The sequence below is a fragment of the Myotis daubentonii genome, chromosome 7 (assembly GCF_963259705.1).
Source record: "Myotis daubentonii chromosome 7, mMyoDau2.1, whole genome shotgun sequence".
Classification (NCBI taxonomy): Eukaryota; Metazoa; Chordata; class Mammalia; order Chiroptera; family Vespertilionidae; genus Myotis; species Myotis daubentonii.
This window is the reverse complement of record NC_081846.1, coordinates 25,442,570-25,514,658: the sequence shown is the minus strand read 5'-3', so window position 1 is coordinate 25,514,658 and position 72,089 is coordinate 25,442,570. Positions and strand designations below refer to the sequence as shown.

At 41.9% G+C, this 72,089-nt stretch overlaps 1 protein-coding gene across 1 annotated transcript; it reads right to left on the bottom strand.

Moving 5' to 3' along the window:
- Positions 1-44,114: 44,114 nt before the first annotated feature.
- On the bottom strand, positions 44,115-71,148 carry MOGAT1 (monoacylglycerol O-acyltransferase 1). The gene is made up of 6 exons (XM_059703314.1): positions 70,901-71,148; positions 59,556-59,734; positions 58,308-58,512; positions 54,730-54,904; positions 54,045-54,244; positions 44,115-44,434 (listed from the first exon to the last, which is right to left on the bottom strand). Exons 1-6 carry the CDS (start codon positions 70,992-70,994, stop codon positions 44,280-44,282), a joined length of 1,008 nt encoding a protein of 335 aa, XP_059559297.1. The 5' UTR covers positions 70,995-71,148; the 3' UTR covers positions 44,115-44,279.
- Between the last annotated feature and the right edge of the window lie 941 nt (positions 71,149-72,089).

Sequence of the window (72,089 nt, the reverse complement as noted above, 5' to 3'; positions counted from 1 at the left end):
ATTTCAGCACATTTTCCAGTAAGTTTTTTTTCTTTATTTATTTTTTTATTGCTTAAAGTATTACAAAGGGTATTACATATGTGTCCACTTCACCCCCCCCGCCCTAGACAGTCTCCTAGCCTCCCCTATCCCCCAGTGTCCTGTGTCCATTGGTTATGCTTATATGCATGCATACAAGTCCTTTGGTTGATCTCTTACCCCCTACCTCCTGCCCCCCAACCCTCCCCGGCCTTCCCGCTGCAGTTTGACAATCTGTTTGAGGCAGCTCTGCCTCTGTATCTATTATTGTTCAAAAGTTTATAATGGTCTCTATTATCCATGAATGAGTGAGATCATGTGGTATTTTTCCTTCATTGACTGGCTTATTTCACTTAGCATAATGCTCTCCAGTTCCATCCATGCCATTGCAAATGGTAAGAGTTCCTTCCTTTTTAGAGCAGCATAGTATTCCATCATGTAGATGTACCACAGTTTTCTAATCCATTCGTCTACTGATGGGCACTTAGGCTGTTTCCAGATCTTAGCTATGGTGAATTGTGCTGCTATGAACATAGGGGTGCATATATCCTTTCTGATTGGTGTTTCTGGTTTCCTGGGATATATTCCTAGAAGTGGGATCACAGGGTCAAATGGGAGTTCCATTTTCAGTTTTTTGAGGAAACTCCATACTGTCTTCCATAGTGGCTGCACCAGTCTGCATTCCCACCAGCAGTGCACAAGTGTTCCTTTTTCTCCACATCCTCTCCAGCACTTGTCGTTTGTTGATTTGTTGATGATAGCCAGTCTGACAGGTGTGAGATGGTACCTCATTGTTGTTTTGATTTGCATCTCTTGGATGATTAGTGACTTTGAGCATGTTTTCATATGTCTCTTGGCTTTCTGAATGTCCTCTTTTGAAAGGTGTCTATTTAGGTCCTTTGCCCATTTTTTTTTTCTTTTTTTTTTTTTTACTTTTTTTTTTTTTTTTATTGCTTAAAGTATTACAAAGGGTATTACATATGTATCCATTTTATCCCCCCGCCCTAGACAGTCCCCTAGCCTCCCCTATCACCCAGTGTCTTATGTCCATTGGTTATGCTTATATGCATGCATACAAGTCCTTTAGTTGATCTCTTACCCCCCTACCTCCTGCCCCCCAACCCTCCCCGGCCTTCCCGCTGCAGTTTGACAATCTGTTTGAGGCAGCTCTGCCTCTGTATCTATTATTGTTCAAAAGTTTAGAATGGTCTCTATTGTCCATGAATGAGTGAGATCATGTGGTATTTTTCCTTTATTGACTGGCTTATTTCACTTAGCATAATGCTCTCCAGTTCCATCCATGACGTTGCAAATGGTAAGAGTTCCTTCCTTTTTACAGCAGCATAGTATTCCATCATGTAGATGTACCACAGTTTTCTAATCCATTCATCTACTGATGGGCACTTAGGCTGTTTCCAGATCTTAGCTATGGTGAATTGTGCTGCTATGAACATAGGGGTGCATATATCCTTTCTGATTGGTGTTTCTGGTTTCTTGGGATATATTCCTAGAAGTGGGATCACAGGGTCAAATGGGAGTTCCATTTTCAGTTTTTTAAGGAAACTCCATACTGTCTTCCATAGTGGCTGCACCAGTCTGCATTCCCACCAGCAGTGCACAAGTGTTCCTTTTTCTCCACATCCTCTCCAGCACTTGTCGTTTGTTGATTTGTTGATGATAGCCAGTCTGACAGGTGTGAGATGGTACCTCATTGCTGTTTTGATTTGCATCTCTCGGATGATTAGTGACTTTGAGCATGTTTTCATATGTCTCTTGGCTTTCTGAATGTCCTCTTTTGAAAGGTGTCTATTTAGGTCCTTTGCCCATTTTTTGATTGGATTGTTTATCTTCCTTTTGTTAAGTTGTATGAGTTCCCTATAAATTTTGGAGATTAGGCCCTTATCAGATATGACATTGGCAAATACGTTTTCCCACACAGTGGGTTTTCTCGTTGTTTTGTTGATGGTTTCTTTTGCTGTGCAGAAGCTTTTTATTTTGAGGTAGTCCCATTTGTTCATTTTCTCTTTAGTTTCAAGTGCCCTAGGAGCTGTATCAGTGAAGAAATTGCTTCGGCATATGTCTGAAATTTTGTTGCCTTTGGATTCTTCTAGAATTTTTATGGTTTCCTGTCGTACATTTAAGTCCTTTATCCATTTTGAGTTTATTTTTGTGTATGGTGTAAGTTGGTGGTCTAGTTTCATTTTCTTGCATATATCCGTCCAATTTTCCCAACACCATTTATTGAAGAGACTATCTTGGCTCCATTGTATGTTCTTGCCTCCTTTGTCAAATATTAATTGAGCATATTGGTTCGGGCCGATTTCTGGGCTCTCTATTCTATTCCATTGATCTATATGCCTATTCTTGTGCCAGTACCAGGCAGTTTTGAGAACAGTGGCTTTGTAATACAACTTGATATCTGGTATTGAAATCCCACCTACTTTGTTCTTTTTCAGGATTGCTGCAGCTATTCGGGGTCTTTTTTTATTCCAGATGAATTTTTGGAGAGTTCGTTCTAGATCTCTGAAGTATGCCGTTGGTATTTTAATGGGAAGTGCGCTGAATTTATAGATTGCTTTGGGTAGTATGGACATTTTAATGATGTTGATTCTGCCAATCCATGAACACGGTATGTTCTTCCATCTGTTTATGTCTTCCTCTATATCTTTTTTCAACGTCCTGTAGTTTTCTGAGTAGAGGTCTTTCACCTCTTTAGTTAAGTTTATTCCTAGGTAGCTTAATTTTTTTGGTGCAATGGTAAACGGGGTTGTTTTTATAATCTCTCTTTCTGAAAGTTCACTATTGGTGTATAGAAATGCCTCAGATTTCTTGGGGTTAATTTTGTATCCTGCTACATTGCCAAATTCATGTATTAAGTCTAGTAGCTTTTTGATGGAGTCTCTAGGGTTTTGTATGTATAATATCATGTCGTCTGCAAATAAGGACAGTTTTACTTCCTCTTTTCCAATTTGGATGCCTTTTATTTCTTCTTCTTGCCTAATTGCAATGGCTAACACTTCTAGTACTATGTTGAACAGGAGTGGTGAGAGGGGGCATCCCTGTCTTGTTCCTGTTCTTAGGGGAAATGGCGTTAGTTTTTGTCCATTGAGTATGATGCTGGCTGTGGGCCTGTCATATATGGCTTTTATTATGTTGAGGTATGATCCTTCTACTCCCACCTTACTGAGAGTTTTTATCAAAAATGGGTGTTGAATTTTGTCAAATGCTTTTTCTGCATCAATTGATATGACCATGTGGTTTTTTTCTTTCAATTTGTTTATGTGATGTATCACGTTTATTGATTTGCGGATATTGTACCATCCTTGCATCCCTGGGATAAATCCAACTTGGTCATGGTGTTTGATCTTTCTGATGTACTGCTGGATCCGATTTGCTAAGATTTTGTTGAGGATTTTGGCATCTATGTTCATGAGGGATATTGGCCTGTAATTCTCTTTCATTGTGTTGTCTTTACCTGGTTTTGGTATTAGGGTGATGCTGGCTTCATAGAATGAGCTTGGAAGTGTTCCTTCCTCTTGAATTTTTTGTAGTAGTCTGAGGAGGATAGGTTTTAGTTCTTCCTTGAATGTTTGGTAAAACTCCCCTGTGAAGCCGTCTGGTCCTGGGCTTTTGTTTGATGGAAGCTTTTTGATGACTGCTTCAATTTCTTCCATAGTTATTGGCCTGTTGAGGTTTTTAGATTCTTCCTGGTTGAGTTTTGGAATGTTGTATTTTTCTAGGAATTTGTCCATTTCCTCCAGGTTGTCTAGTTTGTTGGAGTAGAGCTGTCCATAGTATTTTTTAACAATCATTTGTATTTCTGTGGGGTCTGTTGTTATTTCGCCTCTATCGTTTCTGATTTTGTTTATTTGGGTCCTCTCTCTTTGCTTCTTGGTGAGTCTGGCTAGAGGTTTGTCAATCTTGTTTATCCTTTCAAAGAACCAGCTCTTGGTTTCATTGATTTTCTGTATTGTTTTTTTGGTCTCTATGTCATTTATTTCTGCTCTAATCTTTATTATCTCCTTCCTTCTGCTCACTTTGGGGTTTTCTTGTTGCTGTCTTTCTAATTCTTTGAGTTGTAGAGTTAGATGATTTATTACCATTTTTTCTTGTTTTTTGAGATAGGCCTGTAGAGCTATAAACTTCCCTCTCAGGACTGCTTTCATTGTGTCCCATAGGTTTTGGATTGTTGTGTTTTCGTTGTCATTAGTTTCCAGGATGTTTTTAATTTCTTCTTTGGTCTCATTGGTAACCCAATCAATATTTAATAGCATGCTATTCAGCTTCCAGGTGTTTGAGTATTTTGGGTTGTTTTTATTGTAGTTTATTTCTAATATTATGCCATCATGGTCTGCGAAGATGCTTTTTATGATTTCAATCTTCTTGAATTTGGGGATACTTTGCTTGTGTCCCAATATATGGTCTATTTTTGAATATGTCTTATGAGCATTTGAGTAGAATGTATATTCCCTGGCTTTGGGGTGAAGTGTTCTGAAGATGTCTATTAAGTCCATCTGATCTAGTGAGTCATTTAGGATTGCTGTATCTTTGCTGATTGTTTGTCTAGCAGACTTATCCAGTGATGTCAGTGGTGTAGTTTTTTTTTTTATTAAGGTGTAATTGGCATACAACATTATATTAGTTCCAGGTATTTAACACAATGATTTAATATTTCTATATATTGCAAAATGATCACCACAATAAGTCTAGTTAATATCCTATTAACACACTAATTTATAGTATTTGTTTTTATAACTCTTGAATATTGACCATGTCCAGAAATAACATTTTATTGAAGAAAATAAAAGGAGAAGCAGAAGAAGAAGGAAAAGAGGGAGGGGGAGGAGGAAAAAGAGAGAAGGAGGGCGCTTTATTTTGGAAATAAAGAGAAAAGAGGGGGCTTCCAAAAAGTGACCCAGCAATGTTTGCTATGGGTTCACGTTTTTCACATTGTGGAATTCTTACCCACCGCTAGGAAATCTCTTCTTGGAAGAGCAGATTTTTCAAGAAGAGAAACACTGCCTGTCTGTTCCCTGGGTGACCTGCCTTCCTGCCCCTGCTAATCCTTCAAACACCCTCAGGCCTTCCTTATTCACTTGACAGGTTCCATCCAAATCGTCACTCCTTTTTTGCATGTGCACATATCCAGGGAGCCTTGTGCTGCATTCACACACGTTCTCTGATCTAAGACAGACAAACTCTATACTCAGGAAAGGAGGAGGGACTGTGACGAACCAGGAAAATCCTCAGGTCAAAGCCAAAGTCCTGCTCTCTGGCTATTGGATCTGCTGTGAGAGGTGGGCACCGTGGTCCTGGGGGGAAGGAAGGAGGCAAGAGCTTAGAAACCTCTTTTCAGACGTGAAGACAGTGTTTGGCTTTGATTCTCATCCTTGTCAGAAAGGGCTTATGATAAAATAAATTACTGCAAACAGAAGTTGTGAACATTAGGGAATTGTGTTTCATCGGCTGCAACTGTTAAGACTTGGCAGACATTTCTATGGGCAACAGATGAAAATGTGCACAGTTGGGAGCACACAGTGTGCAGGCACCATGTTCCCAGCCACAGCGCGTGGCTTTGTTCTGTACAGTTCAGCTTGAATGAGGCGACGGGCTAAGGCACCGAGTGTCCTACTTACAACGAGGAGGGGAAAGGTCTGAGTGTGAGCAGAGAGAAAGGTGGTCCTTACTGAGGCCTGGCCACTTTCATCCCATTTCTGTTCAAGTAATGTCCCTGTTTAGAAATATTCATGAGGAAATTTCTTGTCTCTATTTTAAAATTTGACATACAAAACAGAGCTGTGGGTTACAGAGAACAAAAAACACAATATACACTTAAATATCAATTGCAGGGAAGTATTTCTATAGCTAATAACAGGTGCCATTTTTAGTGGGAAAATAGGAGCTTTCATCTTTACTGAATGGAAGATAGGAGGAAACCAGAATTCTATAAGAGTGACTTTAAAATTAAAATATGGTATACTTCATTAATTTGGAATAAATTGTGCTAATTTAATTTTTAAAACCCAATTGGAAATGTTAAAGGAATATTTTGGGGCATGGGGTTTGTTTTTGAATATATCCAGGTTTAGTAAGGAAAGGTTTTTCTTTCCTTTTCTTTGATGACTAGATAAATTTGTCTATAATTTTATCTTAGAGATAAAAGAGAGATTATTTGTAGAGAAAGTGGTTTTTATTCTAAAAATTAGCTTTATAAAAAATTTAAACAAGTTCAAGAAAATATAGCTTCTTTATTTTCCTGTTGAGTGGTTTGATTTTCTGTTTTAAGACCTCTATCTACTGGGTTGACGGGAGGTGGGAGGGAGGTTTGTTAGAGCTGTCACAACAAAATACGACAAACTAGATGGCTTATACAACAGAAATTTATTTTCTCACAGTTTTTGTTGCTGTTAATCCTCACCTGAGGATAGTTTTCCTTTGGTTTATAGGAGAGTGGAAGGGAGGAGGAGAGAGAGACAGAGAGAAACAACAATGTGAGAGACACATCGATTGGTTGCCTCCTGAATGGGCTGGGGATTGAGCCTGCAACTGAGTTATGTGCCCTTGACCAAATCGAATCCAGGACCCTATAGTCTGCGGGTTGACCCTCTATCCACTGAGAAAAACCGGCTAGGGCTATTTTCTCACAGTTTTAGAGGCTGGAAACCAAGATCAAGGTGTTCACATTTTGGAATTCTTACCCATTAATAGGAAATTTTTTTTTTTTTTGGAAGAACAGATTTTCAAAGAAGAGAAACAGCTGCCTATCTGTTCCTGAGGCCTCTTTCATTGCCTTATAGGTGATCACCTTCTCCCTGTGTCCTCACCTGGTCTTTCCCCTGTGCACACACCCCTTCCTGGTGTCTCTTTGTGTGTCCAAATATCCTCTTCCTATGAGGACACCAGCCAGATTGGATTAGGGCACATCCTAAAAGCCTCCTTTTAACTTAATCACCTTTTAAAGGCTGTATCTCCAGGTACAGTTATATTCTGAGGTACCAGGGGTCAGAGCTTCAACATATAAATTTTGAGAGGACACAATTCAGCCCACCATAGGAGGAAATACCTACACTTTTGCCCAATTTATTCCAATTCAATAATGTAAACAGTTCCTTTAAACAAATGCTGAATACCTTACCAGGGTTCCTCAAACTACAGCCCGCAGGCCACATGCAAATACAAATATTGTATTTGTTCCAGTTTTGTTTTTTTACTTCAAAATAAGATATGTGCAGTGTGCATAGGAATTTGTTCATAGTTTTTTTTTTTTTTTAACTATAGTCCGGCCCTCCAACGGTCTGAGGGACAGTGAACTGGTCCCCTGTTTAAAAAGTTTGAGGACCACAGCCTTAGGCCTTTCTCACCTCTCTCTGCTTTTCTCTACAATGGCCTTGGAGGTCACTGGGAGCTTGTGTTTATTGAGAATGAATGTACATGCATTTTAGTGGAGTTTAAGGAATGGAAATACCTCAGTAACAACCACCACAAGTTTCAGAACCTCCCCGATCAACCCCAAAAGTCTTGCCTCCTGTTTAAGGAACCATCTCTCTGCCTGTGCTTTATTAAAAACAACAACAAAACAGCTTTATTGAGATATATATTCACATTCCATACAATCTACCCATTTAAAATGGATAATTCAATGGTTTTTAGTATATTCACCATTTAGAGTTATGCAACCATTATATCACAATCTATTTTAGAATGTCTTAGTTATCCCCAAAAAGAACCCATTAGCAGTCACTTCCCATCACATGGGCAAGTGAGTTGTCTGGGGTCCCTTTTATAAGGGCACTAATCATATTCATGAGGGCTCCACCCTCATGACCTACCCACCTCCTTTCTAATACCATAACATTTCAGGGTTAGGATTTCAACATATAGATTTGGGGGGGGGGGGGGGGAGGACACAGCATTGAGTACACAGCAAGGACCAAAGCAGCAGATGAAAGTCTTACTGAGCTTGAAAATAAGACATCATATGAAGGTTGGAGACCAGTGAGTCTTGTGGCCCCCCAAAAGCCTGCAGTCTACTGGTGATTTTTTGGTATCAGAAATAACTTTAGTTCTTCTTATCAGTCCCACCCATGAAATTGCACTAAGTTTTAAAAGACATGGGACTATGTTGGCATTGGTGGCATCACCCAACCAAGAATTCCCAGTGCTTCTTCCTGACCAAAACTGGATCAGCTAGGAGGATCCTTGAGATCTCTTCATTCTGTAACATGACTCTAATTATTTGTAAGACTACTCTAATGATTTCAATGTGTGTGATAATTCCCTAGAAACAATATGCATTCAATCAGAACACCGCATTCCCCTCTTTCTCAGAACCCTCCCCTCTAGAACCAGCATCTGGCAGCTGTGTTCTTGTTTGATATCTTCACAAGCATTTAGTAAAATCAAAGAAAACAGAGCAAGGTCCTTGCCTTGCCCAGCTAAGAAAGTGAAGACTGATAAACACTACCATGACTCTTAAATGTTTCCAGAAAAGAAATGGTCTACTTTTTAAAACAAACAAACAAACAAACAAAAAAACCAGAGAATTTTTATCAGATAAAAAGAAAGAATATTGGAATTTGGAGATCAAAATTAGGGAAATGGAGGTAGATAATGTCCCAGGGAATAAATCTCTATTAATGAGAAAGAAGGAAATAGAGCAGCCAAAGAACAAACAACCCTCCTCTCATGGAATGAAGTATAAACATTTGTAGGAGCCAAAAGGCCAATAGGAAAGCAGAACATGTCATTCCAAAATCAGGTGACATTTGTGTAATTAATATTGGTCATATGCCCCATATCACTTTACTTCCTGTTTATTTAATCATGGAAATGAAAGAGGGCACAAAATTTTCTGTAGATTACATGATTCAAATGAAGTATTTACTTAGGCAATGAGCCTCTTAATCAGTGGCTTTCAAACATTTTGACCTTGGACCAAAGTAAGAATTATATTTGACGTCAAAATCTGGTGTGTACACACACACACACACACACACACACACACACACACACACTCACTCCAATACAGGTTTCATATTACCTTTATGACAGACGATGCACACTATTTTCTACATAGTCTATTTTATTCTATTTCTCATTTTTTAAATGCTGTTAGAGACCCGCTAAGTCTATTTCATGATTCACTAATGCACTGCAGTTCACAGCTTGAAAAATATTTATTAAACGGCCTGATATCTGACATGCAATGTCTTAATTTCTGAGGCCACACCTGCTACTGCTGCCGCTGAGTCATTACAGACCTGGACTACAGTGGAAGCTTTCTTCAGCTCAAGCCCACAGCCTAGGTTCCTGGAATGTGAACTAGACTTCCCAGCTATGTTTCCAGTGATTTTCTCCCACTCCCTAGGTGGATGTGGTTTCTGATCCTCTTCCAAATTACCTGGGAAACCAGTGTTTTGGCAAAGCAGGACAGCATCTCCAGAATAACTGTGCCCTCTACTTACCGTCCTTTGGTGGTATTGCCCTTGGACACTACCAAATCACCAGTTTGGTACTGGCCTCCACTTGTGCTCAAAATTGGCCTCTGATTTCACTCAACCAGTCTCTCTCCCTTCTGGTTCCACTGCTGGCCCTGGCACCCTTGCTCGAGTACCTCTACCTCTACCATATTTCAGAGGCAGAAGTAGAGGTATAAACCTGGGCTCTGGGCCACTGTCCATTGTGCCTCTGAGTTTATGCTGGTGTGTAGGAGATCCCTCACTTTGAAGGCTGGTTCTTTATCTTCAGCTTGGACTGTGCTGGTCTAACTGCACAGAAATGGATATGCCATCTTCAGAAGAAGCTATTCAGGGTGTGTGTGTGTGTGTGTGTGTGTGTGTGTGTGTGTGTGTTCAACAAAAGTTCTGGGGTCTTGTGACTCATCCCTGAGAAGCTTCCTTCCTTATGCTTGAAAGCAGGGCAATGACCACAGACTTCCTCCTGACTTAGGGACCCTCTGTTTCTTCAGGACACCTTCCCCAGTATCTTCCATGTGGCATTCTCTTTCCCTCCTGGTGGGCGACGATGTTGACCCAATGTATGGGATCTACTCGAAATTCCCCAAACCCTCCAGGAAATCTGACTGCTGTGGTTTAGGCAAATGAGAACATATTTTTCTCACACAGCCAGGTACCTGGAAGTCAGCAGTTGCTGGCTTTGGTTTAGCAGTTCGGTGATGTTGGAACTGAGAGTCAAGCTCTCCCTGACTGTTTTGGCCTTTTCCTCATGGTTTCAAAGTGAATTTTGCAGCATTTATCATCATATCTTTACTCAAGACAGAATTAAGTGGGGAGACTGCCAGAAGCTACCCACATGCACTGTCTTATCAGGAAATCAAAAGCTCACCCACATGTCCCAGCAGGGAATTTCTCCAAGGTCTAGGTTACTCTAAGATTAGAACTGGGTTGTCTGTTCACCTTGGAGTAACACTGAAGTGTGACTATAAAGGAAGAAAGTAGAGGATGGATATTAAGAAGGAAATTGTGAGTGATGGCCAGATTTCTTCAACAGGCAGCCATTCATCTTTGCTTGAACACCTTCAGGGCAAGGGAACAGCCTATTTCATTTGAAGCAACTTGAGAAAGTTTTTATTTTAAACCAGAATCCACGTCCCTGTGACTTGTCCCTGCAGCCTTTGGTTCTCTCCTGTGGGGCTATGTAGATGAATTTGAACACTCCTTCTTGGTGACAACCATACAAATATTTGAAGACAGCTGTCACACCTTCTCTAATTCTCCTCTTATCCATATGGAGCATCTCAAGCTGGGTCCTCGTGTGACATGACTTCAAGGGTTCTTACCTTTTTGTTTGCTCTCCTCTGGGTCTATTTCATTTAATGCAATTTCTATTTCTTTTTTTTAAATCCTCACCCCAGGATATTTTCCCATTGAATTTTAGAGAGAGTGGAAGGGAGGGGGAAAGACACAGAGAAACACATCAATTGATTGCCCCACACAAGAACCCTGACTAGGGCCAGAAATCGAGCCTGCAACCAAGTTATCTGCCCTTGACCAGGAATCAAACCCAGGACCCTTCAGTCCACGAGCCAATGCTCTATCCACTAAATTAAACTGGCTAGGGCTTGTTTATTGCAATTTCTATTAGACTTTGTTTCCTCAAATGATACCATTGGTAAAGGAGTGGCCTGAGCAAAGCTAGAGAAGTTGACAATTCTCTCTGTTGTTCTGGATTATTACTAAGGCAGATCAAGTTTGAATTATCTTCCAGGCACTTCCTGATTCAGCCAAAAAAGACCATAAATGTTTCCATCCCTTCATGTTTCCTTACATATTTGGCCTAGGGATCCTAAAGCAGAATTGATATTTATTAGTAGTATGTTTTATGGTGTTTGATTTGACTTGTATTTCTAATTTATTGAGTTCTTTTCAGATTTTAATTTTATTATCCAGGGCAGAGATTATTCCTTCCATAACCACATCATTTCCAAATGAGATAAATTGATGCTGTTCTTACCTCCATATAAATGCTCCATAAGTATTTTCCAGAAAAAAAAAGAAGTCAGGATAAACTCTTTCAATCTGCAACCAGTGACTTCTTTCTAAACTGAAGCTGATCACCATTCAGACAGGGTCCTTCAACATGGTAGGAATTCACCTCATGATCATTCAGCGCACATTTCATTTACCTTTGTCCTAAGGACACCATGAGATCCTATCTCAACTACTTTGCAAACATTCTGACCTGCATATCAGTCTCCTAGTCAAATAACTTAGAATCCTGGTGAAGTTTATGTGAGAGGACTTTTCCCAACTGAGTACACATCAGTTGAATCCATACTAGAAAGTACTAATTCCCCTTCTGAGGTCTTCAAATTAGCTGTACATACTGCAAGTCTAAAACTTTTTATAACCATGTTGTCCTTCTTACATTGGACATTGGAAAATCAGTGCAATATTTAGAGCTGAATTACAACAATTGCTATCAAATTGCACATTAAACTGGGGATTAGCACAAAGGTGAAAATTATGTGTAATTAAAGTTGTCTTTGAAAATCACTTGACAAAACAACAATGAGGTACCATCTCACACCTGTCAGACTGGCTATCATCAACAAATCAACAAACGACAAGTGCTGGAGAGGATGTGGGGAAAAAGGAACACTTGTGCACTGCTGGTGGGAATGCAGACTGGTGCAGCCACTATGGAAGACAGTATGGAGTTTCCTTAAAAAACTGAAAATGGAACTCCCATTTGACCCTGTGATCCCACTTCTAGGAATATATCCCAAGAAACCAGAAACACCAATCAGAAAGGATATATGCACCCCTATGTTCATAGCAGCACAATTCACCATAGCTAAGATCTGGAAACAGCCTAAGTGCCCATCAGTAGATGAATGGATTAGAAAACTGTGGTACATCTACATGATGGAATACTATGCTGCTCTAAAAAGGAAGGAACTCTTACCATTTGCAATGGCATGGATGGAACTGGAGAGCATTATGCTAAGTGAAATAAGCCAGTCAATGAAGGAAAAATACCACATGATCTCACTCATTCATGGATAATAGAGACCATTATAAACTTTTGAACAATAATAGATACAGAGGCAGAGCTGCCTCAAACAGATTGTCAAACTGCAGTGGGAAGGCCGGGGAGGGTTGGGGGGCAGGAGGTAGGGGGGTAAGAGATCAACCAAAGGACTTGTATGCATGCATATAAGCATAACCAATGGACATAAGACACTGGGTGATAGGGGAGGCTAGGGGACTGTCTAGGGTGGGGGGGGGGAATGGACACATATGTAATACCCTTTGTAATACTTTAAGCAATAAAAAAGAAAAAAAAAGAAAATCACTTGAAAGACTCATGAGGACTAGTATTCATGGTGTGCCATACAGTCTTGTATTGTAATCCTTTTCCTTGTCAAAGCTTAATAACCACTGAGTTAGACTAAAGAAAGCTACAGAAGGAGGCCTATCACGGAACATTTAAAACATTTTATCTAATCCAGCTCTAGCAGTAAAGAAGCCTTCACTGCTTTTCATTATTAATCTCAGAATAAATAACCAGATATAAGACTTTACTCTCTCTGAGCCCAAGTCACAGCATAACTTGGCACTGACTTATATGTGTTCTATACAAATTAGCAAAGGAAGTGGGAAATAACACAACAGTTTGACACGTAATGAACATCTGTACCAATACTCAATAAAGATTATTTTTCTCCCTTTTGGTGACTGTCGACTGTTCAAAAGCTAATTTTACTAGACTTACTATGACAAAGAAGACAGAATACCCATAGTGTCTCAAAGGGCTTCAGGAAGGCTATCTATAGGATTTGGGGTGGGAGCTCGCGTGACATAGGGCTGATTTTTCAATACAGGGGAACCAGTTGACATTGGGCAGACTTTATGGCATAGTGGTTTAGCACTGGTGGGCACAGTGAGGTCAGGGTTTTAATGAGTAAGCTATTGTCTGATAGGCAAGCTTTTTTCACAGTGAGAAATCCATTTCCTAATAGTTTTCCCAGATAAGCAAACTATTTTTGTGGATAAATTAGTTTACAGGAACCTTCTGAAGCAAATAGCTAAACTATTTATTGGTTTACACTTACCTTCCTAGGCAATAATTTCCAGAATATATTAACACAAGTGTCATCAGTTCTCACCTTTTTCATATTCTTGGACACAACCCAAAGTTATTTTATTTGTGGAATCTAAATTCAGACATCTTTATGGAATAACAATTAATTTTCCTTACAGAACTATTTTCAGAAGATGAAAGGATATGTCTCCTTTTGGATAGAAAAATCAGGGACAGCCCAGCTGGTGTGGCTCAGTGGTTGTCTTCCTATGAACCGGGAGGGAGGTGGAGGTTCGATTCCTGTTAGGGCACATGCCCGGATTGTGGGCTCGATTCCCAGTAGGGGGCGTGCAAGAGGCAGCAGATCAATGACTCTCTCATCATTGATATCTCTCTTTCTCTGAAATCAATAATATATATATATATATATATATATATATATATATATATATATATAATTTTTTTAAAGAAAGACCACAGACATGCCTACAGGCCTTTTGTAAGAGGTATCTGATAACCTGTGGCCAATCCATGGAGCTTAAGCTGTGACATCATGGTCACAGCTGGGCAGGCCAGCAAACCTTTTGTTGTTTTATGACCCTCATTATACCCATAACCTCAATTTCCCATTATGGATGCCATTAATCAGGAGAGACTAAATGTGAGAAACATCGGATGAATTAATAGTTGAATGAAGAAATTCATCTCCATAACTATAAAGAGAGTTCAAAGCACATAACCTTCAAAGAGCATGTCTTACATAGCTCAGCATATTAGCCAAAAAACCCCAATATATTTCTCATCTCCTGTCAAGGTTTACTGTAGACCAGGGAAGTTAACTGAGTTAGGAAATATTAACACGATAGCACTTGAAAGAAATCTCCATAATCAGTACCGGACATCAAAATCACAGCATGTGGGAAGCAGGGCTGATAGACAGGTGTGAGGCTGACAACTTAGGGAATATTTCTCTAGACAAATGGGCTTTGCTGAAATAGCAACTTTCCTGCTGATAGCAGATCAGCATTTCTTCTAATCAGACTCATCTTTTCTGCAACAGAATCACTGGTTCAATGACATAAGCATCATTTCTGGGTGTCCTTTTGAGACAAGTTATATCCCACCAGAAAAATTTTAGCCTGGGGGTGTATTTTGGTAGAATATTTTGTTGCTGCTGATACCAAGACTAAAGACCAGAGAAAACCAGAGTCTCTCTTAAGAGAACCTTAACAATGTTGCTCACAGCTTTAAGAAAATCTCCTAAAAAGTAGCCCAAGAAGCTTCATTTTAACAAAAATCACCTCTTTAAAGATTTAATCTCCAAGTATGGTTGCTTTCTGAGATCCTGGGGATTGGGATTTCAACATATAGATTTTGGGGGTCACAACTCAGCGTATAACAGAGGTAATGAGGGGAGGACAGTTCCCACATTAAACACACCAGGAGAGGCGAAGGCCAGGGGATACCGAGTAGACAGGTATGTGTCTTGGAGAATCCTGGGAGACCTGGCAAGTTCTCCAACAAGAAGAGGTTAAAGAATTCTGGGCTCTGAGTCCTATGGGGAGCTAGTGCCAGGATCTCACTTAAATTTCAGGCATGGATGTGTGCAGAAGGAAGGCTCAGCTGCCTGAGTAACTGTGCCTGTTACGATGGTTTGCATGTCTATCTTTCTAGATTCAGGCTCTCAGGGCCATGGAGTATAATTCATCCATCTTAGCATCCCCAGTGTCTAGGGCCGGAAGGAACACAGCAAAGCTTGTTAATGAATTAATGAGCCTCTTACAGGGGCAAGGAATGAATTAATACCTTCTTTTCAAACCATCTGTGAAGTAGGACACTTTGCAGGTTGTTGGTCCTATTATTTCTATGTTTATTTTTACCTTGTTCTCAAACTCTGGTTCCTGTTCCTCATCCCCAGGGTACATGCATACACGCATGTGTACAGATACACGTGCACGCGGACATACACACATACACACACACACACACGTGAGAAATACTGGTGCAAATCTAATGCTAGACAAATTCTTCTCAAACTCTGTGTGTGTAGCCTGAGAGTTTGCATTTGCAATGAGCTTTTACAATGCTGCTGATGCCCTATCTTAGTTTGGCTCAGTGGATAGTGTCAGCCTGTGGACTGAAGGGTCCTGGGTTCGATTCCAGTCAAGGGCACGTACCTCGGTTGCAAGCTTGATCCTTGGCCTCAGTAGGGGTGGGTACAGGAGGCAACCAATCAATGTGTCTCCCTCACATTGATGTTTCTCTCTCTCTGTCTCTCCCCCTCCCTTCCACTCACTCTAAAAATCAATGGAAAATATCCTCACGTGAGGATTAACAAAGAGTAAAAACAAAGGGCTGCTGCTGCTGCTGCTCGAGGAACAACGCTTTTGAGTAATACGGCGCTAAACCCCTTATATAGTGGTAAGTGCTAAAGCGCTAATTCGTTTTTCCCAGCTTTCCATTAGTGCATCTGAGAACTGACCATGACCTCTGTGTATCTACAGGATCACTTTATACCATTTTACAGAATTCATAAACATGGGGACGCACAAATCCATTGAATGCCATAACCCTGGAGCCTGCCCCTTGCGAGACTTTATATATGTAATATTATTCACCTGGAATGCCTTTTCTTTAATGGCCCCATTGTTAATCCTCTCAACTGCAAGTGCAATTATAATTTGATCTTTAGTGGCAGCATATTTTTCCATTCGGTCATGGGATACTGTTTTATTCTAATCACACTCCATTACCTAATCAAAGTCCATTTTTGGATCATGGGTAAAATGCTGTCCCTTTAGATAGCCTAGGATTCTCTCTTAGAGCTGACATATACTTAAATTGGCCACCCAGATGAGCCTTGTTTCACAGAACAGATGTGACTCAGACGAGTGGAACTGCAAAATCCATCTCTCAATATTAAATCATATTTTCTCCAACTTACATAATTGGAAGTATATTTCCCCTGCAATGATAACCTTAGAAGACAATATCAGGAGAAAGTCACTGTTAAGCATCCATTCAACAATAATTGAGTTCACAGATACTTACTGACCCCCTACTATGGGACGGGGACCATTGCAGGAGCCTGACAGACAAGCTGTTAGGGGACGGTGACATGAGAGGTGCTGCAGGTGCTGAGGGCAGGCCTCGCTAGGGAAATGTTGCATGGACGCTGAGGTCCACACCAGGAGCTGGCCCTGCGGAGATCTGCAGGAGGGGCACTTCCCAGGAATGCAGAGTGATGTGACCTAAGAAGAGTGGACTGGGAATGAAGGAAGAGGAAGTTTCAAAGTCAAGATCCAGGGGAAAAAAAAAAGCCTTGTCTCACCTCAGCCATTTGCTAGCTCTTGCAAGTTGAGCAAATTTCACTGATCTTTTCTGGGTCTCAGTGTCTGCAAAGTTAGTTGTTCTCAAACTTGGCTGCATTTTGGAATGCCCTGGAAACTATCCAAACATTGATGACTTACTTGGCCTGTAGTGAAACCCTGGGCATGGGGACTTTTAACAATCCCCAGGTGATTCTAATGTACACAGCTGTTTGAGAGCTCCCCTCCTGCCCACCCCAACATCTGCCCAGCCTCCCTGGGCCGCTGTGTCTCCAGCTGCTGAGTGTGCAAAGTTGACCTGGGTTTTACCTATCCCCTTTTGTGTTGTTATTATTCTATGACACGGGTAGATGGTTTGCTTGTTTAACCACAGGGCTGAAATCCCATCTTGGGCCAGCCTCCTTTTCCCAGCTGGAGGAGGCAACGTGATATGATAGTCCCCGCAGGGTTTCTTTCTGTCTCTCAGCCTCTCCAAAGCAAAGGTACTTTTCCATCCCTTTCAACTGCAGCACAAAAAAGAGAGACTTACAGTCTCTGCGGGCATTTCCTTCATGGCAGGAGGCAAACAATGAAATAGCTCTCAGCTTGCTCACCAGGTAAACTGAAGACAGATTTAGAAACCTCAAACCTGAACCATCGTTGGACAAAACAGAATGAGAATATGTTTGTTTTGTTCCTTGACTATTTCACTCCCCCTGCTCTTTTAAGTTCCTTAAAATATAATCCAAAAAGACAGCGTTTTCAACAGTCAGAGCTCACTAAAAGGCTTAACTCCGTTCATGACCCAGGCCACTAAATTCCAGCTCAAGCAGACGAACCAGGTTAAGTCCTTTGCCATTAGGGTTTCTGGTAACATCCACATCCGGCCCGCTGAGCTGTCAGCCCTCCTCACAAACCCTCTCTCAGCTCCAGGTGACAGCAACCTAATCTAAGGAGAAAGCAACAAAGGAAGAGATTAAGTACAGCCCCTGCCCTTTAGAAACAGAATGTGAGCCACATGGCTAATTTACAATTCTCCAGTGGCCCTACTAAACAAGTCGAAAGAAAGAGCTGGAGTTCATTTTAATTAATATTTTATTTTACCCCATCTAGCCACAATATCATCTTAATATACGTTTGACATAAAAACCTTATCAACGAGAGGTTTTACCTCATGTTTCCCATAACAAGTCTTTGAAACCCTATGTGTATTTTACAGCACGTGACAAGTTGAACTAGATACATTTCAAGTGCTCAGTGGGCAATGTGGAGAGTGACAGTGGCGCCTCAAGGGTCCTGTCCCCCCTGCAGGGCTGGGGGTGGAGTGAAGTCCAACAAACATTTCTTGAACCAAGTGTGAAGCAGTGTGAACCCCACCTAGGAAAACATGTTGCCAAAGTGATTCTTTTATTAAAGAGGTGAGCTTGAATGAAAAAAGGTTTTGTGGTCAAATAGAGCTAGGTTCAAATTCTGCCTAAGTCCTTTGCTTTTAGACAAGCTGTTTACTTTCTGAGCCTCACTTTCCTCAACTGTCAAAGGGGGGTGGGGGGATTTGTCCTCATTGGTGTCTTATGAGAACTAAATGGGGAAACACGGAAAGGCACCCAGCAAAGCACTGACCTCGGACTGGTCACTGAAGAAACGTGGACAGCCACCCCTCTGACGGTGCGACCCTTAGTGCCGGCCTACAGCAGGTAACCGGTGTTTGCTGAGTTCACTATAAAATGATGGCATTAACAATAGCAGCAGCACTCCACCTGATTCTTGTTGATAGAAGTTCAAGGGCCTTAAACTATACATGTTGAAATAAATCCAAATGCTGTTGATTTATTTATGTGTTCGCCTCTCATTTCTCTGACCTTTACACAGGAACTACTATTTGGAGAAAGTTGCCACATCACTTCTTAACATGGCTCCATGATTTGGTGAAAACTTTAATTGTTGCCCGGCTGGTATGATTCAGTGGTTGAGCATCAGCCCATGAACTGGGAGGTCATGGTTCGATTCCCAGTCAGGGCACATGCCCAGGTTGCAGGCTCGATCCTCAGTAGGGACTGTGCAGGAGGTAGATGATCAATGTTTCTCTCTCATCGATGTTTCTGTCTATCCCTCTCCCTTCCTCTCTCTAAAAAAAAACCACTAAAATATATTTTTAAAACTTTAATTGTTCTTCAATTAAACTTTAATTTTTCTTTGAGATGACTTTTGTTTGCTAAAACAGATGGCTGTGATTTTCTTCTCTTCTAGACTCCCACTGTCGGGTGAAAATTGACTTTCTCTGCTCTCTGCTTTGGGAAAGTCCTCTGTTAATTGCTAGCTCAGTGCAAAGTGCCGTGAGTTTATCCGCAGGCCTTCATAGGAAGAGTACAAGCTGAGAATGGAAAGCCATGAAGAAAAAAAATCAAAGACAGGGTTGGCAGTGTGAAGAGTATCATGATATCACCGCTTTAAAATCTATAAGGTGTTATCCATTTTTTTAACTTTAAAAAAAAAGACATAAAATATGTAATTTTAAAACAGTTTGGCATTGATAGTGGGGGAGGCCATGCATAAGTGGGGGCCGGGGTATATGGGAATTCCCTGTACTTTCTGCTTAATTTTTCTGTAAACCTAAAACTGCTCCAAAACATAGTCTTCTTAAAAGAAAAAAGGAAAAAAAAAGGCCCAGCTGGTGTGGCTCAGTTGCTTGGGCATCAACCCATGCACCCAGAGGTCACCGGTTGGATTCCCAGTCAAGGCAAAGGCCCAGGTTTCAGGCTCGACCCCCAGGAGGGGGCATGAAGGAGGCAGCTGAACTCTGTTTCTCTCTCTTACCTCTCCCTTCCTCTCTCTCTAAAAAAATCAATGAAAACATATTAAAAGGGAAAAAAATTGGCTTAGGTAAAAACAACACAACAGCAAATTATCAACATGTAAAACCATGGCTACTATGTTAGTGTGTGCGATTTAGTTCTTTCTTGTTTTTAGCTATAATGAGACCTAGAAAAAAAAGGGACTTCTAAAAATATCCAACAACTTAAGTGAATAGACAGAGGCAAAACTCAAATTAAGAATTGCAACTAGCAAGTCAGCTTGTGTAGCTATTGTTTTGCCAGGCTTAGGGCTAGCAGGGTCAAGAACAAGCACAGTGTGTGTGTGTGTGTGTGTGTGTGTGTGTGTGTGTGTGTGTGTGTGAGAACAAACCAGCCTGGGTATAAGTTCCATTGCCTGAATCCTAATATTAATATAGTACCTAATAAGGCTGAAAAGATACCGGTGAGTTAAATTGTACTAGTGTTTTAGTTTGGGTTCCTGCAATCCAGACCCTAAGACAATGTAGGACAAGTCATTTTAGGGAGAGGTGATCTTAGTAAGTACCAGTAAGGGAGCAGGAAAGGAGAAGGGGTGCAGGGAACGACCAATAAAATAAGTGGAATGTAAGTGAACATTTTCTCTAGAGCAGTGGTTTTTAAAAAGATCCCCAGGTGATTCTAATGTGCAGCCAAGGTTGAGAACCACTGCTTTAGACAGTTTGACCCTCACGCTGGGAAATGAGCCTAAGCATCCAAACTTGCTCACCACCACCTGGTGGCAACTCCTGGGATTGCAGGCAAAGAACTTTAGCAAATAACATCTTAGGTAGGAATTTTTCTATCCTTTTAATAGCTCCAGTTTCCTAATGTGTAAAATGATAACACACGGGAAATTTAAAAAATGTAATAAATGCAGCATTTTTAGTTCTATATTGATGAATATTAGTTTTGATGACAATGAAGAGATAGTGCTGAAATGAAATGAAATATTTTATGGATCCAGAGCAAATGCCATAGCAACATACATGATTCTGAGCACTAGAAAAAAAATGAAAAGGTTTCTCTTTTATTACGGGACTTCTCAGAACCTTTACACTAGGGCCATATACTCAGAATTTCTAAGGAGAGGATTTAGTTTGCAGCAGTACAAGAGGATGCAGTGCAAACTGGTGAGTAGGCACCTCTTCTGAAGAGGAAGCTGATTCTCGGCTCCAGGAAGGGTGGCCATGGGCAGTGCCAGTCTACTCTTGAACCACCTTCTGATTCTTTCAGGAAAGCGGTCACTCTGCATTTAAGTGTGAACAGTCTCAATGTTTGAAAGGGATAAATAAAATATAACTGCAGGCCAAGTAAAACCTTTAGGCTTAGAATATTATAGATGTGTTGGGCAGCAGTAATAATAAAAAGAGCCTGCAGGCTACAAAGAAATAGATATATGCAAGTATTAAAGTATAACGCAAAGTGCTATATAGTTAAGGAAGGTTCATTGTTGACAAGGGGCACAAAGGAACTAGGAATCCTTCTAAGATTGAATTCTGTCTCATCCTACATTTGCAATATGAATCAGACTGTTTAGTAGAAACTTGAATGTGTGCAGGCCCTGGCTCAGGTCTACAATGTTAATACAGGTGTAAAGTGTTCCAGAGAAGTAAGCGCAGAGTCGCTTCCTCTTTTCTATTACAAGAACATTCATCTTAGGGGCAGACTTGGTCTATCCCCTCAGCCCCCTCCACTGCCTTCCCAAGCAAAGTAGGCTTTACTAAAGATATAACACCATCATTTTCAACCAGGGGTGATGTTTCTCCCAAGGGGACATTTGACAATGTCTGGAGATATCTTTGGTTGTCAGACCTGCGGGAAGGAGGCAGATGCTACTGGCGTCTAGTGGGTTAGTGGCCAGCAATGCTGCCAAACATCCTACAGCACAGGACAGCTCCATGGACAAAGAATTCTCTGGCCTAACCCCAGCCCACCCTAACCTATTGATGTGCTGAGGGTGGAAAATCTTGGCTTAGACTTTACAATCACACACCCTACAGCAAAATTAGATATTTATTTCTGTCTGCTTTTTGATGGACTATGTCTAAGAATTGTTTTCCCCCTCTTGTTTTCCTTCAGCCTATCAGGGTCTTCTCTCAATTATGCAAAGAGATTCTGCTTTCCTCTTGCTTCCACTCTCAAAGTGGCACCACACAGCCAGTTCATAGATCAGCTGAACCAATGGCCTCCTGTTAACAGGACTCAGGCTCCATAGAAAGCAGTTTACTATTGTTAATTACTATTATAATAATAATAATTATTACTACTACTACTAGTTAATCATGTCCTTGGGATCCCATCCTTCCAGCCCAAGTTACTTATCAAAATATTTCTTTCCCATAAATAAAGTGCTTTCCCAAGAAAAATTCTGATGAATAAAATTTCTTTAACCTTTTATTGTTTCAACTGATTATTACAATCTTTAAATTTGTATTTAACAGGCAATCTAGCCCATCTTTGTGGGCCTTTGTTATACGTGGTTATAAAATTCTGATCTTACTCTTTTAAGGTATAGAAATTTTAACACATTAAAGAATTGCAACAACAACACATGCAACTACACATCAAATTAATGAATGTGCTAGTTTTCCTGATTCCCAACACAATGCAGGGTTTTGTGAAGCTGCTCTAGTTTTTCTCACTGCTCTTTGTCAGTGTTAGACTGAGGGGAAGATGTGTTGAAGATGTGAGAGGAAAAGAGGAACATTGTGTGTGTGTGTGTGTATGTGTGTGCGCACACAAGTGTATGTGCATGTGTGTGTATGCATGTGCATGTGTGTTTTTTTGTGTATGTGTGTGAATAGTCTGGCTGAGGAAAAGAGATGAGACCTATTACCTCCATGGCTAATGAGACTAAAAACATTGGGAAGCCCACACCTAAACATATATCAAAACATTCACAAGTTAGAATTCAAGTACAGAGTCCAGAGATTCCACTTTATCTAAGTTCGGAGAACTGGCTTACAGGACTGCAATTCCCCTCTGACTGCTCCTGAGGGGAGGAACTAGGTGGGTGGGTGGTTAAAAGTAAAGATGTTTTCACTGCATAGCTTTTAATCCATAATAATAAAATCGTAATATGCTAATTAGACCGGACAGGCAAACAACCTTCCGGACGACCCTCCGGACAAGCTGGGGCTGCAAGGGCCGAAGCAGCTGCCATGGCTGCGAGGGCTGAGCCCCTTGCATAAAATTTGTGCATCGGGTCTCTAGTATTTAAAAATTTTTAATGTTAAAAATATAATACCTGCTCAAAATAATAAAATGAACACGTAAGTTCAGTGAGATGTGGTATGTGTGATTATCTGTATATATAAAAGGCTAAGTGACTGTTGGACCAAGCGACTGTCCAACCAGTAGCTATGATGCACAATGACCACCAGAGGGCAGATGCTCAATGCAGGAGCTGCGGAGCTGTGGTGAACTGCCCTTTCACAATCCAGGACCCCTCAGGGAATGTCAGAGAGCCAGTTTCAGCCCAATCCCTCCAGTCCAGGCCAAGGGGCCCCACCTGCTGGAGGGACCCTGCTCACTCCACAGATGCCCTTTGAGCCTCAGAGCTGCCCCAGGTGTGGCTGGCTAGAGAGGGGACCGCGGGAGGTTGGCTCCAGGGCGTGTCTGGCCCATCTTGCCCAGTCTCGTCCTGCAGGCCAACTTCTAATTAATTTCCTTTCAATGTGCATGAATCCGTACACCAGGTCACTAGTTAGTTCATATTTTGTATTATGATCCCATAAAGAATGTATAGCTAAAAAATAAATTTCTGGAAAGGTAAAAATGAAAAACAGAGACAAATGTTTTATCTTTTTAATTTTGAGATAATTTTAGATTTATAGAAAAGTTACCCAAAAAGTATAGAATTTCCTCAGCTCCTTTGCCCAGCTTCGACTTACATTAACATGGTACAGAAACATAGTACATTACCAACATAGAACATTAATACTGGTACAATATCAGTAACTAAGCTAACCAGAACTTTTAGCCAAAGTGTTATTCTTGATGCCCGTTTAGAAATTTCTTTGCTGACTTAAAAAAAACAAAACGTTCAGAAGTGAAAAATAGACCAGAAAGTTTCTAAAATGTCTCTTTTTTTCAAAGTAGCACCCAGAGAAATTTCTTTAATTGCCTATCAGTGGTCGGCAAACTGCGGCTCGTGAGCCACATGTGGCTCTTTGGCCCCTTGAGTGTGGCTCTTCCACAAAATACCGACTTCTGCGCATGGGCCACGAAGTTTCAATCGCACTATATGTGCCCGCCCGCACGTGGTATTTTGTGGAAGAGCCACACTCAAGGGGCCAAAGAGCCACATGTGGCTCGCGAGCCACAGTTTACCAACCGCTGGCCTAGAAGAAACATAGTTAGAGTTGCCAATTGCCTCGTCTTTCTTGCCACCCCCCTCCTTGCTTAGTGAGTTCCAGTTTCTCTGATTCCTCGTCCACTTCTCCACATAGGCTCATCCATACACATAGACTCATCCATGATGTAAATCTCAGTTTGTTTGCAGGAGACCCAGGCAGAGTGGTGATGTAGCTTTTATCTTCACCACTCTCCTCCCTTCCATTCTGTGACTTTCCTCAGGGAGCCTCAGGACCGCTGCCTCTGCACCCCAACACCTGCCCTGTTCCCAACCACACACCCTTCCAGGTGTATCTTGTCTGGCCTTAGTCTCTGACCAAAAAAAGTTCTGATAAAATGTTAGTGCTGGATTAATATGCTGCTCCAAGAGGAGTTTACCTGGAATATGGAAATTCTATAGGCAACATGGCACACTGGATAATGTTGATGCGGGAGGAAAGGGGGGATAAGGAAATCTGAGTGTCTGTAGAACTGTCACTAACGAGCTGGGTGACCTTGGCCAAGCCACTCTGTTGTGGCAGAATGCACGGGAGAACGATCAGCCAGCACTCTGAGGGAGGAAAGTTTACCCTTTATTTCACAGACCTGCTAGTCCAGGGGAATTCCGGATCCAAAGCCTGAACTGGACTTGTGGGGAGGCTCTGACCTATATATCTCCTCCTGTGGCAGCCCCTGAGGGTCCCCGCAGCTCCGCCCAAGTCAGCCTTGGCAGGGCCTTGGGGGCATGCTCCGCAGCTCTGCCCACGTCAGCTGTGGTGGGGCCCTGGGGTTAGGCTCTGCAGCTCCGCCCGACCAAGTCAGTCAGAGTGGGGAAGTAAGACTACAGTTTTAACCAGATACTGAACTAGGTTGCAAGCCCCTCCATTTTCCTTTTCAACTCAGCAACTCTAGGTCATCTTTTCCTATAAAACAGAAGAATGAGGTAGTTGCATATTTCTTAATATTCTTGGCAAGAAAGATCTCTTTGAACATCTGATGAAATAAATCTACAGACCCACACCCCCAGAAAAATGCACATGGTACCTAAATATTTTTGTGTATCTGAAAGGGACAATGATATGAAAATACAGGAGTCACAGTCTTTCCTCCTCATTTCACATTCTAAAGAAGATATTGTTCTACTTTCTCAAAGCCTTTGTTATACAGATCAGGGTAATGTGCAGAAAGGAGAATTGGAAGTAACAAGAGAGGCTAGATTGATTTACCAAGGGTCAAGATGCTAATGTAGAAGGTAAGTAATAGATCTGGGGTAGATAAAATGTACTTCATCAAAATTAAAAACTTTTGTGTTTCCAAGGACATCATCAGGAAAGTGAAAACCCAGAGTGGGAGAAAACATTTGCAAATCATATGTCTGACAAGGGACTTGTACAGATGACGAATAGATGAAGAACTCATACAATTCAACAATAAAGAGACAAATAAGCCGCCCTGGCCAGTTTGGCTCAGTGAATAGAGCATCAGCCTGCGGACTGAAGGGTCCCAGGTTCGATTCCGGCCAAGGAGGTGTACAGGAGGCAGCTGATGGATGTTTCTCTCTCATTGATGTTTCTAACTCTCTATCCCTCTCCTTTCCTCTCTGTAAAATATCAATAAAATATATTTTTTAAAAAAGACAAATAAGCCAATTTAATAAAGAGCAAAAGACTCAACTAGACTTATTTCCAACAAAGGTATAGAAATGATCAATTAGCTCAGTATCATTAGTCTTGTTAGTCATTAAGGAAATGCAAATAAAAAATGCAAAGAGATACCACTTTATACCCATCAGGATGGCTATAATAAAAAAGTTGGATACTAGCAACTGTTGGCAAGGATATGCAGAAAATGGAAGCCTCATATATTGATGGTAAATCTGTAAAAATGTTTCAGTAGCTGTGGCAAACAATTTGGAAGTTTTTCATAAAGTTAAACATAGTTATCATATGACTAGCAGTTCTACTCTTGGGTATATACCTAAGAGAACTAGAAACACATGTTCACAGAAAAAATTTGTACATGAATATTTATAGAAACATTATTCATAATAGCCAAAAACTGGAAACAACCCAAATTTCCATCAACTCGTGAATAGATAAACAAAATGTGGTACATCCATATGATGGGATATTATTCAGCCATTAAAAGGAATGAAGTAGTGATACTTGCTACAATATAAATGAACCTTGAAGACCTTGTGCTAAGTGGAAGATGCCAGACACAAAAGGCTGCATATCATATGATTCTATTTGTGTAAAATGTCCAGAAGAGGCAAATCCATGGAGATAGACAGTACATTAGTGGCTGCCAGAAGGTGCCAAAAGGACAATGGGGAGTGGCTGCTAATGGGTACCAGTTGCTTTACGGGTTGATGAAAATGTTCTGCAGTTAGTAGTGATGGTTGCACAACCTTGTGAATGTGCTAAAACCCACTGAATTGTACCCTTTAAACAGTGACCTTTATAGTATGAGAATTATACCTCAACTTTAAAAAAAAAAAAAATATATATATATATATATATATATATATATATATATATATATATTTTTTTTTTTTTTTTTTCCAAAGAGGAAGGGAGAGGGAGAGAAAGATAGAAACATCAATGATGAGAGAGAAGCATTGATTGGCTGCCTCCTACACACCCCACACTGGAGATCAAGCCTGCAACCTCAGCATGTGCCCTGACCAGGAATCAAATTGTGACCTCCAGGTTTATAAGCCAACACTCAACCACTGGGCCATGCTGGCTGGGCTATACCTCAATTTTTAAAAAACAAGAATAGGTCTTGGGGCAGACAAGGAGAGAAGAAATGAGGAAAACAAGGGAGTCGTTTCAGAAAGAATGAGAAAAGAAGGTTCAAGACACTTGCCTTGTATAAGATATGGGGGAGATGGATGAGCAAAGATGATTTTTAGGAAGTTTGATGTATATTTAGGATATATTTACACATCATTTTGCTACATATTCTAGAATCTTCAGGAATTACATATTTTTAATGCATTTTGGAATTGGATTTGTGGATTTGGGGGATGGGATATTGAATTGAGATTGGTTCCAAAATAATCCACTTACTTTGGTTTACACCTGTATTTAGTAAGCAAATGTTTATTGAGCAACTACTGAGTGCCAGGCCCTCTTCTGAAGACACTGGGATGCAGGGATGACTAAGACAAGGTGAGGTGCTCCCCTCCTGGAGCTTTATAGTCTAGTGGGGCCTGTATGTGTGTGTGTGTGTGTGTGCAGAAATGGAGAGCAAAGACACAGACTTGATAAAAATGTCAAGTAGTGATGGTGCTTTTAATAAAGAGAAGGTAGAGAAAAGCAATAAAAAGTGACAGGATTCTGAGGGCCTCATTTTAGATGTACATGAAACCCTCAAATCCCATTGTTTTAGAGACCCCAGGTTCTGAATGCCTGAATAAAACTATCTCTAAATATCCCCCTTTTATCTAAAAAAAAAAAAAAAATCTCTAACTCATGGAATAGGTATGAGAGATGTAAAAATGACAAGCACTCCAAATTAAATATAATGTCAATAACTTGGAACCTGCCACCTTGAAATTTGCACTAATATAAAGAGGGGCTTGGCTGAGATTTAATTTATTATCCATAAAGAAAGAGTTTGCAAAATAAACAATGTTGAAGTCAAACCACTTCACTAACTCCCTCAATTTGAGACTCACAGGCATTTCCTGAGGTGCACTGGGCCCAAGGCATTGAGGTGGCACAGAGAGGCCCACAGCGGGTGGATGCTGAGGCTGGAAGGAACGTTGGTGATGGCCTATTAGCGACTTCAATCCCGTCATTGTACAGGGGAGGAAACTGATATTCAGAGGCTCAAGGGACTTGGCCACATTTCCACAGTTTGCTAGTCATAGAGCTGGGACTACAGTCCAGGTGCCCTAATTCCAGGTTCAGTCAGAAGCATTCATGAAAAATAATTGATATGTTAATAGAAGATTGTTTATTTACTAAATGAAGGGCCTAAAGTTCCCTCTGAAACAATATATTGTTTCTTCGCTCTGCCTCTACCAGTTAACAATAATGAAACAGCATTTTGTGTGTTGATTTATCAGGTTCTGTATGAAACAATACATTGCTTCTTCATTGTTTATCAGTTAACAAGAACGATTGACTGATTGTTTTCATTCGTTCGGCACTATACTATGCGCCATTAGGAATGGGAACATCATTCAGATATAGTCCTTGACCTCAAAAAGATAAAAATCCAGAAGAAGAAATAGACATGTGAAATAATTATGATGAAGGGTAGATCTTGGTAACACCATTAGATGATACCATGTGTCATGAAGTTCCAGAGGCATGAAGTCACACCTGCTGGGAGGAAGGAAAGCAGGAAAATACAGGGTGCGGGAAAAGTAGATTTACAGTTGCAAGGATGTGAAATAATTTATTCTATTATTATTTACTAGAGGCCCAGTGCACGGATTCATGCATCGGTGGGGTCCCTCAGCCTGACCTGAGCCCTCTCACAATCCAGGAGTCCTCGGGCATCCTCAGCACTGCCACGGAGGCAGGAGAGGCTCCCGCCACCACTGCTGCACTCACCAGCTGTTAGCCCAGCTTCTGGCTAAGCTGCACGCCCCCTGTGGGAGCACATTGACCACCAGGGGGCAGCTCCTGAGTTGAGCGTCTGCCCCAGGTGGTCAGTGTGCATCATAGCAACTGGCTGTTCCACCATTTGGTTGATTTGCATATTAGCCTTTTATTATACAGGATAGATTAATTATTGCATTATTTCCCATACGAACAACTGTAATCCTACTTTTGTTGCACCCTGTATATTCTAACTTTACAAAGCTTCAGAAAATAACTTCTACAGTTTATGGAAACTGTTTAAGTCTTCAGGCAACAAAAAACAAATAAATTACAAGGAAAAACCAGCAATTTCCTTAAAAGCACCCAAACAATTTAACCACAGGGCATTTATTTTAATCTTTTTTTTTTTTTTTTAGTGGAAATACAACATCCTGACCAGCAGTAGTTTCAGACAATCGGTGGCGTTTCAGACAATCAGTCCAGAAGTTAAGGAAACAAGCAGAAATGCCACCAACGCCTGGGTCAAGCCCAGTCTGCTCCCACGCAAATTCTCCCCCATTTTCTCACCATATGCCCTGGCACAGGGGACTAGCACAATGCCATCTAGTGGAGTTCAGGAGGCCAAAGAAACAAATGGTGAAGGAAGTACATTCGGGCCTCAGTCCAGCAGAACAATGTGGCCACTGTCTTCTGTTCTGGTTTCTTGGGTCTTGTCACATCTTCACAGACCACGAATAAAGAGATTTGAGTTGGCCGAGCCACCCTCATTCTCTCGGCTTTTAGTTCTGTGGTTGCCAAACCATCCTTCCCTCGCATCACCCCACTGGCTTTCTCCTCCCATCTCCCTCAGCACTGAAAGTTCACCATTGTCCGGCAGACGCAGAGGGAAGTGGAAAATGAGAAGGGTGAGCTGGGAATAATGAGCATGCCTCCTCTCACAGTGGGGTGAGTCTGGAGCCCGAGTTCCAAATTCTGACTCTGCCACCAAATGGCTATGCCAATTGGGGCACTCTATTATCTTCCCTTTAAAAAACAACACTGAGACTACAGTTAAAAAGTGAACGTTATTGCCTGTATAATACTTGGTTTGGGAGCATGCCAAAGCTAAAGGACCTGGGAGGAGGACAGCTTCTTTCTGACCATTCCATACCTCTGTATGTCACTGTCTTTTACGCTTGAAATCAGCCTTTCTCCACGTAGACCAACAAAATATCATGTCATGGAGATGAGCCCCGTACTGGGAGAATTTAGGCACAACCTAACAGGTTTATCCCTTTTCTGAGTTTTGCCTAGCTGGGGCTTGCTTCTCAAGGATTTTCAGTTACCAGGGTTTTCTTTTAGGCCTGTAAGCACACAGTAGTAAAGGCTGTCTGATTTTATAAGGTGTCCCAAAATTCACGCAAGAAGTAATTTTGATAGAAAACACAGGTTTATAATTAAAGATTGTAAATTTTTTATTGATTCATAAAGTATACAGTATAAGGTTATGTATGGAATAGAACATCGGGTAAATGACCTCCATGGCTTTGCTGGCACATACGCAAAGCCGTGGTCTTCATTGGTCTTCATTGTCCCTGCTCCTGGGCCATAACTGGTACTTGGTAATGCTTATCAAATTGAAGGGATTGAAATAAAGGGGCAACAGATATTAGAATCTGATTCAATAAACCAAGTAAAATTAGGCTTTTATTTTGTTGTTGTTGTTAATGCTCATGCAAAATTCAAATCTTGCGTGAATTTTGGGACACCCTATACTTTCCAGCCTCCCTTGCAGCCATGTGACTAAGTTCAGGCCAATAGGATGAAAGTGGAAGTGATGTGTGTACTTCTGAGCATTGGCCTTAACATACAACTCAGTGCTTCTCAGCCCTTTTGTTTTTCCCATGGGCTGGAATGTGAATGTAGCCACAGGCAGCTCCAACTATGCATTCTCCTAGGGCAGCAGTTCTCAACCTTCCTAGTGCCGCAACCCTTTAATACAGTTCTTCATGTTGCGGTGACCCCCAACCATAAAATTATTTTCGTTGCTACTTCATAACTGTAATTTTGCTACTGTTATGAATCGTAATGTAAATATCTGATATGCAGGATGTATTTAGGTGACCCCTGTGAAAGGGTCTTTCGACCCCCAAAGGGGTCGTGACCCACAGGTTGAGAACCGCTGTCCTAGGGGATGGTGGAGCAACAAGATAGAAGGGACATGGGTCTTTGAAAGAACACACCCACCCCCTTGGGCAGTTTACCTCCAGACTATCATGTGAGGGGAAAAAAATTAACTTCTTATTTAAGCCTCTATAATTTGAGATCTTTCCTATGCTTAGTTTAATGCACTGTAATGCAACCCAGTTTAGTGGTTTCCAAAGTAAGTCTACGGATAAACTGCGTATCAATTAAGTGAGGTGATTTAAAAATATACAGAATCCTGGATACCACTCTCAGACTCTGAATCAGTTAATCTGGGGTCAGGTGCAGAAATCTGTTTTTTGTTGTTGTTGCTGTTGTTTGTTTTTAACTACCTAGATTTTTCAGATGCATTGCCAAATTATAAACTACTGACCATGCTCAGAATAAAACATATTCTTTATATTCCCCTGGTTTTTCCATTCCTCATTTATTTTCTCATTCCTTGGTTAAAAGTCAAATGTTAATGTTATTTTGGTAAATAACTGTTTGTGTTTTTCCAGAACCCATTCACCCTGTTTCTCCTTTGTTTTCTGTCCATGTGGTTCAGACAAACCAGCCAACCCAACAATATCCCCAGCTCTGGGAGGGGACATTCAGCCACACAACCCAGGCCAGGCCAGTCAGCATATTCCAACCTCTTGACCACAGTGATGTGTTCAGCGGTGGACACATGATCCAAGTCAGTTCAGTGAGACCCAATCCCAGGAAAAAGAGCCGATCTTTTATGTCGGGCGGGGGGTCCCTTCTCTGCGTCCCGCACAGAGAGAGAGCGCAAACTGGTTCTTTCAAGTAGAGGCGCTTTGGGATTGAGAAATGAAAAGACAGACACAGAGATAGAAGAAGCTGGGTCTGGGTGGGCTTCTGTTCTCTTCTGGCGGAGAGGCAGAGACCAGCACCAAAGCAACGTGTTTAGAGCCCAAATTCCCCAAAATATCAGGAGGTTTCACCAAAACTCAAGATAAGGGAGGTATTCCCGGTGCTTGACTGGATTTACATAATAAAAACCCATTCCCCACACCTAGGCGTTGAAGAGTTGAGCTGAAGGCATTCTCACCTTTTGGTCAGAAATGCTCCCAAGGTAAGGCTATGCCCAAGCCTTGGGTCTAGTCAACATGACTTAAAGGAGAGCCATGGCGCCTTCCCTGGCAGGGGGCCTCCCACAATCTTTTTCTTCTGGGAAGTTGGCCTGATAGGATGTGTGTCTGCAGCTGCTGGTGCCCATTTTACTACCATGAAGGGGGTTGGAGAGTGAAGTCAACACAGTGGGGAGAAGATCAGAGAGAAGGAGTAAGACTGAGTTCTGAGGATATCATGTGAGCATCTGGACCAATGCCTGAATCCCTAGACCCTTCATCCACATAACTCAATACTTTTCTCTTTTTAAGGAGGAGAGTGTACTATTACATATACATATATTGATATATTACATATGTATATATAACACATAATGTGTATATTATTATATTAGAACTGTTATAATACTATCTAATAAAGAGGGAATATGCTAATTAACCCTCATGCCATCACAAAGATGGTGGTGCCCACAGCCAATAAGGAGTGAATATGCTAATTGACTGCCCCGCCCTCAAAGATGGTGGTGCCCACAGCCACAAGATGGCTGCGCCTAGTCCCCTCAGCTGTACGCCTACCTCCAGAGTCCCCCAGTCCCCTCAGCCCCCCAGCCACCCAGGGCCGCCCGAGGCTCAGGTAACCAGGACCAGCTGAGGCTTGTACTGCTGGCAATGGCAGCAGCAGAGGTGTGATGGGGCATTGCCTTCCCCTGATCACTGGGTCGCCTCCTGCCCCTGAGGGCTCCTAGACCGTGAGAGGGGGGCAGGCCAGGCTGAGGGACACCCCCTCCAGTGCATGAATTTTCATGCACCAGGCCTCTAGTTATATTATGTTTATGGTACATGTGTATGCATGCATGTTTAAATGTTTTATATTTATATACAAATACACATGCATACAATATAATTATAAAATTTACTGTAAAGTTTAAAAGAGAACAAATAAAAATTTTCTAAGGGAACAAACATATCACTGTGCTGTTTTAACTAGCCACTAGGGTAGTGTTAGCTCGGAATTTTCATGAAGCTAAAGCAAACAGGCCTTTGAGCGATTATGCAAATGTCTGTGGTACAAGTGTCAATAATTTTCTGGTTACAGTTCTGGACTTTATTCTAAAGTTTTTTCATGTAGAGTTGGACCCAGTTTTACAGTCATTATAGAGCAGCAGTTCTCAACTTGTGGGTTGCGACCCCTTTGGGGGTCGAACGACCCTTTCACAGGGGTCACCTAAATACATCCTGCATATCAGATATCTACATTATGATTCATAACAGTAGCCTAAATTACAGTTATGAAGTAGCAACGAAAATAATTTTATGGTTGGGGGTCACCACAACGTGAAGAACTGTATTAAAGGGTCGCGGCATTAGGAAGGTTGAGAACCACTGTTATAGAGCAACTTAAAACAAAACATATAAAGTCTGGCCCAGAAGATCAGCAATACAGATTTTCAGTTTAAGATATCTGGTAAACTTTAACTTGTTCATGACAAAGAACATGATTTGGAAGCTTACTCTTCCTGTTGATCTCAGGAAAATTAAAGTTGGCTTGATAGTCTGAGCTTGTCATCACTTTCCAATATTCTGTGTTCCGGGTACAGAGCCTGTCTGCGGCAGCAGTGGTGGCCTCCCAACACCATTCTCCCCCTCCTCTCACCTGTGAACAGCCCATGACATTTTTAAATGGTTGAAGAAAGATCAAAAGAAAAATAACACTTCATGAGTAGTACATGAAATTCAAAATTCAGTGTCCATAAATAAACACAGCCACATTCATTCATTTACACATTATCTCTGGCTGCCTTTGCACCGCATGGCAGAGTTGAGTAGTTGTGAGAGAGAACAAATGGCCTGCAAAGCCTACGATATTTACTGTCTATGTCTTTATTGAAAAAGTTTGCTGACCTCTGCTAAAGAGAATGGAAAGTCAGCCCGGCTGGCTGGCTCAGTGATTGAGCTTCTACCTATGAACCAGGAGGTCACAGTTTGATTCCTGGGTTGCGGGCTCGATCCCCAATAAGGGGCATGCAGGAGGCAGGCAATCAATGATTCTCTCTCATCATTGATGTTTCTATCTCTCTCTCTCTCCCTCTCCCTTCCTCTCTGAAATCAATAAAAAAATTTTTTTTTTTTAAAGAGAGAATGGAAAGTCAATCACTTTCCCACCATATTTGCAGCTGGGGGATAACCATGTGGCCCAGTTCTGACCAATGAGATGTCAAGGAAAGTTTGCAAGAGGGATTCTGGGAAAAATAATGTGGTTCTTAACAAAGTAAAAGAAGAAAGTAGACTTCTTTCTTCTTTGTGCCTTAAATACAGATGTGACAATCAGAGCTCTGGGGACATTTTCTGTCACCGTGACGAAATAAGCATGTGGTCGCCAGCATTCCTATCTGATATATTGCTTCATTGGTCAAAGATCTAATGCTTTCTTGAATTTCTGGATTTAATTTGAAGAAGTCTATCGTTTTTCTAAAACGAGTCTGCATAATGGTCCCTGGGGAAAGAAAAATTTGGACAGATGCTTCCCAAGGGAAACATTCTGTTTCTTTAGGAATTTGATTGTGGTCACGTAAGCCCAGACTCCAATTGAGGGGAGTTTAACTTCAGCCCAAGGTCAATCTGCCAAGGTACTTGGAGTGGGAAGGACATAAAAACATTTAAGAAGCAGGCTTCCAACATTAAATGTGCTCATTTAACTGTGGCAAAGAGGTAAGAGCTTCAGTGATGACTTATTCCTACTATGCAGTGAATTTCTGTCTAGGAGAGATAAGTTTATACTCAGCTGAAATTTGGTTTTCTTATGTTCTATTTAAGTATATACTCAGCTGATTTTCTTATGTTCTATTCCCATTTTTATTACATTTTGTGACAATGTAGATCATGAAATCTCTAACACATCTATTTCACCTATGGTCCTTTTGGGAACAAAGTATAAATCAATAAGTGACCTTTAAATATACATATTTTTCAACAGATAAGAACAAAATAAAATAAAAACTTTGAGTAAATGCTATAAAAAGAGGAGGGTATTTCTTTTCATTTCAGACATGTTATGTATATCTTGGGTTTCAAAAGTCCTAGGGTCTAAGCAATCTTTTATTAAAAACATTTTTGTCCTAGCTGGTTTTGCTCAGCCTGTGGACTGAAGGGTCCTGGGTTTGATTCCGGTCAAGGTCACATGCCTGGGTTGTGGGCTCAATCACCAGTAAGGGGTGTGCAGGAGGCAGCGATCAATGACTCTCATCATTGATGTTTCTATCTCTCTCCCTCTCCCTTCCTCTCTGAAATCAATAAAATAAATTAAAAAATTTTTTTAACTCCATTATCAGAGAAAATAATTTCTCTTTATAGAGAGAAAAACCGAAGCCCAGAAAAGATGGTCACAGTCACTGAATATCACTCTTCACAGGACCCTGTCCCTCAGAATATTCACTGCCGTTAGTGCAAGGGCACTGGGACAAAGTAATGATCACCAGGAACTCCTGACAGAATCTCACTGAAACGTGTGGAAACCTTACCTTCCAGAGCCATAAGCCTGTCTGTCATTCACACTGAACTCCCAGTACCTGGGAAATTGCATAGCATCAAGGGGTATGTAATTACATATACAAAACAGCGTGTGCATAACTGTGTCATTTCAGAGCATCATAAGGAAATTATTTCCCCAAAATTATTTTAAAAGCTGCTCTCTGGGACATTTAAAGAACAAAAAACAAACAAACAAAAATCTCCCTTGCCATTCTTCCCAGAGGTGGAGAGAGCGGCTAGCTCTGCCTTCACACCCAGGGTGGCCACCCGGCCCAGTGTGCGTGGGACCGATGGGAATCCCAGGATGGAGCTTTCACTGCTAAAATCAGGCAAGTCCCAGGCAAACCATGACAGGTCACCACATCCTGACTGCTCTGCCTGGTTCCATTCCCTGCATGGCTCCCATCAGACCCACAGGCAAGGATGCCCCTCTCCACACAGCCAGAGCTCTGGGCTGCTGCTGCTCTTGGGACACCTGCCTCCTTGCCTCCGATGAGATACTTTTCTGATTATGGGCCCCCAAGGGCAGCACACAGGTCCCACCCCTTGGTCCTTTTCACCCAGTGCTTGATCACATTCATCCACTTGATGGGAAGGCATTCGGAAGCACTGGGCCCCGCGTGTCCTCCTCCACCCTGTATCCTGAACGCTTGCATTTATGGGCAGAAACACACCTTGCAGTCAGGCTGCCGCCCCTTCACAAAAACCTTAAAATCGCTGGGAAATGCAGGAAATTCCAATTGAGCTTAGTAACCACAAATAAAGCTGGAAACAATTCTTCAGTGGATTCTTGCCAAACAGCTCCGACGGAGAAATAACCCTGATGGAACTCGGTGAATTCGCAGGAAACACATTATATAACCCAGACAGAGGCTCTAACTGAAGTCGCTGCATGCCTGGTTCACAAACACCAGCAGCCAGAGCGCAGAGAAATCACAGGCAGGATGGAAAAGGAATGTCTCCTTTGAAATAAGGGCCCTGGGGCAGTTTTCTAAGCCTATAGAGATGTGGAAAGGGAAATAACTTCTGCAACCAAGCAGGCCGAAAGGATGTGGTAAGAGCTTCAGAGCCATTCTAGAGTTCAAGAGCAACAGTTCCTTATGAATAGCGTTTTCTCTGGCCACAGATGACCATTGCGGCACGCTGCTTTCAGAAGCTCTGTCATCTAAACATCTAAGCTCAGCAATTGTAGCCCTATCATCTGATGGTTTGGTTCACGGAACTCTCAACAGTAACAGTGGAAATGTATAGTTCTAAAGGTCATGTTTCCTGCGCTGATTTGAACAAACAGGGCTTTACTATGCTGTTTCTGATTTGAACAAACACAGCTTTACTATTTTGTTTTTACTTGACTTTGGACCAGTTGCTATAATATCACCTGTCAACTTGGCAGAGTACCAGGGGATGGGGGCGCTTTCAGGGTCTCCCATTAGATTTTCAAATGTGTGTCTAGACAGAGATTGGTAACAGTAACCAGTGTTACCCACAGCAGCCTTTTCAGAAAGTGTGAACTTCTGCAGGACTCACTCCTTCAGATTACCAGATTACCAGAAAAAGGCCAACAAGGGGACGGACCTTCCTCCAGGGGGCGCCACCTCTGAGACAACCTCACACAGGCAGCATCGGGTGCGCTCCTGTTCTATCGCTGAAATGAAGGTCTTTGGGACAAGGACACACCATGGGATGGAATGTGAGAGGTCCTTTAACATGTACTGCTGTCCTCAGGGTTGCCTCGGCAAAGTTCTTATCCCCTCTGAGGCCCAGTTTCCTATGGGATAAAAATAGTACCAATCTCATAGGGCTAATTTAAGAGGTAAATGTCACAAAGTATTTAGCTCTGTGTCTGGCACATTGTAGGGGGCCAATAAATATTGAGTGTTGTTTTTATACGGTAACATTTTAATTAGCATACGTTGCAGTATTAACAAAATACGGGGGGAAATTAAAGTCAAGCAGCATTTTACACAATAATAAAACAGCATGTTCTTTACCCAATAAGATACCCGAAAAGAGTATTAAAAGCACTTATTTTGACAAAGAATACCAGAAATACCAACATTCTCAAAAAAATCAAGGGCTAAACTTTATTGTACAAAGTGCTGGCACCGAAGGGAGGCAACTTCACTTTTGACACATTTTAAAAAGGAATTTAGGTCTTAGCAGCTTCCATTATTTTGGCAAGTATATGACTGACTCGATTTCATAAAACGGCTTTATTGAGGTATAATTCACAGACCACAAAATTCACCCATTTGAAGTGCCAAGTTTAGAGGTTTTCAGTGTATATATTTGCAGAGTTGTGTAACCATCACTGCAATCTCATTTCAGAGCATTTTCATCACCCATGGCGGTGCTTCACCGAATTCGTAACCTATACACCTTTGGACCAGTTTTTTGAAGATTTCGGATTCTGAGAGGTTTCACTCTCTTCCGACCCCATGAGACCACGGCAGTTTCCGGGCTTGTTTTCTTTTTACTGTCCCCTGTTCTGGCTTCACCCTACACACCTGCAGTTTGCGGTTACCCTGCCCATGCTTTGTATACTGTCCTTTATCCCATCAAAAGAATTAAAAGACTGACTCTTCAGTATGAGAATTTACAATGCTCACAATTTCAATGTCGTTTCCTTGACAACATTCACCCATAAGTCCAAGGTAATTAAGCCTTACCTAGGTGTGTAAAAGTTAAACCGTTCCATCCAGGTTAACCCCCACACCCACCCATTTATAACTTGGGCACAAAACACATTTATTGGTCAAAACTTTACAAACCAAGAGCTTGTGAAAAGCACACAGCAACACATAAAAATATAGAAAATATAAAAATTCACCACCTTGTATAAAGATTTTAACAAGTAATAAACCATTACTTCATAGTTTTTGAAAGATATAAAGGAAGAATCCTTGTAGATCAATTTCTCCTCTCTTTATCTGGAGAATTAAATTACTTTTTAAAAACACCAGGTCTAAAGGTCATTGTGATGCTGGACAAATTGCAGTAGCAATTTATGTTTTATATACACCAAGAGAGCGAGGCATTCATTTGGACTCACTGCATGTCTTGCAGGAAAAATCATCGAGATAAATCTACGTCTCTAACGCGTTGTCATTACAATGACAGGAAGAAAGTCAGCAGAGACCACAGAGATAGAACCAGAAGGGACCTTGACCCTTCACTCCTCACTTGATTTACACAGGAAAGAACTGAGCCCCGCTCACCCAGTTAGTGGAGGACCAGAGGCCAAACGACTATTTGAAATAGAAGCCTGGAGAGCAGAAAAGTGGGATGTAGATTCTCTGGTTGTCTTGCCATGACTGCACCCCCACACTGGAGGGTTTAGAATCCAACCAGGAAGTCCTAGGCGCTAAGTTGGCCTAGAAGTAAAGTTGGGGAGAATTATGCAGCCCTGGGAATACAAGGGAGGGAAGTCAGATTTATCTTTGTTCTCCAGAGAGCCTAGGATCATTCTCAACCAGAATCTATGAGCTATAAAAATAAATACATAAATAAATACATAAATAAATAAACAAACAAACGCCGCTGTGGCGACCCAGCCGGATGAGACTGGAACCAGGATGGACGCGGGCTTGAGGCGGTCATGCGGTGACAGCCTCTCCGGCCACCTCTGCGTGAATGACGAGGTTGCTTGTCCTGTGCAGGGTCGTCACCATCCCGAGCACAGGCACCTCGCCTTCCCCGGCTGCTTCAATACGAAAGGGCTCTGGTGGCTAAGCCTGAGGGTGAATCCCTGGCCGTGGCCCAGACACATCACCAAAATAGCTCTTGCAAAAGGGAAAAGTCAACACTGCGGTGGACTGGTCTCAAAAGAAGAAAAATGTCCTCAGTCCCGGGAAGGCAGCGCTTGCTTGGGAGCTGTTAAATCCCTTGCTTTAAGTGTATTTTTAATCACACTCTACTTTTTGGAAACATCTGTTTCATAGGGGGATCCCTGGGTTTACTGACCAACAACCATGGAATAGCGACACCTCCAGCTCCATCTAGAGCAGGGCGATAGGAACATGGAATGGAGTCAGCTCCAATCCGCATTCAACTTCACTGGGTTCGACTGCTGCATCTAGACAGGCTGTGAAGTCCCTTCTGGCTCTAAAACTTGGTCTCTGTGACATGATCCATCGAAGTGCCAGGTTAGGGGCCCAGCATCCTTTCAGAGACTGCTCCGAGTCCAGATCTACATCAGAGAAGGCAGACTGTGCTGCGGGGGTTAACTATGGATTGGGGTACACTTGCACCTCCTCATTTAAGATAGTAAGGCACTAAGCTGAAAGTGTCTGGGGAGGATGACTCTCAAAAATCAAAATATAGCCCTAGCTGGTTTGGCTCAGTGGCTAGAGCGTCGGCCTGTGGACTGAAGGGTCCTGGGTTCGATTCTGATCAAGGGCACATGACTGGGTTGTGGGCTTGATCCCCAGTAGGGGGCATGCAGGAGGCAGCAGATCAATGATTCTCTCTCATCACTGATGTTTCTCTCTCTCTCTCCCTCTCCCTTCCTCTCTGAAATCAATAAAAACAAACAAACAAACAAAACATAAGGTATTAGAGAAAACCTTTTGGTTTAATACAAAGATCTATTTCCTAAAGAAACTAGAGCCATGAGCTGGTTATTTGGAAGTTGCCTTGTTGTCCTTCTTTAAAAAGATATACATATTAACCAATGTCACCCCAATAAATTTAACTTAAAAATAAAATAAAAAGAGATACAGATTTTACCTGGAGGACCTCTCCCAGCACCACCAATAGATATTTAATCACTTAGTATGAAAAATGCATGAGAAGGATGACAACTAGCAATCCTGGGCCATTTGGGGGAAAACGCAACCAGCAAATCCCATCCACATTGTCTCTTGTCCGAGGAAGAGAAGACAAACCCCAACCTGTTTACCTGTCTACCCCAGACTTTGGTAGCTGGCACCACTGAGGTAGTGTGGAAGAGACGTCACGCTCCAGAAGTGTGGGCATCACGTCCCAGTGCCACCCCTCGTGCTTCCCATGACAGAAATGTGCCTCCTACCAACAGAGGGGGGTTCACTTTCAAACCTCTGCGTGCGATAAAGGCCCGCCCATCATCCCCGAAGTACGTACACTTCGACATCCTCACAGTCGCGGAGAAGGGTTTGCATAAATCATACACAGTGTCCCTTACCCTGGCTCCTCTTGGGCCAGAGCAAACTGGCTGGCCTTCATCACACCGAGGCCACAGCCTTCCGTGGGCTTAGCCGGACACAGACACAGACCCCTTCAATACTCCTGGCGGCCAGACAAAGGAAATGACAGCCTGCACCCAGTGTGCGAGGGAAACAGGAAGAAGAGCCGTCCAAATCAAACAGCATAAATGCACATTTTCTCAAGGCAGCTCGCCCAGCTTCTCTTCCAGTGTCCTAGGTTATTGCTGTTGCTGTTAATTGTTTTGCTTTGCTGCTTAAATTTTAGGTGCAAGTGTGTAATAGACGAGAGTCTTGAAAATACTAGTAGAGGTCTCCATCAAACCACACTAGTGAATACAATAGATGACCCACATGTGCGTCACAGCAAAGATTCATATAAAAATTTCCCTTGCAGCCGAAACCGGTTTGGCTCAGTGGATAGAGCGTCGGCCTGCGGACTGAAAGGTCCCAGGTTCGATTCCGGTCAAGGGCATGTACCTGGGTTGCGGGCACACACCCAGTGGGGGGTGTGCAGGAGGCAGCTGATCAATGTTTCTCTCTCATCGATGTTTCTGACTCTCTATCTCTCTCCTTTCCTCTCTGTAAAAAATCAATAAAAAATATTTAAAAAAAAATTTCCCTTGCAATTGGTACGGCTCTATGGAACTCACCACTGTGCTTTGTGTTTATGAAAGGAACTCTGGCCTGGCAGGATTAAGACCTCTGGAGACCCTAAGAAAGGAAGAGATAAATTCCCTAATATGTACCTATTGCTATCGGATTCTAGGGATGCTGAAAGTGAAGTTGCTGATGTCTAGATATTTTAACTGGCAAAATTCTAGATAAAGTCATCAGAGCAGAACTTTTCTCACTCCTCAGTGCCTGTGTTAATGCACACGAGCTGCAACTGCTTACCAGACAATCAGCTGATGTTTAGTGGTCAGTGTGGCCCTCTGCCTCCCAGTGTGAGATTAAAATTCATAACTTTGTGAAACTGCAAAAGACTATGAGCATTTAATAAACTTCTCCAAAGAGAGGATATTCGTGTGTTTTGTAGTAACTTAAAGACCTTTTTTAAAATATATATATTTTATTGATTTTTCACAGAGAGGAAAGGAGAGGGATAGAGAGTTAGAAACATCGATCAGCTGCCTCCTGTACATCTCCCACCGGGGACGTGTCCACAACCAAGGTACATGCCCTTGGCCGGAATCGAACCCAGGACCCCTCAGTCCGCAGGCCGACGCTCCATCCACGGAGCCAAACCGGTTAGGGCTTAAAGACCTTTTGATCGATGTTTCTCTCCCGACTTCTCCCTTCCATTCTCTCTAAAAAATCAATTTAAAAAATATTTTTAAAAAATATCTTGCCCTAGCTGGTTGGCTTAGTGGATAGAGCGTCAGAACTGTGGACTGAATAGTCCCAGGTTGGATTCCGGTCAAGGGCACATGACCAGGTTGCGGGCTCGATCCCCAGTAGGGGGCATGCAGGAGGCGGCCAATCAATGATACTCTCTCATCATTGATGTTTCTATCTCTCTCTCCTTCTCCCTTCCTCTCTGAAATCAATAAATATATTTAAAAATATATATATCTTAAAGGCCTTTGGTTGTGGTTACTCAGGCCTCACAGCTACATTCTGAAAGACTGAACCCTGATCAGCCAGAGTGTCACTTTATGTAAATGAGGCTCCTTTTACATTTTTTTTTGGTTTTGAGTAATACCAAAAAGGATTTATAGTCGAATTTTCTGCATCTAGTAAAGCAAGTGTGTCTTAATTCCTGCTTTGACCAGAAAAAAAGAAAGAAGAAAGGAAAGAAAGAAAGAAAGAAAGAAAGAAAGAAAGAAAGAAAGAAAGAAAGAAAGAAAGAAACTGCCCCAATTTCAAGGCCATGATCAGTGGACTCCACGATTGCTCAGGGTGAAGACAACAGGTCGTTGGCCACAAAACCTTATGAAGAACAATCGAGAAGGTTCGCTTTCTCATGTGTGAAATGCTTCCCTAGTCAAGGCATCACCCAGCGCACTTCCATTCTGCTGCTGCTGAACCCAGTCTGGGCTCTGGCCCAGGGACTGATGTTTTAAAACTTAGCGGCCGGAAGACATTTCACCCATGAGTTAGAACAACTTAGTAAAGTTACCCTCAAACACCTAGGGTGGAGGAAGTACAGACACAACATCTAGCAACGGAGATCTTTTGGAAACTTGACATTCTTCTTACTTCCTGAATAATTACTTCACACTTAGAGACTAATGATCAGAAACCTCCTTCTGGCTTGCTCCTTCCAAGCCAGCATGCAGTACTGGCCGACGCAGGACAATCAGACACAGCCAGTGATCTCCTGCGGAGAGTGGGTCTTGTCTTATTATAGGTTTCATCCTACAGTAGAGCTTTCAAAATTCCTCGCCCTATGGTAAAGTTTGTCTCTGTGCTCATCTACAAGTACATTATTTTGAGATGACGAAGTGTCATGAGCTGGCCCAGGCACAGGGAGACATCAATGCACATGGGGACAGGATCCTGCTCTCACAGACCTGACGTTGTAGTTCAGAGGAGACTCATATAACCCAAGTCAACTGAGAACTGGCCACATCTCACCAGAGAGGGTGTTTTCTTTCACAGCTCCTCTTATTCAAAGAGGCCATTTGGGAAGAAAATTAAAACCATTTCTATTACATGAAAACCTTCCGCAATTTCAGTGTCCTAAAACATACCGGAAAGTGTGTCTTCCTCCTTTTTCTATAGAAAATGGACATATTTCTTAGCAGATGACAAGGATGAACATTTCGAAGCATGAATAGAAATGAGGAGACACGCTCTCATACACGTGGGTTTCCGTATGGTAGACTCATCCTACTCTGAAAACTGCATAACAATTCTGCCCCAGTGTATAAAAATGTGTTGGTTGACATGACCTAACGGATCAAATGGTCTAAGTCTTAAAAGTAACATTACTCACTAAAAAATGGTCTGTTCAAGCAACAAAAGTTAATGATCTCTCCTAGCTCCGTATGGCAAATTATTTTACACACCGTCTCCTAAATGTTCCAGCTGCATGGAATAACAGCTAATACACTTAGTGAAAACACCACCTTAAATGACTGTAATATTGAGCCTAAGGGTCTAATCATTTTTTGAAGCTGTTCATTTTTTTAGCACGTGAATAATTCTAAACCAGTGGTTCTCAACCTGTGGGTCGCGACCCCTTTGGGGGTCGAACGACCCTTTCACAGGGGTTGCCTAAGACCATCGGAAAACACATATATAATTACATATTGTATTTGTGATTAATCACTACGCTTCATGTTCATTTTGTAACAATGAAACTACACCCTGCATATCAGATATTTACATTACGATTCATAACAGTAGCAAAATTACAGTTATGAAGTAGCAATGAAAATAATTTTATGGTTGGGGGTCACCACAACATGAGGAACTGTATTAAACGGTTGCGGCATTAGGAAGGTTGAGAACCACTGTTCTAAACAATTTCTGAACCTGTAAGATGATTTCATCTTCCTCAATAAGGAAATTATCAATAGACTTATAGTTATCTCTAACCGTGTCCTATCATCACACACTGTATTTTTATTTAACACAGTTCTACATCAACATCTGTCACCATAAATAATACTTTCCAGGTGCAAATTTAATTCCACAGTCAAGGAAAGAAATTAACGTATTTAACATATTTATTCTCCCGTCCTCCTGCAGCCTTCAAAGAGGACAGTTATCTAAAAACGAGAGTGTGGTGCTCTGGGATGCCATACTTCCCTTTGTGCTCCTCAAATAACTTCCTGAGCTCCTCCATGTAGGTCTGATGCAGCTCCTCGACCTGCTCCCGGGTTGGGTTCAGAGTCTGATGAACAGGGATTGGATGGCCGACTGCAAAAACAGAGAATACATCAGACGTAAGAAACCAAAACCACTCCACCCCAGACCACTGCCTCAATGAACAGCCCTGGAGAGATCTTCCAATCAGAACCCATCAGCCCCACGAGCTCCAAGCCCGCTCTCATTTTACTGGCTGCCCACAGTGGTCACCCCATCCCATTCAACAACAATTAAAGAACTTCCCTTCCCGGCAGACACTGGATTGTCAGTCCCCTGGTGGTTCAGACTTTGAGTCAAGTGAGCCACTGTGCTGCCCGCAGCTGTGAGGGAAGAGGCCACAGCTGCGCGCGTACGTCACCGGCATTCCTCCTCTGGTACAGCTGACAGCCAGACCACAGTCCCCTATTGTGAGTGACTGTGAAGTCTTGAATCCTGAGGCATCAACCCTCTCCTCTGACTCTGTTTAATGTCATCCTAAAAAATTCAAAGAACATATATCTTTGCAGCTAAATATCTGTACTAAAAAACATACATAATCATAAGGATTCCACTGTTTGTAATAGTGGAGGGAAAAAAACAACCAAAAGTCTCAATAGAAAAATTATTAAATAAACCATAGAACATTCGTCCAATGGAATCCAAGGCAGCAACTTTTTCAAATAAAATAATATTTTTGTAACTATGCATGATAATAAATGTTAACGAGATTTATTGTGATCATTTTGCAATATATATAAATATCAAGTCAGTACATTGTACACCTAAAGCTACTAGAATGTCAATTATACTTCAATTTAAAAAATAAAATAATAAATATGTATGTACACATAGAGATGTCTAAAATGTAATAATAAGTGGGGGGAAAGCAAAAAATATATGATCCCATTTATGAAAAAAATTTATATTTCTAGGTGCATTATAAACGTTTTTTGTACTTAAAAAGTCTGGAAAGAGAGACTGATAACCCAAGGAAGGAGAGATGAAGGAACTTTCACTTTATCTGTACTGTGTAAATTTTCTACATTTGTGTTTTACCTATGTAATTAAAGACAAACTAGTTAATTTTTTAAAAAACCTGGAAACTACTATATGTATTTTAAAAGCCATTTATATAATAAATAAGTTTTATCTCACCTGTCTCAGGCTTTAGAAAATATGGAGAGGTACACATGGCTTTTGCTCTCCTGGGTCCTTTCTGCTACTCACTGCGCCCTCTGCTGGCCTGATGCTGCTACTGATGCCAAGAGTTTAAAATGTGCAGGATGTTCTATGACCAGCTTGGGCAGCAAACTGCTTATTCCCTTTGATTAGCTTGGGCTTTCGGTAAGAGAATAGAACTCAAAGAGAAGGGTATTTCCTTTGGCCTATCCTGAGTCACCCCATGACACATATACGCGTTAATATTCTCAAACTGCTAACTTTTAAACCAGATATCAAGAAGCTCATGTACAGCTTTCTTTGATAGTTTTGATGTCAAATTTCTATAAAGCAGACATCAGTCCTTTGTAATTCAACACGGAGAACTAGAAATATAACCGCCACGCTGTGAGTTGTGGCTGGGAATATGCACTGAGGCTAATGTGATCTTGAGCGAAGTGGGAGCTGGCGAGGCATAGAAAGCACCGGGCTGGACCAGGCCTAGTGCTAGCTCACCCGCAAGCACACTGAGCGAACAGGCAACTTCCGCCTGGCCTTGATTTTCACATGCATGGATATGAGTACAGTTAGGAAAAATCGGAAGCTTCCTTTGAGCTCTGAACTTTATTGTTGTTTGGGGGGGGGGGGGGACAGGGAGAAACCTACATATCAATCTCCTAGCGAATTCCTGATTTTATAGAAAAAGCTTCTGTTTTCTTAGTGAAATTATCCCACGGACAGAGGTCAAGTGCAACTAACTATTCAGGATGGGAGTGGGGGACACAAAAAGAGACACAGCCGCCTAAGGAGGTGAGGTGTATTGTTTCCAGCTTGCTGTAATTAGGACTTGTGGATTCTGAAGTTGAGTCTTATTTTCTGTGTGCTATCTCAGTTAACTTCAATTCTGTCCTTTTCTTATTAGTGGTTTTAGTATATTTCAGAGAGTTGTTCCAGCAAGCCCAAACATGACCACTGTATTAAATTTATCATCATAAGACCTTTCCCTTTAAAGCGTGAGACAGACATAGTCATACTCGCCTCCTCCTTTTTATATATAGAGAAACAGCTGCTGAAAGTTCCTCAACTACACACAGAAAGGAAATAACTTAAAGCCAGTATTCCTGCCCCTCATTACAAAACTGACCCAAAATTGGATCAGAATAAGAAATCTTTCTCAATTATTTTTTAGGGATAAAAACAGAGATAACAAACAAAAATATGCAAATCTGAGGAGGGTCCCTGATCAGAATTCTCTCTCTCCTCAAAAAAGGAGAGGTTTACCACTAAGGAGGAGAAAAAGATGTTTTCAACATAAAGCTAAGTGAGTGGCAAACTGCTGCATAATTCTCTTTTTATGACACAATGGAAAAAACAGCTGCATCAGACTGCTCTTGGAAAGAGAACTCGTTGCCCTGGAACAAAATCACCCAACATCTACTTGTGGCAGAGTCAGGAATCAGAGTACTTGTTTATGTTTCGGTGCTTTTTATAGCTGGCATGCTGGCCTGTTCCGTGTTCCAAGTCCACCCAACAATTCGAGGTCAGTTATGCATCTGTTGCTGCCACAGCAGCCTCGCTCTAACGTCTATGGTGCTGTGTTGTATTTATAAAGATGAAGAACGAGCAGCTTCATGAGCCACTGTATATACCAGTGATGGCGAACCTTTTGAGCTCGGCGTGTCAGCATTTTTAAAAACCCTAACTTAACTCTGGTGCCATGTCACATATAGAAATTTTTTGATATTTGCAACCATAGTAAAACAAAGACTTATATTTTTGATATTTATTTTATATATTTAAATGCCATTTAACAAAGAAAAATCAACCAAAGAAATGAGTTCGTGTGTCACCTCTGACATGCGTGTCATAGGTTCGCCATCACTGGTATATACGGCTGGAGAAAAATTAGGAAATGGGCATTATTTTCTTCTCGTTGAGGCAAAGAGATTTTTCACAATAAGAAATCTCTGTTCTGCCCTAGTTGGTTTGGCTCAGTGGATAGAGCGTTAGCCTGCAGACTGAAGGGATCCAGGTTCAATTCCGGCCAAGGGCATATGCCCAGTGTGGGGTGTGCAGGAGGAGCCGATCAATGATTCTCTCTCATCATTGATGTTTCTATCTTTCTCTTCCTCTCTCTGCCTCTCTGAAATCAATAAAAGAAATATATTAAAATAAAAAATAAAAAGAAATCTCTGTTCTGTTTTTCTGTGATTATGAAAACTCCACAGAGTTTCTCTCCCTAAGGGTCTCCCACAGGAATCCCTCTCTCCAGAAGCTACATAGCTGCACACTAGAGAAAGGACTGGTGGGAGCTGCGTGGCAGAGCAGGGTTGTGAAGAGTCCAAACGTGGGTGCCAGATGAAACCTGGGTTCATGTCCAACCTCTGGCTTATGGTGAGGCTCAAAAGATGCTCAATGTAAGTGTGTGTGTACCCATGTACACATACACACACCACACACTCATGAACATTTATTGAGCACCTTATACATCATACTAGGCACAATACTGGTCCCCTTAACATGATCTCTTTTAATCTCTACAATTAATATTTCAATTAAAGGTTTCCCTTCCTTTCCTTCTAGTTCAGAGACTCCCTTAGTGTGCTTTCCCCCCATCAGAATATAAAAATGACTTGAAACGTAATAGACTACTGCTGTCCTCATGTTGTTTCAAACCTGTTTTATTTACAGTACCTCCCTTCCCTATCTTTTTCCCCTACCTGTTTTTATTTTAAAATATTTCAATCCTAGAAAAAATGCAAAATCACTTGCACACTCTCCCTCTAGACTCACCAATTTTGAACTTTTTGCAAACACGTATATGAATCTGATATATGTATATATATGATTATTATTTTTATTTTTGTAGGACCATTTGAAAGTTGTAGATAATAAGTATTCAATCATGTTAATCAACCCTGTATATTTCAGCATTTAAGAGCAAAAACACTGTCCCACATAACAACACCATTATCATACCCAAGGAATTAAACCTCTGCACAATATTATTTTATACTTAATCCACATTCGAACTTGACCAACTGTCTCAATAATACCCTTTATCCCTGTTCCCCCCAATCCACAACAGCCGGTGTGTCTCTCTGAGTACTCACTCTCTCCTTTCTGTCTTCCACAACATTGATACTTTTTAAGAGTCCAGACCAGCTGTTTTCTACAATGCCCCACAATCCAGATTTGCCTCATCATATCCTCATTATTTGATTCCGATTAACATTAACAGGAAAATTGAAACACATTTGCTAGCTCCCAACAATCTAGTCAGGAAGCTTCTGCTCTGCATCAACCCACACTCCTCTAGCACCTGAGGGTACAGGTGCCTCCCCACAGATTACATCACCTACTCCCCAGGAACCGTTAGAGAAGACAGACCATTCTAATCATCTCCTCTTTGGAGGTGTAAACTCTGAGGCTCGGAGAAGATAAATGAAACATTCTAAGTCTCTCCGAGTCAGACCTCAGGCCCACACCACCTCCTCGCACATCTGGCTGATGCATAATAACCAGCTTCGCGACGTCAGTATTGATTGTGCGTGTGGCCGGTGCTGAGCGTTAGCCACAGCCATCATGGTGCGCCTGCAGATAAAAAGGGCCAATGGCTTAATGGCACGGTTGTTTTCAATGCTGCCGTAAGGATCAAATGAAACAGCGTTTCTAGGACACACACATCGGAAGACAGGCTGAGGAGTTAGCAGGAAGTCCGTGGGAGTCTAGCAAAGAGGGTCCTCGGTCCCTTTCTGTGCTGCACACAAACAGCGATGGGAGGCCTGTAAGGGTGTCCATAATGCAAATAACCTAACACTGGGACTTTATGGTAAATTACAACTAATTAATATAGAAAAAGAAGTGAAAAAAGAAAACTATACAAACAACAAATAGTTATAACTGGCCCTAGCCAGTTTGGCTCACTGGATAGAGCGTCCACCTGGGGACGGAAGGGTCCCAGGTTCGATTCTGGTCAAGGGCCTGTACCTTGGTTGCAGGCACATCCCCAGTGGGGAGTGTGCAGGAGGCAGCTGATCGATGTTTCTCTCTCGTCAATGTTTCTGACTCTCTATCCCTCTCTCTTCCTCTCTGTAAAAAAGCAATAAAATATATTTGAAAAAAAAATAGCTATAACTGCATATCTATCAATAACCACTTTAAATGTAAATGGATTATATGCTCTAATCAAAAGACAAAGGGTGGCTGAATGGAAAAGAAAGCAAGACTCATACATATACTGCCTATAAAATATCTACTTCAGATTGAAAGATACACATAGACTGAAAGTAAAGGGTTGGAAATGAGAAAAAAAAGCTGGCGTAGCAATCCTATATAATAAAGCAGTAATATGCAAATTGACCCTCACTCCCTCACAAGATGGCTGCCTATGACCAGGCCGGCAGGGATGTTAGTGAGGGATGACCAAACCACTGAACAAGCAGGCTATGTGGGGCGACCAGGCAGGCATGGTTGTTAGTGAGGGATGACCAAATGAATGAACAAGCAGGCTGCATGGGGTGACCAGCTTGGCAGGGGGGTTAGTGAGGGACAACCAAATGACTGAACAAGCAGGCTGTGTGGGGCGACCAGGCCAGCAAGGGGGGGGCAGTTGGGGGCGACCAGGCCAGCAGGGGAAGCAGTTGGGGGTGATTAGCCTGGCAGGGGAGGCAGTGAGGGGGGGTCAGGCTGGCAGGATGGGGCAGTTAGGAGCGACTAGGCAGGCAGGCAGGTGAGCAATTAGGAGCCAGTGGTTCAGGATTGTGAAAGGAAATGTCCGACTGTCCCGGGGATCAGGCCTAAACCGGCAGTCAGACATCCCTCAAGGGGTTCCGGATTGGAGAGGGTGCAGGCTGGGTTGAGGGGACCTCCCTCTCCGTGCACGAATTTCGTGCACCGGGCCTCTAGTACTTATATAAGACAAAATAGACTTTAAGGCAAAGGCTGTAACAAGAGACAAAGAAGGACATTTCATATATAATAGCAAAGAAGCCATCTAAGTGTCCATTTATAAATGACTGGATAAAAAAGATATGGTACATATTCACAATGGAACATTACTTGTCCAAAAGAAAGAAGGAAATCTTACCATTTGCAACAACATGGATGGCCCTAGAGGGTATTATGCTAAGTGAAATAAGTCAGACAGAGAAAGAGAAAGACAAATACCATCTGATTTCACTTATATGTGGAATCTAAAAAACAAAATAAACAAATAATCAAAACAGAAACAAACTCATAGATACAGAGAACAAACTGATTGTTGCCAGAGGGGAAAGGGTTTGGGGAACTGGGTGAAACAAGGCAAGGGGATTAAGGAGTACAAATTAGCAGTTACAAAATAACCAGGGGGATGTAAAGCACAGATAGGAAATATAGTCAATAATATTGTAATAATTATGTATGGTGCCAGGTGCATACTAGACTTATGGGGGGGTGGGGGGGCGGTGTGTGATCACTTTGTAAGGTATATAAAAGTCTAACCACTATGCTGTATACCTGAAACTAATATAATATTGAATGTCAAGTATAACTGAAAAAGATTTTTTTTTCACTTTGATAAAACAAACAAATAAACCAAACAACCTCTAGAAAGAGAAGCCAGAGGGGCTGCAAATAACTGGATGCTCCCTGAATCCTGCCTGGAAGTCAACAAAGAAACAACCCTGGGTTTGAAGTGCATTAATCTAGAATAGAAATGAACATGGTAACTTCACTGTTTCAATACAATACAGTGTTTTATTCTCTGTTGCATCTGACTGATCCACAGCTTCACTTTTGTTTATGGAATTTATAATAATAAAAGCATAATATGCTAATTAGACCAGACAACCTAATGACCTTCTGAATGTCATTCCAGACATCCTTCTGGAAGCAGGGGCTGAGGCAGAGGCAGTTAGGGGTGATCAGGCAGGCAGGCAGAGGCAGTTAGGGGCGATCAGGCAGGCAGGCGAGCAGTTAGGGGTGATCAGGCAGGCAGGCAGAGTGGTTAGGGGCGATCAGGCAGGCAGGAAGGGCAGCGGTTAGGAGCCAGTGGTCCTGGATTGCGAGAGGGATGTCCGACTGCCGGTTTAGGCCTGATCCTGTGGGCCTAAACCAGCAGTCGGACATCCCCTGAGGGGTCCTGAATTGTAAGAGGATGTAGGCTGGGCTCAGGGACACAACACGAATTTCATGCACCGGGCCTCTAGTTGTAAATATCTTCTCCTCAACCTGTCTTATCCTCAGCCTCTGCCTGCCTGCCTGATTGCCCCTAACCCCTGTGTTATTTCAAGTCACTACACAAGTCTTTAACTACACCTCATCCGGGGATCTAGCTCACACCATCAGGCTGCTCGCAATCATCTGACTCCCACGGGACCACCACTGTATCACGGCAGCCGAGTCCCCGAAACATTCAGATTCATAGTGTGGGCTTCGAGAGATTTCAAGTAATAGTGGAAACTGAGATGCTAGTGACGAGAAATGGTCTTTCTGACATAAATGTTCAGGGGTAAACAGAAACATGTGCTGAAGGAATCTTTCCTTTTCCTGAATCTTTACGAGAAGCCCACTGGATGCAGGCATGAGTGAAAACCAGACCTGCAGTTTTCTAGTCTTGACAACGAATTTGAATTTGGTCATTTCCATTTGACCACTGATCAATTAATTACTTGTCAGTAAAGGTGTAACCAGTCTATATCGAATGACAAACTACTTTACTTTTAAAAAAAAAGTTTACGGAGGAAATACATGGTGATAGAAGGAGACTTGATTTGGGATGGTGAACACACAATATGATCTACAGATGACATATATTATAGAATTGTACACCTGAAACCTATATAATTTTATTAATCAATGTCACCCCAATAAATTCAATTAAAAAAATTTAAAAAGAAGAATAAAATTTTTTAAATGTTGAAGCCAACCAGGTGATAACTATGATCATTTAACCTGAAAAAATATACTTGCTTTGAACATTCACAACTTCTTTCATGGTGCATGTGTTACACACTTAAACTTCCAGTTCCTAAAAGCATGTCTTGCCATTTTCCTTAAATCCCCCGCTCCTCAAATACCAACTACAGTATTTTTCACATAAAATATAAAAATGACTAATTGACAATATGCCAAAAAAATGTAACCAGCTTATCCTGAAAAACACAATTGCAGACTTAAACTTATCTCAGTATTTCTGTTACACTAACGGATCAACATCTTCTAACATTCCATTTGAGTTAAATATAGCATTTAAAAGTATCGTGTGACTGCATGTGAAATGCTAAGCTCTTGTAAGCTAACAGTAATAAAATCCTATTCTAATGAAACAGACCTAAAAAGAAAACATTCGTATTTTAGTTAATGGGCTATCCATGGTGAGACTCTTACTTCAGTTTCCTATGAAGTATATAATTTTGGTTAATTCTGATATTAGCACCTGACTCAGCTTTCTCATTTCCAACTCTCCAGTTCCTTTTCAACCTAAAGAGCTAATTACTTTCCTCCTCCTTTATCAACATGGTCTGTTGCCCTAGCCTGTTTGGCTCAGGGGATAGAGCGTCGACCTGCGTGTGGACTAAGGGGTCCCAGGTTTGATTCTGGCCAAGGGCACAAACCCAGGTTGCAGGCTCAATCCCCAGTGGGGAGCATGTAGGAGGCAGCCAATCAATGATTCTCTCTCATCACTGATGTTTCTATCTCTCTCTCCCTCTTCCTTCCTCTCTGAAATTAATTAAAAAATATATTTTTTTAAAAAACATGATCTGTCATCCTCCTCCCCCACCTCCATTTCCCTAAACATGCAACTTTGAAAAAAAAATATTTTTTTTTAACTTCAGAGAGGAAAGGGGAGAAAGAAAGAAAGAAAGCGATAGAAACATCAATGATGAGAGAGAATCATTGATCCGCTGCCCCTTTCACCCCCCACACTGGGGATCTAGCCTGCAACTGGGCATGTTCCCTGACCAGGAATTGAACCGTGACCTCCTGGTTCATAGGGCGACACTCAACCACTGAGCCATGCTGGTCGGACTAAACATGCAACTTTAAAAAATAAAATCAGTCTATATTAGGATATACATAAATATAGCTAAGTTGCATAAAGAGAATGCATTTGCTATAGAAACTGATGCCTATGTATACTAACATGGTGAAAGCATCTTTTATACAGAAACTTGTATATATTAATAGGTTCGATATAACTTCATCGAAGAATTGCTGTTATACTCTGCTGCTATAGAGAAATAGATTCATCCTAGAGGACTAGAAATTTTATTTCTAAAATTGGATTCTACCTGTAGTTCAAGAGCAGTGATCTTGGAAGTCATCAATTCCCACTCAAATGCAAAATATAGTCATTTTATAAATTACAGGCATACTGGATGTGAAGCTCAAATAACATCTATAGAATTGTTATTTTAAGGAGTTCTTACTCAAAGCTACTTCCCTTGGATTAGCGCCTCAATCCATAATAATAAACAATGCTCAAAGTAAGATAATGTTTTTACTTGTTTTAACAAGTGTTAGTCTTCAATGTACATACCAACAGTGTGAATAGGTTTCCGATAGGGCACTAGGCCAAAACTGTACTGAAAAACTCCTCTGGCATGGAACAGTGGCAAAGCAAACCCCATGATCTTCTGTAGTTTATCCTGCACAGTTCGAAGCAATGAGCCTTCAGGGTTGCTAACTTGTTTAAATAGTTCATTTTCACCGAAAGAAAACACAGGGACCAAATAGGCGCTGCAAATAAAAAAACAAACAAACAGGGAAAGAATAAGAAGTTTCAATGAAAAGGACGTAAAGATGGGATAATGTCCAACTGACTTTGCAGCAGATTTCTAACAAGTATTTAATGTCCCCGAGTCAACTTATACTAACTTCATGTTCCTTACATTGAACCTGACTTATTGTTGAAATTCGTTGGGGGGCACTTCAGCAGTCTCGTGACTGTGGAAATTATTCTATGGAAAATCAGGAAGATTTTCATCTGTTGTTTTGGCCACGGTTCCTTTGATCATTTGGCTGGACAGCTTGTATGTTTTTTGTTGACTTTACTTTTAAAGACATTTTAGTTGGTGGGCGCCATGGCTTTGAGCTACCATTGTGGGAAGGTCGATTAGGGGGAGGACTGTCCAAGGGCTACAAAAATGACCTTACTTTCTCGTGCTCATTTAATAATGTCTTGCCTTCCCTGACCCAGTCACCCGAAATGAAAAGCCACTTACCCGTGGGTCAAAGCAATTTTCACAAATCCTTTCCGCTGGCGGATGAACAGAGTGAATTTCCCGGGATGAGCATCTAAGGATTCCTCTGCACCCCCGAGGACAATGACCGAAATGTTTCCACCTCCCTCCTTGCTCAGCACGTGGGACACACTTTTCTTGGAAACTGAGACTGGCCCTTGGTGAATAAGACAAAAGGTGTAACTAATTATCCTTTTCAAAAACTGAAAACATTTTAATCACAGTATTCTATGGCTTCAGTGCGCATCTAAGGGCTTAGATTTGGAACACGCTGTCTACCTCAACAGCTCAGAGACACCTCCGATTCCATGTTTCCAAACCCAGGGAATTCAATTATTCATCAGAATTGTTCCTTGTCCAACGTTACCTATCAAGGTGAATGGAACCATCATCTATCTAGTCACTCAAGTCAGAAACCAAGTCCCATAGGTAGTCCCCTCTTCTTGGCCACCATGTTGGCCATATTCATTCATTCAAAAGCATTTACCGAGCACCTGCTACAAGCAAGACACCCTGCTAGATGCTGATTATATGATGACAATATTACCATATGCTGCCTTCATTAAGTATTGCTGAATCTATCAACTACTTTTCATATTAATCCCCTCTTCTGTATTTCCACTGCCATGATCACTGTGTTAGCTGAGCCCTCATCACCTCTCCCTGATCACTGCAACAGGCCCCTTCTACCATCACAGTCTCCAGGCTCACCTCGCTAATGTATCTACTGTCTGAATGATCTTTCTAACATGCACAATCCAGTCAGGTCCTGCTTTTGCTCAAAATCCCTCACAAGTTCCCGTGGTTTACCTACAAGACAAAATCTAAAGTCCTCCTCATGGTATATAAGCCTGTTGTGATCTGCCCTCCACTACCTGCCCTGCCTTAATAGGAGCCTTGAAACTCAGAGTGTGCTCTGGCTGACACCTGCTGGGTGCCTATTCACCAAAATGAGCCAAGAGGAAGCATTTGGAGGCAGGACTGACAAGGACTTAAGCCACAGAAATCCCATGAGTAAGAGCAAAACAAACATCTGACAGCAAAGGATCTCTAAAACCCTATTGGTTCTTCACTACCTGAGGTCTAGCGCATGTGTCTGTCTTTCGCACCCAGAGCAGCAGCTACTGAGGCAGGCACAGAGTAGATGGGCAGCCTCGGACCCAGGCCTGTCCTGGGAAGCAGGTTCTGGGAGGGATTGACTCTCTAACTTTGCACCTCCACTGGCTACAAGTTTGGGTGTTTTTATTTTAGTTTTTTAAAATTTTTTTATTGAATTTATTGGTTAATAAAATTATATGTTTTAAATGCACAATTCTGTAATACATCAGCTGTATATTGTACTGTGTGTTCACCATCCAAAGTCAGGTCTCCTTCCCTCTGGTTATCATCATACTGTTGTCTTTTTTTTTTCTTCTTAATCCCTTCACCTTTTCACCCAGCACCTGACAGCTGTTAGTATGTTCTCTGTATCTATGAGTCTGTTGCTGTTTTATTTGCTAGCTTATTTTTGTCATTAGATTCCACACATAAGTGAAATCATACGGTACTTGTCTTTCTATGACTGGCTTATTTCACTTAGCATAATGCTCTCCAGGTCCATCCATGCTGTCCCAAAAAATAAGACTTCCTTCTTTTTTTACAGCCGAGTAGTATTCCATTGTGCAAATGTACCGTTTATTTCGTTTTTGGAATATTGTAGGTTATAGCAAAGGAAAAGGTCTCTCCAGTAAATGGCAGTGGCTGTGGGGGCACCACATGGAGAAAGGCTCTATGGTTGATTATTTGTATCTGACGTGCAACGGACAGGGTGCACCTGCATCTGTTGTGCCATGAATTTGCCACACCAGCTCTCAGTTGCTCTATTCAAACTCACATATGGCTATACTCTGAATCAGCAACTATATACTGTAAATATCTTTCTGAGCTTTTCTGAAATTTTTAAAGTTTCCCTTTAATTTTTTTTAATGAAACTCTAATTTGTTAGTTTATTTTGTTCTTTAGATTCCACACGTGAGTAAAATCATATGGTACTTCTCTTTCTCTGACTGGCTTATTTCACTTAGCATAATGCTCTCCAGGTCCACCCATGCTATCCCAAATGGAAATTAACAAACAAAATAGAAACAGACCCATAGATAGAGAACAGACTGACAACTGTCAAAAGGGAGGAGACAGGGGTGAGAAGGGGTGTGGGTCGGGTGAAAAAGGTGAAGGGATTACGGGGGGGGTACCCCTCATAGACACAGACAATAGTATGGTGATTACCAGAGGGAAAGGGAATGGGGGGAGGTAGAAGGAAGTAAAGGGGGGATAAATGGTGATGGAAGGAGACTTGACTTGGGTGGTAAACACTTAATACAATATACAGAAGATGAATTATAGAATTGTACACCTGAAACATATAATTTTATTAACTAATGTCCCCCTAATAAATTCAATAAAAAAGAAAAAAAAAACACCTCTAACCCAATGTCTGCCCAACTCTGAAAGGAAGGGATACTTTTCCTCTACAGTAGTTTGGGGGTTTTAGTGCACCCCCTAGAGGCCACAGGCAGTGGCAGCCTAGACTGGACAGAAAGCCCAGGGCCATATGGGAGAAGGTCCATAAACAGAACCTAAAAATCCAGTCATTGATCCTGGTTCTTCAGTGGTTAGTGACTCTGACCCAGTATTATGACAATGGAGACTTGATAGATTAATAGGAAGTAATGAAAACCTGGAAGACCATGGAAAATTCTGTCTCTGAATATGCCACTTATTGATCCTGAAATTGGAATTTTTCAAAAAAGAGACTATCCACTTCCCTTTATAGCCAAGAAATGCAAAGACAATAATAACCTATGCAGTGATCATAAACAGAAAGCACTTTCTCAGTTACTATAGCTTATGGTTAGTTAATAATTTAGTCAAATTGGGAAACCAAACAAAATGAGCCTCTGAAGTTGAAACGAGAGCTACTGACACAAGTGAGAGCTATTGTACACAGTTATATCGTATCTTGATAGTATTTTAGCTTAATTTATTCTCAGAATTGGTAGGATTATAGCTTCACTAATCAAAGAATCTTCCACTAGTTCAGAGAAGCAAAGTAGAATGAACTCTTATTTCTGACCCATTATATTTAACCTGGGAAGGAAAAGATAGCAGATTATGTTTAGTTTAATACTGCTATTACTTCAAGACACATCAGAGGACATTTTTCATCTCTAATATTCATAAAAGTATATCAGGCACCTTTCCAACCCTGCCATTTATCACTTACTTGATTCTCTCTACCACATCTGGGTACATACAGTGACTCATCAATTTACTCTTTCATTAAATTCACATCGATTGAACATCCCTATATTCCAGGCAGTATGCTAGATCTGTGGGTGGACAGACAAAAGGATAGTCTGTGTTGTGCTGGCATTTACAGTGCAGTGGTGGAGGCAAGAAATATCCAAAAAGTGCCAGATTGGGATAAAGACTCTAAAACTGGGTTGGGGGTGGGTGGGGCCCATTCTGTGTGGTCCTGTCTCCCTAGAACATTGCAGAAACAGCAATCGGCCTTTACTTACCACTGCTCATCAGGTATTCTCGGAAGAGAGGGCACCGGAACCAAATCGGAAGCACATGGAGATACGCAGTAAAGTCGGGGAACAGCTTCTTGAAGTCTGAATAATTGGTACAAAAATTTCCAAAGGCTCCAGCCACGAGCACTCCATGGGGGTGAAACCCAAATATGTAGTTGTGACTTGGATCCAAATCACTAGTTTTGATGAGCTACAACACATTTACATTGAGATTAAAAAAAAAAAAAAGTTCCCTGATTAGTCCAGGAAGAAACTAAATGACTAACAATTACATCAAGAGGATATGAGCCCTGGCTGGTTGCTTGTGGTTAGAGCATCCACCTGTGGACTGAGGGTCCGGGTTTGATTCCCAATCAAGGGCAGGTACCTGGGTTGTGGTTTGATCCCCGACTCCAGTCTGGGCCCATGCAACCAATCGATGTGTCTATCTCACATCGATGTTTCTTTCTCTTTCTCCCCCTCCACCCTCCCCTCCACTCTCCCTAAAAAAAATTAATGGAATAAAATATCCTTGGTTGAGGATTAAAAAAAAAAAAAAGAAATGAAAAAAAATAAAAAATGTAAAAAGGAAATGGAGAATGACTTGTTTTCATTCCCTGGGTTAAAACTGCTCCCCATATTTTTAACTATTTCCTGAGCCCACAGCCCCTCCCTCAGACAGCCTAAGTTTTAACTTAGCTTACAGTGTGTTTAGTAATTTGGGCTGATTTGTAGGCTTTCTCCCTCTAAAAGAGGAAAAGCTTAAAATACATGTAATAGCTCTACCTGGTTTGGCTTAGTGGATAGAGCATCAGCCTGTGGACTGAAGGGCCCGGGGTTCAATTCTGATCAAAGGCACATGCCAGGGTTGTGGGCTCGATCCCCAAAGGGGGGCGTGCAGGAGGCAGCCAATCAATGGTTCTCTCTCACCACTGATGTTTCTCTCTCTCTCTCTCCCTCTCCCTTCCTCTCTGAAATCAATAAAAATATATTTTAAAAAAAAGAAATATAAGTAATAAAAAATTTTCATTCTTCTTCAAGCTCAAAATCATCTCTTATATAAAAGGCCCATGGCCGTCACACCATAACGCCATCATGACCAAACGAGCAGCAGCTCTCACAGCGGTGGGGTGGGGCAGCGAGCTAGGAGCAGCGATGGGCAGGGCAGCCAGCTGAGGCAAGCGGAAGCGAGCTACTCGCACACGATTTCATGCGCACTGGGCCTCTAGTACTATATAAAACAAGTCTACTCACATGAATTGGAAAGTAGTCCTTAAAGTACTTCCAAACGGCCCAGCTTCTGACCCAGTTGGATCTCCTGCCTCCTTGCTCTGGAGTACGCCAGTCAAAGTAAAGCCATGTCAAGTAAGGGATGTACAGGAACCAGTAGTTGTATAAGATCAGTAGCAAGAGGATTCCAATGCACACCTCCGCTGTAAGAAAGGGAAGCCCTCAGGAATCAGGATCCGTTAGCATCTGCTCACTCTTGGCCAATCATTGGCCCATGGTGGGAGATGTAATACATACAAAGGGTATTAAACTGAACCTCAGTTCAAGTGGGTAATAAAACAAGATGGCAATGACATAGTATTATTTGACATTTATTGGATGTTTACTATACACCAAGTATTATATTGTGTATTTGGCCAAAATATTTCCGTTTAATCCTCATATATCCATGGTATCAATGAAGCAGCCATAGTATTCTTAATGTTCTTTCCATAGAAGAGACGCTGGGGCTTAGAGAGGTTCAGTGAATTGCGCAAGCCACATAGAATATAAGTGGTTGATCTGCCTAAATTCAAAGTTTTCACTGACGTGAGATAAGGGGGTGGGGGGAGAGAAGAAAAGGAGGAAGGATCGTCACTGACAGGAGGGACGCAGAGGGATACAACAGGTGTTCACCTTGACGGAGCAGCCATTACTCATGTGCCCACACAGGGGCACATTCTAGTGGCAAACTTCATTTTCAGGAACTCTATTGCCAGAGATAGAAATAGCATAGGAGGGACTCTTTCTATCTTAGCTCCTCTATCTCTACTTGAAACATTTCACAATGACAGAGCAAAATCCAAATTGTTCATGCACCTAATGATGCAAACACTGACCAATCTGGGCTTGGGTAGTAGTAACAAGAATGTACGCCTTAAAGTAATATATTAAGCTAAGCTAGAGATTTCCTTCTTATGTCTATGCTACATGTTACACTGGAAAATGTTTATAAAAAGAGAAATATATCAACGAGAGGGGAGGGAGCATAAAGACATAAGGTTTGGTGCATAGTGAGTGCTCAATAAATGCCAGCTATTACTATTACTTTAAGGAGTGCCATTGCCTCCTTCTCTGCTATTATGTGCTGCAGTTGCTAATCCAGTGCTGACTTCAGTGCCCCAAACTCCTTTCCACTCTCTATCAGCTTTGTTAAAAAGAACTTTGTCCCTTCACTTCCATTCAGGGCACATGCCTGGGTCGTGTGCTCAATCCCCAGTAGGGGTGGTGCAGGAGGCAGCCAATCCATGATGTTTCTCTCCTACTTTTTGATTTACTTCCATAGGATAGTAAGTCAAATACTAGAGCACTAAGCACAACATCTTTGTCGCCTGACACTTTAATACCTTACTATCTAAAGGAGTTGTTCTCATTTAAACTCCCACTCCACACATTGTATACATTTTTTTTGTATTTCATATCGTTTCAAAAAAGACTTTTAAATCCCTTGATCCTAAATTGGATCGGAAGCAGAAAACCCTACAAAAACTAGGTGAAGGGATCACCTCTAGTTTCTATTTTTATTTCATCAAGCAATCCAAGGTAATATGATTCTTCTAAATTGGAGGTCAAAGAGACAAGGAAGATAAGAAGTGTATTCCAATATATTACACAGCTCTCCAAGCTGATGTTGATATCTGCTAGAATTATCTAGATTCACAAACCAAGCTACATTGAAGGCCCGCATTTCAGCTGCCTTGACTTAGGTACATCCTGGATGAAAAACACAGGTCTGCCTCTATCTCTTACACTCCCATAGACTTGACTTTCTCCCCACTGTTGAGGAACCTCCCACCCGCTACTTTTTACTGAGGTCAAATTCATATAACATCGTTCCAAAATCACCCTGTATCCATTAAGCAGTCACTCCTTATTTTCCTCTCCCCTGACCCCGACGAGCAACAACCTGCATTCTGTACCTATGGATTTACCGCTTCCAGACATTTTTTATAAACTGTATGATCCAATACGTAACCTTTTGAAGACATCAAGTTTTTTTTTACTTTAGAGCAAGCATGTGAAACTCGCAGCCCGGGGGAGGCATGCGGCCCACTGAGTTTGACATGCTTGCAGTTAGAGGAAGAGAGAGAGGGAGGGAGGGAGGAAGGGAGAGAGAGAGATGTGAGGGAGAAACATTGATGGGCCTTCTGCACACACCCCAACTAGGATCGAACCTACAACCTGAGTATTTATCCTGACTGGGAATTAAATCCTCCACCTTCCGGTACACAGGTCTATGCTCCAACCAACTGCGCCACTCCAGCCAAGGCTAGACATCAAGTTTTTGAGGTTCATCCATGTTGTAGCATGTCCCAGTACTTCATTCCTTTTTAAGGCTAAAGAATATTCCCCTGTGTGGATATATGGCAATTTACCCATTCATCTGTGGATTCACATTTGGGCTGTTTCCACCTTTTGGCTACTGTGAATAGCGCTGCCATGCCCCGCCCACTTGAATAGTACTGAAAGTCAGAAACAAGTAAGGCTCAGCCCAAGCGCATACCTCATCATTACATTTAACATCAGCAATACAGTCACAAGATGACATATGCCTCTTAATATGATCCCATGGAAAATATACCCCATCACCTTGCTGGTCTTCTTACCCAAAATATTTAATCCGACTCTAATCATGAGAGCATAATTAGGCAACGCCGACTGTGGGACATGCTAGGAGATAATTAGCTGGGACTATTTTTTTAAAAAATCTCTTAAAAAGATTAAAGAACAAGTAACAGGTATAGGAACTGTTCGCTTTAAAGGAGTATTTGAAGACAATTAGGGAAATCTGAATATGAACTACAGATTAAATAAGATCATTGTATCACTGATACATTTTTAAAAATATATTTTTATTGATTTCAGAGAAAAAGGAAAGAGAACTAGAAGCATCAACGATGAGAATCATTGATCGGCTGCTTCCCGCACACAGACATCCAACACAGGGGATCAAGCCCACAACCCGTGCATGTGCCCTGACTGGGAATTGAACCATGACCTCCTGGTTCATATAGGTTGACGCTCAACCACTGAGCCACGCCAGCTGGGCTGACAAATTTCTTGAAGATGATAATGGGATTGTAATTCCGTACAAAATCCTTCTTTTCAAGAGACATATTCTATAGTATTTCATAGGGATGAAGGACAATGATTTCTATAACTTAATTTCTTATTTTCAGATGGTTCAACAGCAGCAGTCACAACAAAGTGTGTGTGTGTGTGTGTGTGTGTGTGTGTGTGTGTGTGTACAGACAGAAAAAAAGCAAACGTGGCAAAACACTAAGAGCTGGTGAATCTAAGTACAAACAATCTTTTTTTTTATTTTTTATGCTCAGAAATCTTTAGTCACCCAAAGGCACATGCTGTGTAACCTCAGTTTTTATCTGTTTCAGCTTCATGCTCCTGTAAGTACAAACAATCTTTACTGAACTAATTTTAGTACTTCTGTAGGTTTGAAAATTTCTAAATTAAAAGATGGGGGAAATTATGAATCACATCTATAAGCAATAGTAATGCATCATAGATTAGGCAGTGCTGCCTGGCTGGGAACGAGTTAGAATCTACCATGTAGACCTCCATTTGCAGGAAAGTCTGGACTTCTAATCTCATACAAGTAGACATACTGACTGATCCAATGACCCACTTTCAGCTTCATAGTGGCTTTTAGCTATCCCTAGCTTTATAGAAAAGAAGTATTCTAGCAAAATCACATCCCGACTGAGGAATGAAGTTTCTCTCTCTCTTCTCCCTTCCTCTCTCTCTAAAATCAACAACAAAATAAAAACATTTATTTTTAAAAAAAGCAATCCCAATGAAAATCCCAGCAGGCTTTTTTGTGGAAATTGACAGGCTGATTCTAAAATGCATATGGAGCCCTGGTCAGTGTGCTCAGTGGTTAGGACATCAGCCCTTGCACAGAAGGGTCTCAGGTTCGATTCCCATACTTGGGCACATATCTGGGTTGCAGGTTCAATCCCAGCTCCAGTTGGGGGACATGCAGGAGGCAACCAATCGATGTGTCTCTCTCACATCAATGTTTCTCTCTCTCCCTCCCTCCCTCCTACTACCCACCTCTAAAAACCAATGGAAAAAAATATCTTCAGGTGAGGATTAACAAAGAAATTAAAAAATAAAATGCATATGGAAATGCAAAGGAACTACAATAGTCAAAACAACCCTGAAAAAGAAAAAGTCTGACGGCTAATACTATTTGACTACTTGATTTCATGAATTATTATAAAGCCACAATAATCGAAACAGTATGGTACTGGCATCAAGACAGACAAACAGATCACTGGAACAGAATTGAGTCCAGAAATAAACCACACATATATGGACAACTGACTTTTGACAAGGGCAGAATGGCAATGCAATAGAGAAAAAAAAAAAAAACCCAACCTTTTTTTTAAAAAAACAAACAAATGGAGCTGGAAAAATTAGATTATACATATGCCAAGAAATGAATTGAAACCTTACACTATAGGCAAAAATTAACCCAAAATGTATCATTAACCTCTATGTAAAACTATAAAACTTGTAGAAGAAAGCACATAAAAAACTGTTACCTTGGAGCAAGCAAAAATTTCTTAGCTATACTACCTAGACCCACATTTTTAACATCCAGATTTTAAAATATGGATAAATTGGACTTCATGCAAATTAAAATTTTGTTTTTCAAAATATACCCTGTAGAGAATAAAAAGATAATCCACAGGTTGGAAGAAAAACCTACATAACAACACACAGAACTCTCAAAACTCATTAATAGGAAAATAAGCAACTCAATTAAAGATAGATAAAAGATTTAAAAGGGTACTTCAAAAAGAAGACATACAAATGGCAAATAAGCACATGAAAACATGCTCATCATTAATCATTAGAGAAATGCAAACTAAAGTTACAATAAGACAACACACTTATTAAAATTGCAAAAAATTATAAAGATTGACTATATGGACTGATGGCAAAAATGGAGTGACTGGAACTCTCACAAACTGCTGGTGGGAATGCACAAAAATACAACCACTTCAGAATAAAGTTTTGCAATTTCTTTATAAAGAATTTTTTTAAATGTTTTATTGATTTTAGAGAAAGAGGAAGGGAGGCAAAAGAGAGAAACATCCATCAACTGCCTCCTGCACACCCACTACTGGGGATCAAGCTCGCAACCCGGACAAGTAACCTCTTGATGCATGGGATGGTGCTCAGAAAACTGAGCCACACTGGCCAGGGCTTGGCAAGTTTCTTTAAAAGTTAAACCTTTCGGGAGGCTGGGTGAAAAAAGGTGACAGGATTAAGCAAAAAACAAACAAAAAACATAGGCATAGACAACAGTATGGTGATTACCAGAAAGAGAGGTGGAGAGGTAGAAAAGGGTAAAGGGGTAATAAATGGTGATGGAAAGTGACTTGACTTGGGGTAATGAACACACAATACAATATACAGGTGATGTGTTATAGAACTGTACATCTGAAACCTATAGAATTTTATTAACAAACGTCACCCCAATAAATTCCATTTTAAAAAAAAACTCTGAATCTACCATAACTCTGAACCTACCATACCATGATCAGCCATTCCATATTTAGGTTTAGTGAAGTGTAAAGAAAGCCTGTGTTTATACGACTTGTATTATTCACAATGGCTATCACCCAAATATTCATCAACAGATGAATGGACAAATTGCAATATACTCATTCACTAGAATACCACTTCAAAACAAAAAGGCAATGAACTACTTATACACACAACAGTAAAAATGATCTCACAATAATTACATTGGGTGAAAGAAGCCAATCAAAAAAGAATACATATGATCGGACTCCATTTTTAGATAAAACACTGGAAAATGCAAACTAATCTGTATGACAGAAAGCATATCAGTGGATGCTTGGAGAGATTACAAAAGGGATATGAGAAACCTTTAGAGATGATGGCTATATTCACTATCTTAACTGTGGTGATGGCTTCTTATATTGTCAAATTGTACACTTTAAATATGTGCAGTTTACTGTACCTTTGTATCTCATTAAAGGTGCTTAAATAAATACGTAAATAAATAGACTCATTCAATAAAACATCATGGTCCCACCTATGTGGTCTTAGGCACGATATTTAACCTATTGAGCTTCAGTTTTCCTCATCTAAAATAATAAACCTAATAATCTGTGACATGTGGGATCGTAGGTAAAAGATGGTCAACAAATGTTGGCTCTCTTATTCAATTTGCTACTTTTCAGTCAGCATGTGGTAGCCCACAAGTTAGTAAGTAATGTTTTTATTTTTGGAATATTAAGATTGGATCACAGGTGATCCAGCAATCCCATTTCTGGGTATTTATCTGAAGGAAATGAAATCACTATCTTGAAAAGATATCTGTAACCCAATAGCCAAACATGGAAACAACACACACACACACACACACACACACACACACACACGAATATTATTCAGCCATAAAAAGGAAAGCCTGCCATTTGTGACAACATAAATAGGCCCTGAGGGTATTAGGCTAGTGGAATAAGCCCCATAGAGAAAGACAAATAGTGTATGATCTCTTTGATATGTGAAATCTAAAAAAAAAATCTTACTCAGAGATATAGAGAATGGATTGGTGCTTGCCAGAGGCAGGGATGGGTGAGATTGGTAGTAGGGATGAAGGAATCAAAAGGTACATACTACCAGTTATGAGATAAATAACTCCTGGAGATGTAACGTACAGCAAAATGACTATAGTTAACAATACTATAGCATTACATAGTTGAAAGGTGCTAAAAGTAAATCTTAAAATTTCTCATCACAAGGAAAAAATTGTAACTATGTGTGGTGACTGATGTTAACTAAATTTATTGTGGTAATCATTTTTCCATATATACACATATTCAATCATTATATTGCACACCTAAAACTAATACAATATCATAAGATTGGATGACCCATACTTAACATTGATCTTAAGGAAACAATGTTTGGTTTCATGACTAAATGAAACATTTTACTATTTGTTAAGAAAACCCAATGGCTAATAACTTACTCATTTCCTGATAGTGGAAGAAAAGTGCATTCCAAGATTTTGATTTAGAGATCTTAATATATATAATTAATAAAATCCCTCTTTTCACCATTAGAAGTAGCTATTACATCAACTTCTTACTTTAAAACTGATAACTGCCCTGGCTGGTATGGCTCAGTTGGTTGAACATCGTCCCATGCACCAAAAGGTCACCAGTTCAATTCTCAGTCAGGACACATGCCCAGATTGTGGGTTTGACCCCCAGCTGGGGTCCATGTGGGAGGCAAAGAATTGATGTTTCTCTCTTACATCAACGTTTTTTCTCACTCTCCCTTCCTCTCTCTCTAAAAATCAATAAAAACATATTTTTAACAATTTGATAGCTAAGTAGAAAGAAATAAGCCAGCTTTTATCCTACTTTTCCTAGAAGAATTAAATTGTAGGGTAGTCAACTGACTCTAAAAGATGGAAGGAGCCCTAACCGGTTTGGCTCAGTGGATAGAGCGTCGGCCTGCGGACTCAAGGGTCCCAGGTTCGATTCCGGTCAAGGGCATGTACCTTGGTTGCGGGCACATCCCCGGTGGGGGGTGTGCAGGAGGCAGCTGATTGATGTTTCTCTCTCATCGATGTTTCTGGCTCTCTATCCCTCTTCCTTCCTCTCTGTAAAAAATCAATAAAACATATTTTAAAAAAAATAAAATAAAAGATGGAAGGAAAGTCTTGCATAAATTCTAGTTAATATGTGAAGAATGAAAGAAAGAATAAGTAAGCTACCATTTTTTTGCAGTCCAAATAAATAGGCAAGAATCATTAAATAGGGACTTAAATCAGTAGGTAAAGGGGGAACTTTTGTTTGCAACAAGCCAATTACCATCTCTCAGATCACATCTTACCTGATCACTCTTGACACTAATAATAGAACTAGGCTTTATGTGCATCCTAATATAATGCAACGCGAAGCACAAAGCATAACCTAGGAAGAGGTCGTGTCAAAAAGGTTTCACCTAGCCCTAGCCGGTTTGGCTCAGTGAATAGAGCACTGGCCTGCGGACTAAAGGGTCGGGGTTCAATTCCTGTCAAGGGCACATGCCCAAGTTGCAGGCTCAATCTCCAGTAGGGGGTGTGCAGGAAGCAGCCAATCGAACTCACATCTATGTTTCGCTCTCTCTCCTTCCCTCTCCTTCCGCTCTCTCTAAAAACCAATTTAAAAATCTTAAAAAAAAAAAAAAAGGAACCTGTGAGTTTAATAGCTTCCCTTCTGGGTGACAAAGTGGAGGCAGTCATTCAACGCATATTTATTTCTTTTTTTTTCTTTTTAAATATATTTTATTGATTATTTTACAGAGATGAAGGGAGAGAGATAGAGAGTTAGAAACATCGATGAGAGAGAAACATCGATCAGCTGCCTCCTGCACATCTCCTACTGGGGCTGTGCCTGCAACCCAGGTACATGCCCTCGACTGGAACTGAACCCGGGACCCTTCAGTCCACAGGCCAGCGCTCTATCCACTGAGTCAAACCGGTTTCGGCAACATATTTATTTCTTATCTCCCATGGGTGAGGCATGTACTAGGGGCTCCCTCACTGAGCTTGTGGACAAGGATGGCAAGACAGGCCTTTCTCAAGTAACCACAGACATTCACAAATACAAGCAATGACAAGCGTCATGAAAGAAAAGGACAGTGCACTATCAGAGATGTGATGATTGATCAGCAAGCAAGTCAATCTCCAAGTTCAAGCCACTACAGTGGAAGCACAGGGGTTAAAGCAAGGACTTGGGGTATAATACTTGGGTTTGCATCCAGCTCCTCCTACCTCTGACTAACTATGTGACCCTGAACAATTGATTTCACCTTTTAGTTCCCTCATCTGTACAAGTGCTATAAAACAAGTGGGGGGCCTGGCCAGTGTGGCTCAGTGTTTGAGCATTGACCTATGAACCAGGAGGTCATAGTTCGATTCCCAGTCAGGGAATATGCCTGAGTTGTGGGATCAATCCCCAGTGTGGGGCGTACAGGAGACAGCCGATCAATGATTCTCTGTCATCATTGATGTTTCTCTCTCTCTCCCTCTCTGAAATTAATAAATAAAAATACCCTATATAATAAAGAGAGAATATGCAAATTGACCGTCACTCTGCCACAAAGATGGCAGCACCCACAGCGGAGTGGGGTTTCGGTAACACAAGATGGCTGCACCCACAGCAGAGGCCAAATTCCCATAACGAGCCTTAATGAGCAATCAGCAGGGACCTCGGCTGTGCCCTCCGCCTGGCAGGGCTTGACTGGGGACCTCAAGGTGCGTGCCCTGCCCCAGTGCTGGGCTGGGAGACCTCAGATTGCTCCCCCACCCCGGTGCCAGGCTGGAGGACCTCAGGCTGTGCCCCCCGCCCAGAGGGGCTTGACAGGGGACCTGAGGCTGCACCCCTCGCCTGGCGGGGCTTGACAGGGGATCTCAGGCCGTGCCCCCTACTCGGTGGGGTTTGACGGGGGACCTCAAGGCATGCCCCCTGCCCTGGCTCGGGCTGGGGAACCTCAGGCCGCGCCCCTGTCCCTGCACTGGGACAGGGGACCTGAGGCTGCACCCCCCGCCCAGCGGGGCTTGACAAGTTTGGGGCTGGCCGAGTCTGGATTTTTTAGCCCAATGGGGGGGGGCAGCCAGGTCTGGGTCTCGCGCGATTTTGAGGCGCAAGCGGGTGGGCGGGGACTTGACTCTGGGTCCCATGGTGCACCCCAGACTCTGACAGGAGAAAGATTTTCATATACATTTTACTAATTTTCTTTCATCTCTGACACTTCTATTATAAAGGGCAAAAAGCGATATTAAAATATTTCCTCTAATTAATCCCATTTTACTGTGCACAAATTTCATGCACCAGGCCAATAGTATTAAAATAAAAAACAAGTGCAGGTATGAACAGTCCTTACATCAGAGGGTTGCTGTGAAGATGACATGGTCAATACTATATGGTGCCAGAATAGGGCCTGACACACACTAAGCCCCCCAAGTGTGTCTGTTATTATCTCCATGGTCCTTTGGCCCAGAGCAAAAGGGAATGTGAGGACTTAATGAGTTAATGTTTTGGATATCTTTTTTTTTTTTTCAGTAAACCCTAGCTGCACACTAAAGTCACTCAGAGAGTTTGTTAATATTTTATTTTTTAAAATTTTATATATATACACATATATGTACATACATATTGCATAATAGTTTTATAGTTGTGAGTACATGAGTTTATTTTTGCATTATTATTTATTAATTATTGTGTTATTTATTTGTGTTACACCTGTAAGCCTACTTCTGCCCACTCCTGTATATGATGCATGGGCTCAGTTCTGAAACAAAAGCATTAGAAATTCTAGGGGTAGAGCCTGGGTGTCCATATGTTTGAAGCTCCTCGGACTGGGAACCACTGATCTGGGTGATCACATTCTAATCTAAAGTGACTCAAAAGTGTAAACCTCTCTGGTGCAATGAGTTTACTAGTGCTGTTACTATTATTGCAGCCTCAACAGTGTGCAACCCATGATCTGATCTTACAGCGTATAAATGATGTCAACCTTGAGAGAGTTGAAGTTCCTACTAATTTCTTTCTCCTCTCATACCATCCCCCATTTCTCCAAAAGCAGAACAACTATGCAGACAAAAAGCGCTCAGGTAAGCCCCAATGGCCCCCCGCCCCCGCCCCCCAGCCCCACTCCTTGTCCTCTGTGACTGGCTCCAGTGCGTTTCCACGCGGGCTTAACTTGGGAACCGGTCAGAACACACTCCTGGGTGGAATTATTTACAGACAGAGGCCACCCAACCCAACCCATTTGTGGAGCAGTCCTTTTTGCATCCGGAAGGTCTCAAACATGGAAAAGCCAGCACGGCTATTTGTCATGAGGGTGGGGAGAGGAAGATATTAGGTGTGAAAGACTTGGGCATTGTTTTTCCATTTATGAGAGGCTAAAGTGCAATGTTCTATAGCTCCACTGGGTCGTGGTTACACCTGAGTGTATACATTTGCCAACATTCGTTGGCCCGTACACTTATAACCTATGTCTTTTATTGTGGGTAAAGTACACCTAACTTTAAAAAAAAATAGCACAGGAAAAAATAAAGTTGGCAGTCATTCACTAGGAGGTTCACGTGGGGAGAGACAGCGAAGAGGAGTTCCAAGAAGCTCCAAACGCCCTCTTTGACCTGTTCGCTCTGGCTCACAGGGGAAGAAGGGCTGGAGGGTCTATGCCAGTCCTTAGACAAGGAGTGTCGTGGAGGGAGGAGCCCGCGGTGTCCTGCCCGGATCTGGCCAGCCCGGAGCGCGCGGGGGTCTTACCGAGTAGCAGGAAGGACAGGACCCACTGAAACACCGCCGCCGTCTGCAGCCGCCGCTCCAGCGGGATATTGAGCGGCGCAAACTCCAGCTTCATGGCCCGGCCCCGGCGAGGACTGCGGCGCAGACTGCGGCCACCTGGAAGCTCGCTGCTCTGCAGCGCCTGCGGGAAGTGCGCGGTCTGAGCAGGGTCCCGCGCGGGATACCCGCGGGGCGGAGAGGAGGAGGCGGTGGCGGCGCCCGAGCCGGCGGGGGCTGGACTTTGTCTTGGGTGGGAGGGCGCGCAGGGGCCGAGGCTGGGGGCTGCCAATCAAGCGCGCCGGGGCCCCGGAGCAGCTGGCGCGCCCAGGGCGCATTGGCTGGCGCGCCCGGGCGCCGGCCACAGCGCTCCGCGTTGGGCACCGGGGACGCCGACAAGGATCAGCTGGCTGCCCGCCACAGCCCGGCTGCGTGAGCTCCTGCAGCCTAGCAGAGGCCCTGGGGTCTCCACCGGGATCTGTTGATCGATCATCGAGCGCTCCGATTCAGCATCCGCCTTTAAACCCACCCCTTCCTCTGAATCACCCACCAGCTGGAGGAAAACGCGGGACTTGGCTTCTTAGGGAGCAGGGTACTCATCTATTTATTGGTCTGTGCCCCCCACACCACCCCAAAACTGGAGAGGGGCGGGGACATGGCCTCCTCACTTTTGTGTCCTCAGTGCCCTGGAAATCTTTTACTTAGTCACTCATTCATCAGACACTTAGTGCTTACCGCATGCCAGGCACCATTCTGGACATGGGGGATACATCCAGTAACCAGTCATTCATCGATTCTGCTCTCAGAGTACAAATTGGGGGGGGGGGGGGGTGTAAAATAACCACACGTAGCTGCCAAGTGAAAGCCTGCTCTGAATGACTGGAAGAACGTTCTAAGATAGATTGGAGAGTCAGGGAAGTCTCTGAAGAAGTGACCTTGACTTGAACTATAACTATGAATCTGGTCCAGGCAAAGGGAAGCACATGTCCTATGGCTGAAATCCGAAGAAGACCAATAGAGAACAGGAGGAGATTGGGGTGAAATGAGGCAAAAATGGGGTCCAAGGGTCAGATCCTTTACCTTAAGACTTGTTACTGAAAGGTTTCAATTATGATGTGTTAAACAGATGGATGGATTCCAAATAGTGCCCAGTGCTTTTTCACCTACTATCGTT

What these genes read in the sequence shown, in the direction of transcription:
- MOGAT1 (XM_059703314.1), bottom strand. Translation starts at nt 70,994, where the DNA reads ATGAAGCTGGAGTTTGCGCCGCTCAATATCCCGCTGGAGCGGCGGCTG. An exon ending in CCTGTCCTTCCTGCTACTCG is followed by an intron (nt 59,735 to 70,900) that starts GTAAGACCCCCG and finishes CCTTTCTTACAG; the next exon opens with CGGAGGTGTGCATTGGAATC. An exon ending in AAAATTGCTTTGACCCACGG is followed by an intron (nt 54,245 to 54,729) that starts GTAAGTGGCTTT and finishes TTTTATTTGCAG; the next exon opens with CGCCTATTTGGTCCCTGTGT.